Source organism: Anabas testudineus, chromosome 10, assembly GCF_900324465.2.
Source record: "Anabas testudineus chromosome 10, fAnaTes1.2, whole genome shotgun sequence".
Lineage (NCBI taxonomy): Eukaryota > Metazoa > Chordata > Actinopteri > Anabantiformes > Anabantidae > Anabas > Anabas testudineus.
In genome coordinates this window covers 21,270,367-21,331,314 of record NC_046619.1, presented here as the reverse complement: position 1 = coordinate 21,331,314, position 60,948 = coordinate 21,270,367, and the positions used below count along the sequence as shown (strand labels likewise).

General features: G+C 40.0%; 1 protein-coding gene across 3 annotated transcripts; it reads left to right on the top strand.

The window, feature by feature from the left end:
- The first annotated feature begins 8,499 nt into the window (after positions 1 to 8,499).
- On the top strand, positions 8,500 to 51,525 carry LOC113161000 (complexin-2). Of its 3 annotated transcripts, none has more exons than XM_026358473.1 (4): positions 8,500 to 8,830; positions 9,811 to 9,929; positions 44,451 to 44,626; positions 47,778 to 51,525. In XM_026358473.1, the coding sequence occupies exons 2-4, from the start codon at positions 9,899 to 9,901 to the stop codon at positions 47,970 to 47,972; spliced, it is 402 nt and encodes a 133-aa protein (XP_026214258.1). In that variant the 5' UTR covers positions 8,500 to 8,830; positions 9,811 to 9,898; the 3' UTR covers positions 47,973 to 51,525. The 3 variants fall into 3 exon arrangements, with proteins under 3 accessions (XP_026214258.1, XP_026214257.1, XP_026214259.1); XM_026358472.1 differs by having other exon boundaries at positions 8,501 to 8,871; XM_026358474.1 differs by lacking the exon at positions 8,500 to 8,830 and adding an exon at positions 9,312 to 9,415.
- The last annotated feature ends 9,423 nt before the right edge of the window (positions 51,526 to 60,948 follow it).

Genomic DNA, 60,948 nt, shown 5'->3' with positions numbered 1-60,948 from the left:
TCGAAAATGTCAGCCTTGCAGGTGTTGATGTTTTCACCCCCTTTGAAACATGCTGTACTGTCCGCTTGTATTATGTTTTCACAACCTAACTAGGGACTCATGTGGATTTGGTCTTGGAGACATTAACGTCGACTTTAAAAGTTCAGACCTTAAGAACTCTTTTCTGCACTTTGATGTAGTAAGTTCAGTTTTATTTTGAATTAATTACAGTGCAGAATTCAACTCTTTGCCGCGTGCACCTGTGGCCCACACAAGCTCCTTCAGACGTCCCACATGCCGTCCTTAAATATTAATCATTTCCATTAAAGCTATATGAGGTTGTACCACACAAACAAACCTCTGCTGTGTTCCAGATTGATCATTTTAATTAAACTAACTTGGGGGACGAAGGCTCCTCAGTGAATCACATGGAAACTGTTCTTTTAAGGCCGGTGGTGAGTGCTGAGGGGCTTTTTTTTAATGCCTGCTGCAGCAGTCAGGAAAGGCTCCACACTGTGCTGGTAACAAGCCTTCATTTTTCCACCTTGTGCCACATGAAATCTGGAAAATTGTGAATGTTTTCGTTGATGTTTTGTATTTGTTTATATTTGTGTTTTTATTTATTTGTATTTTTGAATGTTTCGAAATATGTTTTGAAGTCTTAAAAAATCCACCAGTTCTCCAGGTCTTTCTCTGTATGTGCCAGGACTGTTCTTGTCTACTTCTTGGAATCAGCCGGGATCAAACATTTTATTTTTACCATCAGTGGCCCCACATCCCACTGAGATTGACTGCAGTGCAGTGACAGCCTCTTTGGTTTCACACTGGCATACCCGATGAGTGGAGGAAGGTTTTCTACAATCAAGGAGTATAAAAAAAGCTGGAGAAAGAAACAACTCGAAACCTCAGAGCTCTGTTTCCTTGTCTGATTGCCTTTCATCACTTAGATTCAGCTGAAAAGTTTGCGGTCTGCTTTTGGAAGAATCACTAGGTGAGAACCTGTTCCCTTCTGCTTCTCAGACATGTACAGGCTGGAGATGCAAAACAAATAGCACACACACGTTTGGGAATGGAATAATAATAATGGAAAACAGCAACACGTGACTTTTTACTATCTAACCTGTACTGTAGGAAGATTTTAGTAGTTTTTAATTCTTCTGGATAGTGATACCAAATAATGACGTGCTGTACCCACAGGACAGTAAACACCAGTGCACAATGATAATGAAAACAAAGCTTTGTTCAAAAGAAACACAAAAACCATTTGATAGGGCTCCTTCAGGTGCGCTTAACCTCACTAGGTACTAGTTTGGCACCAGAAGATCCAGAATATCCTGGATGAATGTAATATACGTCTGGATTCCAGCAGTCATCATTCTGACACAGGGACCTGGTCAGAGACGCCCACAAGACCATTGGATTTTATCAAACCCTCTCTTTCACTTCAAGACAAGGAGCCAATTACACACCTGTCACACACTTCTAACAAACGCACCCCCGCGCCACACCCCACTCTTAACACTGGAGGAATTTATTTGTATATTAAAGGCCTCTCAAATTTATTGATGTTTAAGGGTAGAATGGAGTAAAAGAGGACAGGACTGAGCTGGTTTCTCCCAGTGGCCCATAGAGATATATCAATATAATCGTGTGCTTGTTCTGTTGCTGCATGCAAACAGAAAGACTTCAAATAAGGTGATGTCAGAGAAATACCACTAATAAAGAAGGTGAAGAATGAGAATTAGGAAGGGGTTTAAAAAACCATTAACAGCTCAGTGGAGAGCGTATTACTTATTAATGAAAGAGAGAATGTGTGATAACACAGAGGTTGGGTGGAGATTGACTAGCAATGCTTTTTTCCATTAGTGTCCAACTACCCACATTTAACTGTGGAACTCTGCAAGCTGATAAACTGGTGAGCGTTTTCCAACCTTAAAGAAAGCTAAAGATAGAAAACCAACCAACACATGCTGAGTTTTTACTTCATGTCTTCACCTAAACCTTCAGTCCTTACTCCTCTTGTCCATCATATAATTTAGTTAGAAGCTCAAAAATAAAATTGTAAGTGCACTTTGGGTCAATATTATTCAAAGTCTTATTTCCAAGGTCAATAATAAGCTGATTTTGTCTCCATCCCTTCTCACTTAAGACTGTTTCTTATTACAAGCTTCATTGGACCAGTGATCACCAAGTGCTGCTGCAGTTGGGGGATTTCATTTCTTCATTCCCACTTTGAAAATTGCAACACAACAAAAATCAAACTAAACTGTGTATGCATTCACAAAATACATTTAGGTATTTAACATACTGCACATAAGCCAAAGGTTGTTCTTTAAAAAAAACAACACCAGGAAAGAACCAAGTAAAGGACAGAATCACAGGTGACAGAGGAACAAAACATGTAGGTGTCATGAAGTCCTGTAAGAAGTATATCTGACAAAGAGTGTGTTGGCTAGCATGTTAAACACTGGCTGGCTGATTGCTGATTCAGTGCAGGTGAGCAAAGAGGTGGGGGCCAGGTAGAAAAGGAAGGAAACTAGGAAGGAAGGAATTGGAAAAGGCTGAGAGTGACCAGATACAGTACAGTATGTCAAGATGAGACTGAGGGTGAACGTGAGCAGGTGGGAGAACAAGTAAAAAAGTCATCACATCAAATATATGTTCTAAACATGATGTTTAACTGGAGTTTAATCTCTACAACCATCAATTTTCAGTGAAATTGTGACAGTTTCCAAACGCTGTGCATGTCAGCCATGAGAAGTAAATGCATCCTGATCACACTCTGTCTTTGTCATGATGCATCACTGTTGCCGTTTGCTGTGAATTAAACAAGCTTCCCTCCCAACACTGAAGCCATTCAGCATCACATCCACAGTTAATTTCATCATCGCAGTTCCTTCTGCAGAACATTATTACCCGCCATCCGTTTCCTCGTCAATAAGAGTTCTGTTGTGTGGCTGAAGATTGAGCAAACACAAATGAATCTGATCATCCTCTACATATCTGTCTATACACCCTGTACAAGATGAACGATGATATGAGTGTAAAGAGTTTGATTGTAAAACTGATGATGATTTACTCAATGTGCAACACTCTGCTCCCATGTTTGACCCAGAAATAATAAAGGCAGCATCATGGGAAGAAAAATAGATTTGTGATAGATGCAATGCAGCTAATGGAAAAAGGGTTGTTTCTGTGTCACTGGGCTTCTTAGCACAAGATGATCTACAGGATCAGAGGGGGTTCAGGTCAAAATAAATGTGTTTAGAAAGGATACTACGCTGATGTTTTTTATATTCTGTGGCAAGAAAAAGTATGTGAGCCTTCTGGAACATAATGCTTCTCTACAATAATAATAATTAAAAATAGACGCCAACAAAACTAAACTCAGGCAAAGTGAACTAAGCAATATTATCTTCAAGTGAATCGACAAACTAGCAAGACCAACTGATGAAATGAACACAGAGGGATAACTTGAGTAACAAAAAGCTTTTATTTACGAGGCTTCAAACGTTGTCAACTTCATCTGTCACAGTAAATGTAAAAGTTCAGAGAGACTTTGTTTCTGCTGAGGTCCAGAGCTACAGATACTGACGTCCTCAGCCTGGATTATTCCACGATGGATTAGGTTGTTTATTACCGTCACAATTAAAACGGTGATGTATGTAAGTCTATGAGGCCTCTGGGTGACCAAGCTCAGCTGTTTTGGTTTTGTTATGGAAAAAAGGTTCAAAACCCCATGGTAGCAATTCAAGGTGAGCAATTTAATAATGTAGACTCAGTCATTGTGAATATGTATTAATAAAGCTTCAGTTTCCCCAGGTCCACGGACAATAAAAAGCAACAACACCAAAGGGACCGAGACAGAAGCTATTGTTTGTCAGTAATTATTTTTGGTGAAGTGTCTGCGTTGAATATTGGCTTGTTCAGTATTTGTCATATTCCACATCATATTCCCCAAATGGTAACATGTTATTGTAGTGTTGTGTTAAAGGTTAGAGGTAAAGAAATACAGTAATTACTTCTGTGTTTCCTTGTTATCACACGTTTGCGTATATGCATCATATTAGATTGTTCCACTATTTGATGCTTCTGGATGAAAACATTAAGGTTTGATCGACTGGGTTCGGCACAAAAACGTCACGGTTGCATGTTCCTCATCCTCCGTTCAGACTTTCAGCGTTTTTCCAGGGAAATATTTTTAATTTTTGCTTTAGCTAATCTTAAAATTGTGGTTTCAATACCACTGGTTTAGTTGTTATTTACATTTAATGTTCTTAAAACAAATCATTTTAAACTTAACCCTCATATTGATGAACACTTGCTGTCATCACATGCAACTACTCTAAAAATACTTCTCTGACAATTTGCTTATGAGGAAAGGCAATAAATCAGTGGTGTCAAAGGTGCTTTGTTAAGGTTGTTTGTACCTAAACCAAGCGTGTATCCTTACTTTTACACCTCTCTGAATTTAGGACAGTTTAGACAGGAGAAATTGTAACCAAACAATAACCAGCATTTACCCTCATCCTTCAACCTTCATGTCCCACAACTCCCACTGGGGAAATTTAAGGGCTGAGCATGGATCAGCAGCCGCACTAGAGAATAAATGCAACGTGTCAGTGGCATCTTCCTGGAATCCCATGTTGATTTACAGGGTAGCTCACAACTTAAATGCACAGATCAGCTTTGGCAAGTCAGTGGGGATCCTCCTCTAATGTGTGTGAACCAGAGCGAGTATTACAGTTGTGCCTGCACTGAAAACCGAAAATGCAGCAGTACACTTTGTGTGTTTGTGTCATAAGGGAAGATACACCACGATAGGAGAAATCAGAATGTTATATTAGATTAGAGAAGGTCTGAGCTGCATTAATGTTAATGTGCCGGCAGAGTGAGTCTGAAAAAAATCAGATTCCCACGTGTTCCCTTGATTTGTAGTAACATTCTTAATAAAATGTTCTTAGTATCAAACACTAGGTTTGAATGCTGCCTGTAAAATGTTTGTAGTTTCATTCCTTCAAGGACATGGAGATCATTTCAGATGTTTAATTTATTTCTAAAGGAACGACTGTGAAGCTTAAAATCTTAAAGCCTCACACGACTGCATCAGTTGAAAAAACACTTTTCAAACTTTAAAAAGCTCTTTTTTCATGCAAATTATTTTAATTATACTGCCAGTGGGAACTGTTCAATCCAGTAGTTCTGCTCTCTTCTTGAGATGCCATGCACATGTGATTCATTCACAACATATGCAGTGACCCTTTATGCCAGATGCAATCCTGTGTGTTCTTTCCAAATAGTTCAATATAGTTTCATCAGTCCACAAAACATTTTGCCAATACTGCTGCTGTGCAGTGTCAGCGTGCTCTTTGGCAAACTTCAGGCTGCAGCAATGTTCTTCTTAGTGAGGAGAACATTGCTTCCTTCGTGGTGTCCTGAATAGACACCCTGTTTCACCAAGGTTCACATACTTTTTCTTGCCACTGTATATAAGTGATTAATTATATTGATCATGTGACATTCACGCAATACAATTACTGCATGATTTCACACTGGGGGTGCAGAAGTACCACCAGAGGAGCTGCTTTAAAAAAATCACTTAATGTGAGTTTCTATTGACTTTCATCCCTGATCAATCGTCATTTCAGTGGTTGATGGAGGGCAAATATGGACGTTTACAACACTGTAGTTTGAAGTTGAAGGAATTAAGTATTAATGGAGAACAGCTACAAAATCATGAATACAATAAATTATACACAAAACAAAGACAAACCGGACAAAAGGCACAACCTCTGTATGAAAGAGCTGCTCAGCAAGTTGAGGTCACTTTAAAACCGAAGGACTTCCACAAATCCTGACATCAGCAAGAAATACAGAAAGGGCTCAGCTAGTCTGTCACACTGCTCTTTAATGCTTCATGTCAAATGAAGCTGAAAGGGTTAGAGGGAAAAATAGTGCTGGTGAATCAACCTCATTTCTGGACCTGGCAAATATTTATATATTTCAAGTGGAGAATCGAATCAACATCAATTTAAATGTATTTCCTCTGCAGCTGTAACACACCTGCTTTTCAGTTGTACTCATACTTTTTAAAGCTTTTTACTGCTTTAGATCAGCTGCTCAAAGTCAAACTTTATGCACATATATGTGCAGTTACACACACACAGTGAACAAAAATAGCTTGAACTTCATGACTTTATCTCCATCTGAGCCACAGTACTTGGGGAAATGGAAGCAGCCTAATTACCTGAGTTTGGCAGTGTGTCCAACCTCTTGTTATCGAGATCCCTCAAATGAAGTGAGCGGATAAGATAAAGGGATTAAAAATTGTCTACATGTTGATTAATTCCAGGAAAAAAAAGTCCCTTCTATACAACAGAACAGCTAAGAGCCTCAAGTTGACACGACTGAACATACAAATCATGCAAATCAAAGAACATTTGTGAATGCTGAGTGGGATGCTAAATGAGGTGCAGCTCAAAGGATGTAAGATGGGAAATTTTAGTGTCTCAGCTTTGCATAAATTTGCAGAACACATCATCTATCAGGGTAAAGTTTAATACTGTATTATGTCTGGTGTGACTGAAGAGATCAGTCTAGTAGGTTAAACCTCCCTGCAAGCCAGATCCAGATAGCGAAATGTTATGAACTGGGAACAAAAAGGGCTCAAGTGGCATTATGGACTGAAACAAGCTCAATAAAACTCATATTACAGTATGTCTACCCTCGCTTTGTAGGAGACACTAACACTATTCCTTGTGCCATGTTCCCATTTTGTTTGGCCTAGAGCAACTCCAGTTCAGAAAAACAAGTGATTTTTAGTTTAATACAAACTCTGCCAAACACGGGATGCACACGATCATTATTTCTATCTGCTGCACTGCACTGATAAAAACAATGGGCTGGTTTTGAAATGTGATATAACTTCTTTGTGCAAGTGGTGAAACCAGTAGATACAGAGCATGGCCTGTATGTAGGACATCTGACAGTGTCATGTAGTATGTATGAATCTGTCTCTGCAAACTTCTAAATCCGGAATTGAGTTTGACTGAAGACTTGAGAAGACGCTGTGGCCCATTTCCATATTAAACCAGTGGAGGGCAAGTAAACCATTTCAAATCTTTTACATGTCAGTATTAGAGAAAGCCAATTTTTCTGACTTATATTAGAGCTTAGACCAGTTTCATAAACACCATCCAGTATTTAAACTCACCTTCAAACTGCACTGACACAAACTAGTTTCATTTTAAATGCACTTAGGAGAGATTCAAACAAACATGACCTTGGTGTTGACAGTGACTCAGACAGTCAGAGGAGGCTCATTATTTTCCTACTAAATTGGTTCATTAGAAAAACTGAATATTTTTCAAACTGTGCACAGATTCAGTGAAAGATTTCCAACTCCTGCTCGATCAGAGGTCAACTTGGAGGCTTCACCTTGTTATTGTGTTACCACCGTGTTATTGCATGAATTCAAGGTTATCTGGACATATTGAATGTAAGGTTACATACACAGCAGTCACGTGACTGCACTGTTCAGTCTGCTCATCTCTACGGGATCCATATCTGTCAAAATGTGACCTCAAGAAGAATTTGCAAATAAAATAACTGTGAAATATTCTGAGTGTTATTCACGATCAATTTAATCTTTGAATCACTGAGCTTCATTTCCTCACAGTGTCACTCACATAACTCATGATGAGACCCGTGAAGACCTGGTAGCACATGAGTTGGTGTATTAAGACACACTAGTAGTCGACCTTTAACCCGTTGGTTGGGTACTGTACTGAAGGCGCGGTGTTGAGTCACTGGTGTTTCTGGTGGAGAAACAGCAGCGACTGAAAAGCAGCTGATTCAGTTCTTCAGTCAGGAAGTTGTGGCCTCGAGCAGCAAAATAAAAAAAATTTGAACTTTTCGTCTCGTGCATTAAAATATAATAAATAAATAAAATGTCTTATGTTTCTCCAAACCACACTGATTAAGATGATCATTAGTGACAACATTACAGCATCTTTCATGTCAAATGACTCTTAATCAGATTTTTTATTGATCTGTAAGAGACTCTTCCACGTTTGGTTTTTTTATGAACATTAACCGTGTCAGGGGCCTGTTTCACGTTTCGCCCCTGTCCTTTGCAGAGTCTGTGCACACCACTGGGATGTCTGTGAGAATAATGTCTTTAACAATAAGATAGAGATATTTTGATCCCCACACACCACAAACACATTATTTCCTATAGCAACACAAAAAGCAGCCCCCACTGGAGCATATGTGATTTTTATTTTCCACACAACACCTGGATACAGAACGAATGTCAAGTGAAGACAAACCGACAGATTCTCCCCCCCAGTAACGATTAATAAAAACACCCGGCATGTTCTGCGTGTTCTACCGTTTTAAGTGCAGAGTAGCTTTACCCACTGCCTAGATGGGGGGCGGGCTGTAGGACGGAGCAGCCATCCAGCGTCAGGGCTGAATAATTGATCTCTCTCTGATCGGTCAGGGGGACGTTGGTGGGACGCTTCTCTCTCCACCCCCCATGTGATCCAGTCGCTCCTTCCCATCACTGTTTGAACAGCAGCTGCTTCACCCTCCACAAACCACCACAACCACCCCCTCTCTACTCCTCCTCTTTCTTTCTACGTGTGTGTTTGTGTGTGTGAGTGAGTGAGTGAGCGTGCAGGAAGACGAAGAGGCAGGAAGCACCAAGGACGTCCTTTTTCCAGCCCCGGGAACCGGAGATGCAAGGGACGAGCAGTTAGATTAGCCTGTGCTGCTGTTGCCTGCTGCAGGATAACTTCGGTCCGGAGGGTGCTACAGCTGAAGCTCTGCCCTCTGATTCCCGCTTGCTGTGAGTGTCTGAGCAGGATTTCATCCGGTCACCGGACGGAGGTAAATCGACGCTCGATGCGGCGGCGGCTCCGCATCCATCGGCTCGGGGAGCTGTCCGCCCGCGGTGGTGCTGAAACGAGGAAGTGCATGTGTATCTCTGCTTCCACAGCGCGTCTCTCTCTCTGTGCACGCTCATGCACGATCAGATCGATTTTAAACCTATGTGCTGCACGTTCACTACACATGCAGCTGTAAACCTTTACGCATCAGTCTGCACTGCTGCTCAGTTAACGCGGTGTAGGGACAGCGTGGGATGGCTGATGTCTAATGTCCCTCCAATGGAGAACGGAAAGTTTTACCACATGATCAGGAAAACGACACAGCAGCGATTCAGTCCGGGGTACACATGCATGACAACAGAGTGTCCTGCCGAGCAACACACACTTTTTCCAAAGTCGCTTTGCTGCGGGCGAAGCTCGGCCACGTCGAGGCTGTCGCTGGTGGTCGTGACACGTCCTCCCGTCACTGCTTGACACTAAACACCACGGGTTCTTGAAAAAGCGCCAAATTCGCAGGGAAATACTGAACCACAGCCGATGATTTGGTGTGTTCATTTCCGATGATCAGGCGTTTTCCGCTGCGTTTGAACCATTGACCTCAGTGTCCTTCATTTGGCGCATTGAAGAAACGTGCCTGACACACAAGTCCACATCCCACAACCTCATACGTGACATCAATGTGGAGTAATGTCAGAACTCACCGTTTAAAAATTGAAGAATTTATTTTAAAATATTTAGCAGTAGTAGTTCATGGTGTGAGGGAGTTTACAGTGACCTCCTTCTCCCACCTCCTCACAGTTTAAGTAACGGGGAGTATTTGCACCGGGGTCGTTGCCTTTGCTGTGTCACTGACACATTGTGGGATTATTATTAATTACTATTATTAGTGATTATTGATTTTCTAAAAGCATCCTACTGTTTTTTGTCTTGTCACCTTCAGATCTGGCAACACAGAACTTCTACTTACCCGCAATTATTGAATGTAACATCGCTTCGTTAAGGAAGGAAGGGAATTAAAAGCCATCATCATGAATTTCGTTATGAAACAAGCGTTGGGAGGTAAGTCCGACCTCTTCACGGAGTGTGAATGGAGATGTTTGTGTGTGAGATTGATGTGTTTCCAGTTTTTGTGGAGGTTTTTCTTGCTCCAAACTTCTGTCTGGTATTTTGAATTTAAAATTCACAGACCATCATCACAAGAGGAAATCAGTTGTTCCATTTCTTTCTCCTCCTTCCTTTTTGTTTTCTTGACGTTTTTCCTTCACATCAGCTGCACTCGTGGCCCCTGGGGCACACTGAGTACAGCTTATTGTAACAGGCTGGGGATTTCTAACATGTATTGAACCTTTGTGACCAAAAGGTCATTTTCTGTTCCAGTGAGTGCATCCTGCTTTCATAGATCTATTAAAACAGGTCTCTGCTGCAGCTCAGTCAAACTATTAATCAGACTGTGGCCGTGCCTTTTGACTGGACACTGCAGTGACTCTTGAAATGCTGAGTGCACATTTTCCACCTGACCGGGGAAAAGGATAATCAAGGCAAATCAAATCTTCAGTGATTTCATTCCAGCTCGTGGCAGGTGAATGATTTTCTAATTGCTTATGCTGCAATGACTCCCTGGACATGAGGAGATCATAACAGAGTAATGAGTTTTGAAAGAATATGAACATGTATGAGCAGTGAAAGGTGAAAAGACCGAAACGGTTTTCACCCTGCAGCAAAAGGTTTATATAGAGCAGAGTGGAAATCCAAGCGGTGACTTTGTCCGCAACCATCTAGAGCATGTGCAGATATTACAGCCCCTGAAAGCCTGATTTTATTTTAAGCATTTCTGCATAACATTAAATATTCATGGGACATTAAGCAGCAATAAAGGTTAAAGTTAAGATATTACAGTCATTTATTATTAATACGAGTTTGCAAATCACGTTCAAAATGACTGTATGGGTGTGGCTGATCAGACTTGGCAACAACTTTCATCACATTTGAAATGTGACTAAATCCTTATTGGTGCATAGAAGCATGTGACAAACACCATTTTTCAACTGAGCCTTCAAACCCGTGCAAAGAGCACCGATGTGTTCTGCAGGATCTCAAATGGAAATATTCTGTAGCATGAAGCAACTGTTGTATTATTGAAGGCAACTGGGATGGTGCCGCTTTGATTCTGAAGCCAGTTCATATTTCCAGTGCTTGTCCATAGTGTAACATCAAAAAAATGTTAGTAAGGGACATTTGATCATTTTATGATGAGCTTGTCATGGATGTGATGATGGTGGTGAAGGTTCTGATTTCACCACGTGACTGTTGGCTACACACACTCTTTGCTTCGCTGCCTGTTTCTCATTACATGACTTAATGTAGCATCACTGTTTCCTCTGGCTCGTCAGTGTCTAGAGGTGATGGTGCATCTAAAGCCATGTCACCCTGAATCAGCACAATGCAGCACATACTGATTAAGGGGGACATTAAGGAGATAATGAACATGTAGTTCCAGCTCCGTGTGCTTTTCTTGTAGTCGAACACAGATACAAAACCACTTGACCCTCATTCATTTACATTCTCACGTAACGACTCTCTTCCTGAGTTGAGATGCTTGACGTAAAATATTGCTGACAAGTGGCGTCCAATGTGAGTTCTGGTTCAAATCACAATGTGACAACAGATAATATGGTAATATTTTTAGATGAGGCTGACTGAGCTTGTCATGTTTTCAGCTGGGCAGGTGTTTCTCATTGTCTGAGTGATAGCACAACACTGCAGTGTGTCGCCCACAGTACTTCCTTTTTCCACTGTTTATCTTTACACAGGACACGATAAGGCTGCCCACTGCCCTTCTGTTTGTTCAGCTAGAGCTTCCTGAATGAGCATCAATGTAAAAACATTCAAAATGTATTTGGATTATTTTACAAAAACACACATCTGCAGAACAGATTTTGATTCATAGCTTTATTTTAGTACATTAATTATGTCCACACATTACACTCATTAATAAAATTGAGGTTTTAATTTAAAGACAAATACTAAAGACCCCTAGAAGCAGAGGAATAATTTATTGCTGTAGCAGTTTGACTAGAACCGAGCAGCAGTAATGTATTCATAAAGATTGGAAACACGTTTGTACTGTTTGTTGCTTTAAGGCTGCTGGACTCTGTGGCTGTGTTGTGTTTTATTGGTGTCAGGTACAGTAGTTGTGTGTGTGTGTGTGTGTGTTGCCGGGACTCCTGACTCCTGGGGAGCTGCAGGTGCCCACTGTAATGCTCACACATATAGATCCACATCAATAAAGACAACAAGTCAAATTCGCTGAACTGTGCATAAAAGAAATGTCACACTTGAGGAAAACCGGGACGTTTGTTCACCTGAAGCTGAGTATTTCTTACCATCTTGGGAAGCACGTTTTTTTCTGTTTCCGTCCTGAGGAGTAATGAGTTTTCAGTGTGCAGTGGATTAGCTGTGGGCTATTATCTCACTTCTCTCTCTGAACACTCTACTGAGAAACTTACACTCCATCTGCTCCCATCTACGCTCTGTTTTGTATTCTGACTGTTTTATACAGTGAAGTGCAAAGTTGACTCGCTTGGCACAGAGAAAGCACTCATCGCTGTCACCTATAACCCTTTCAGTCTTTGAAATGCAAGTCATACTGCAGATCCTCTGTAGAGGTTCCCAGACATTTTCATGTCATGGACTCACAGAAGACAAACTTTAGAGCTGATGTGCAGGAAGTCTCATCTGAAAACCATATTACTGCTACTTCATTGATCTATGACGGATGAGTTTGGGCCATTAACCATCAGTAAATCATCTTTACATCATCTATTTATGCCAGGAAACAGTAGTCAGTGTAAATATGTGTGTGAGCTAGCATCAGTAAGTCTGTCACGTGACAGTTAGCAAGCAAGCTGGCTTAGAAAACTACAACTACTGTTAGTGACTAATGCAAACATGATCCTGGTTATTGACGTGTTCGAGGCAACCTCATCAAATAAAAATACTGTTCCTATGCAACTAAACTGTAAACACAATTACATAATCAGTGGGTAATTATGTTCCAATGCAGCACATTTATTAAACGGGGAAAAAAAACAACATTGTCTGGGAACAGTTTATCGATATTTTTAGTTTCTGCAACTTGCCATTTATGCTAATTGTCAAACTACCCTCATTATGTTCATAGAAAACATAATCAGGTCGCAGCTACGTTTCTGACAACATGTAGTTGTGTCTGGTTGCACAGAAACATAATTTTTAGGAGGTTGGTTGGTTTTGGGATGAAAACAGAATCACGTGTTCATTTGAACCATTGATGGTTGATTTACATAATAGTGATCAAATGTTTTCAATAAACTGAGTTTTACTACTCAAATGTGGTGAACACAACCTTCAGTGAGTTCAATCTCCAACTAATTAATGTACTACAGTTATATTATCACTATACAAAGTCTGTCACCTAGTGTAGAATTCCCCCCTCAGTGAATCAGTGACTGTGGGAAACTATTTTATAAGTTTATCACATGGAAATGATCAAAAGCAAAACACATACAGCATGTTCAGAACTGTAGAGAGTCATAACGTATCAGTGACATGGAGGAAAGTCAGGACGACTCAGGAATTTATTCAATCCACACACACACACACACACACACACACACACACACACACACACACACACACACACACACACACACACACACACACACACACACACAGGAAGCCATGCAGAGAAAGAGGGAAGGATTTATTGCAGATGACGCCATCTAAAGTGCTCGTAAATAGCTTTCTCACTTCTTCTCTTCAAGAGGCTGCATCTCAAACTCCTCCCTCCTGTTTCCTCCCCCTCCTCCTTTTGTGCTGGCTTCTCTGCCTTGTGCCTCGGAGGAAGAGGAGGAGAGGAATGAGGTGTAGGAGGAGATGAAAAGTGACAAATTGATCTTTAAAACTGGGTGTTATATTATCAGTGGCTGACAGCAGAGGTTGTAAAGTGGCGCTGCACTCTGGACCAGTTGAAGCTGTAATCTCCATTTAATGGGAGATGTTTTCTGTCCTCAGCAGCCTCCGAGTTTCTCCTATTTCCCTACTTCCATTCACTTCTTCATTCATTATTCTTTTCACAACTCCAAGTCTCCGTCCAACACTTCCTTCCTCCTCCTTCAAACCTTCCTCACTCACTCATCTTCTCAGTCACGATTCTTCCTACCTATAATCCACCCTCCTCTGCCACCGCGCTCACATCCCCACCCCTCCACAGCTCCCTAACCCTCTCTCCTTTTACTCCATCACTCTCTCTAGCCACTGTTTGCTCTTCCATCCTTCAATTTTATTTTCCTTCCCTTTCTTTCCTCCCTCCCTCCTTCGACGATTACAGTAAATCTAAAGGGCGAGGCAAGGAAACATCAATCAGGCAGCCACAGGGGAAACTGGGACGTGCGTGTGTGTGTCTGTGTGTTTTACTGCGTGATTCTGTGTTTGCTTGTGTGTGGCGAGAGAGAGAGAGAGAGAGAGGGAGAGGAGAGGGAAAGAGAAGCAGCAAAGTGTGTGACAAACAGACAAGGGAGAGCGGGGTGGACCTGAGTAGTCAGCTTTAGCTGGCATTAGGTGATAAAGTGTAAGTGCGTGTCAGTTAGTGTGTTTTTGTGGGTTCCTGTGTGAGACGGAAAGAGAAATGATGCTGACACAAACACACAAAAATACACAGGAAACCGGCAAACAGCACACAAACACAACCAGAGGATAAAAAAATCTAATTCAAACCTACCGGCACACTAATAAACAAAAGGATGCACACACACAGACACAGGGAGTCGTAATCAGGGGCTGCGGCAGACCTCCCACCCTGTGGAAGCAGCAGCGGGAACCAGCTCACGCACAGCAGTTTGCTGTCTTTTACACATATCGTCTGGACAAACAAGTGAACAAACACCAGCAAACAATAACTTCACTGTGGACACGCTGCATTTAGGCAGGATGCATACAAACAAGTTGAATCAGGCCTGAAAGTTCCTTTTCAGCTATGAGCTCCATTACGTGTTTGTCTATTTGTAGGTGCCACAGTTTAAGCAGAACCGGTGTGAAACGCAGCTGTTACCTCCAACAACGATGTGGTTTTAACCTTTATTTATTGAGGGGAGGTTTACTGAGCAGAAAAGCCTCGCTCAGCCTGACGCGTCGGCCACTGAGCAGATGGAGGTTGAGTGTTTAGCTCAAGCTGTGTTAATGAAGGTCAGAGAACTGAGGCAGGGACATACAGTATCAGTCACAAACTGTTTCTCTAACCTTCAGGCCACTGCTGCCTGTTGAAAAGATTTACAGAAACATTTAGAGGACAAATCTTTAGGGTGCAAAGCTTCCTCGAGTTCCTGCGCACAGGAAACGTGTATTAATTGTCAGATACCAGATAATGTGACTGTGGAAATGTGACGTGCTTTATAGTGGACGAGGCAGATATATAGGAGATAAAACCTAATTATCCTAAAGGATTAATTAGGATTAAGAGAAGAACCCTTGAGGATTTATATGAAGATCTATGACTCCTGTGTCACCTTAGAAACCAAAGAGGGAAGAAACACAGTTTGTACTATTCGTGTAGTGGAATGTTTTTATTTGTTTAACTCAGACGTCTCCTCATCGGGATGTGGATTTGTTTTTACATGATGGAAATCCCTTCCCTCTAAATGTGTCCTTAAATAAAGCAGCATCTTTAAATCTCAGCCCCCCTTCAGCACTTCCTTTTCATCTTTCCTTTGGTCCGTCCACTCTCTGCTAATGAGGCGGACACGGGCTGCGTCTTCATCTGTCCTTTAAAGAGCTGCAGGACAGATTCAATCACACAGCCTTTGTGCAGTTGATGGTAAAAGTAAAATTCTTATCTTTTTATATTAAGCTTTGATTTAAACAATGCAAACTTGGTCACGTGAAGCTGAAATTGGGTTTTTATGCTGCAGCGGCTCCATCAGCATAACTGTTATATTGCATGTTATTAATGCCCTTCAGCCAAAAACCAAACAGCTTTTTATTTTACAAAGTGCTAATTATGTCTACTGGAATGTGATATACTTTAAAAGAGCCGACCATTTAACCTCCATCTACAGTAACATCACATGTTTCCTGCTGAGTTTCATAGAAAACCTTTCTTCACAGTAAAGTTTTCAGCTGACTTGGTAAATAAGAATAATGTTTTTATGATTTCTGCTTTTTATAGACGCACCCACTGCACGACTCTGTGACTTTATACATTTATGGTGCACAAATATATGGATTAAAATATTGACTGTGTGAGAAGGACTTTTAGTTTTCATCATTTAAACACTTCAACATAATTTTAATATAAAATCTTTCTTGATGGGGAATTTTATTGTGGCTGAAAATATTTCAACCTGAGTAATTCCTCCACTTTTTCAGTCAAATGCCTTAAAGTTCACGTGTCACTCAATGATAAACGCCTCAATGGAACTTTTTTTATAATGTTTTAACAAGATTTAGGTGGAAATCTGTTAAGAGAAAACATGGTTCACCTTCATTTTCAGGTACCTGTCGAGTTTGGTAAAACATTAAATATTCAGCTAAAGAGTCTTTTCATGCTTTGCCAAGCGTTACTTTAATTTGTAATTAAACCTTGAGTTTACTGATGTATGTAATTAAAGTTAAAAACAACTCTGTGTGGTAGTAAATATTTCAATCATTAGAAAATGTGTATTCTTCCAATTTGTCTTTCTCTTGGAGGACACTGTTCGAGGATAGTGTTCTGATTATTTTAAGAGGGAGACAATAGAACTAGTGGTGGATCTTCTTATTTACCTGAATGTTGGATTGAACCAAGGACAAATTAGCATGTGTGTAAGCTACTGAGGCGACAGACCGGACCCAGCTGAGCTGACACCTTTAGCTCTGGAACTGATTTAACATGTTGCTCATGATCCGTTCTCCCCAGTGGAAGGCAGCAGATTTGGGTCACCATTTTGGATGTCCTTTAACTGCTGGTGCACGACTTAACATGAATTAATGTATGAGGAGAGATGAACAGAAGATTAGAAACCACTGCAAACACGAATCTCCTGCACTGATTATTAATTAATTAATTAATTACCAGTTATCAAAGTCAGTTTATCACAAATAATTGTATGAATTCACTTTTTGCTTTAACCACAACAATCGACAGCTGTGATAAACCAGTAATACTCACCTGCCTACATCCAGTTTGCTTCTGTCTTTTGAACATGGCTTGTGGTGATGTCATTTGCAGCCTATAGCTGGCAGCACTTCTCCTCGTACTTCTTCAGTTTGGTGGAAGGAACTCCGTCTTTTCTTTCCATCTTCACCTTCTAGCCTTCATCACTTTCCACACTGAAAATAAATAGATTTATACCAGATGCTTATTTTGCCTGTTCAGTCACCCCAACCCTGCTTTTGTAACAAGGGAAAAAAAAAGTCCACACTTCAGACTTTGCTTCACAAACATGTCCTTCACCTGTCTGGACCGAAGAACACAATTTAAAAATGTGTCTCTCTGAAAATGATTGATCTATTGATATGTTACTCCAGCTACAAACCCTGAAGCCCCTGGTGTCACTCTGTGTGTCATCTGTGTTATCATCATGGTGAAGCCACAATGTCCAACCTCAGGACACTTTCTGAAAGTCAAGTGACAGATCATTGTCTACAGAAGCACCCAGAGGCTTCAATAGAGGGACTGTTGTCATGTTATAACCTTAACCCTGGTTGGTTCTGGGATTGTTTGGGGCAAACAGCACATGCTCTTTTGTGGCAGCTGAATGTTTTAGCCTCACAGTTACAGATAGTCCAACAAATCAACCACTGAGGAAAGGGTGAAGCTTTAAGGATCATTTTAATCTAGTCCAAGTCAGGGTGAAAATAAGATCCATTAAAAGTTCAGAACGAGTCTTCCAACCTGAAGAGCGTGTTTATTTTGCTGTAGTGTGATGAAGCAAGACAAGAACAGGATTATCTGTATGCAATGAATCACACAACATCCTGTAAATTCAATATTTCATAAATAAATCTGAGCCTCGCTCAGACGTTTTGGCTTCAGACATCTTACAACCACCCAGAATTTTTCCTCTTTTCTTTTTTTTTGTGCAGTGCTGAACTAAATTTCTGTCTTATGTAATAATGACAATAGATTGACATTCTCCATTCTGTGGGGGTTTTCTGCCCTGCAACAGCCTGCTGGGGGTGGGCAGTCCTACAGCTGCAGAGGGAATCCCCATGTGGCAGACGTGGCTGTCAATCACAGATTTTCATTTTCAACATGAAAAGTCCCTGTGGCATTTTTTGTGCAGAAACATTTGCAAGGACATTAGAGGATTTCGCAGAAATGCCACCTAAAATAGCAGAATGCACCAAATGTGGAACAAACAAAAAGGTGCAATCTGTTCCTGAGTGCTGAACCCAATGCTGGGACCAAAGACGACAACGTTCATAACCTCAGTGTCGCTATATTGAACTGTGTAATTACTGAGACATACACTTTAATAAGACTTTGAAAGCTGACCAATAATAGCCTGCAGTCAGCTCATTGATTTGCATCACATGGTGAGCCAAACTGATTGGACAGGAGAAAACAGTGACTGCAAGGATCCAAGCTGCTCGTGGTGCATGTGTTTGTAAAGTGCTTCAGATAAATCTAATTGACTAAAACAGTGTAAACATCCTATAGGCTCATCTCAACATTGAGTTATTAGCACCCTAATGATTCAAACTCTCAGTTTCATATACACACGGAGTCATGTTTCCTGCACTAGTGATCTGCAGTGACCATGCAGTTTTGGCTACCAGTCCGAGCAGATGTTACCACATGATAAATCTCCTGCCCAGTCTTCCCTGGTGCCTCTTTTCTGTCAGCTCAGGCCAGAAGTGAAAACCTCGCTGCTGCTCACATCTCTCAAACATTTTGGTCTAAATTTCACTTCTCTTCATATTCATCATGTTTTGTTTTTTATCATTCTCCATTACTGCAGAGCTTTTCCATCATTTCCTTTTTACCTGGGCTTCAAGGATAACACCCTTCACCTACTGTGAGAACAGTGAATCACATCCCACTGAAGGAATGAGCAAACCTACAAACTGCTTTACTAGTCTGTCACTAGTGGGACAAATAAACACACACATGAACAGTTACAGACACACAAAAACCACATGACAATCCCCCGCAGTCATCCAAGAAGACAAATGAGCCTCTCCGAATGAAAACAAACATCTCTTCTTTAGCTTCTCTGCTAATTATATTTTCAAATAGACTTTTTTCTGAGTCAAAACACTCTACCTGCAGCGGCGGGGAGCTGAGAGACACTGCTGCATGAGAGCTGCTGATGCTTGTTGCTGATTCACGCTATGACCTAGAAAGTGGTTAATAGCATACGTTGAAGCTGCATGACACTTAACTACACACTAGAGGCACGACTGGATAACACACATTAGCATTGTGGAGCACCCTCTCCATTGTGTGTATATGTGTGTTTGGTATATAATCATTAAGGAGAAATGTTTCTGCTCTGATTTAAACATTTTCACTGAAAATAATCAATCACGTTATACGATCAAGATTTAAGATTTAAGTTTTAGTTGTTTCCATTGTTAATGTGAGACAGTGGAGTTTTCTAGTTGAAATACGTTGGACATTAAAAGTTGCTGTGCAGAAGACCAACAGCTTGTACATGTATGTCATCAAGCCTGTTGAGTAGGATTAAATAGAGGAATAGAGTTGAGTTGAAAATATATTTAATTCTTAATTAGAGCTCTTTTAATGACATGGGACATTTTAGAATCTGGTTTTCCTCTCATCCCTAAAGTATTGTTAGTAGAATATTTTCATCTGTGGATTATAATCAACACAAAAAAGGCTGTAAAGAAACCAACTGTATCCTTATTATTGTCTCAGACTTAAAAATAGCAATTAGCAGAGCTACAACGAGGACAATTGACTGTAAAATCTAATTTTGCATTTCTTTTAAATAAGTTTGTTAAAACTGGAGAAATAAAGAAAAAATCTGAGCAAATAGGACAAAAGTCTCAAAAAGAGGAAACTCAATTCCCTTTAATGTTCCTCACTAGAATTAAATATTCAAACATGGATCCTTTATAGAGGAATTCTAGAAATATGCCCAAATCTGCACAAACTAATAAAAGTTTAATTTAAAAACTTTGTTATTCAATAAGAAGAAAAAAAAAAAAGCATGACTAGTCTTCCATAAGGAGCGAGAATGGTCAAGCATCTACAATATTAATCGAGTACTGTACAGGACAAGCTGGTGGACCTCCAGGTTTCGACCATGCATCTACGATATGAGTCACCGTTTCAGACTTAATGAGTGAGGTCCTATTTAATGCTGCATGCTGTTACTGTAGGTCACTGACACACAGCGGACCAGCATCACTCACTTCTACTGTGAGGGACATGACTGAGTGTGTGCATCACAAGCTGCCTGGTACATATATTTCACATTGGTCAAATTTCATATTATACAATAGCAAGTGTAAAACATATACTAATAGTAACTACTGTGGTAATTTACTGTCCGTTACCAAGCAGAACTCTGCACTGATTGTAGCTTTGGAACGCTGCCATCGATTTTCTCATTTGAAAGTTTCCAACTGTAAATAGCAAGAAAATATGTTTCTCTAATATATATTTATTTTGTGAGCTCTCGTTGCTCAATTTTGAACCACAGCTGTCAAATGTTCTTGTATTTTCAGCATCTAAACACTGCAGGCAAAAGTCTAAACATCTCTTTCCTGTGCAATTTTACTATGAATGCTGGCAATTTGTAGGAATATTTAATTTGTCATTTTGTTGTATTAATATGTAGTTTTCCATAGACAAAGAGAAGAATTTCTCAGTGCACCAGATTAGTGAAGCTAGCTGCATCGAGAACTTTCTGCAGGGGTCAGCAGCTGTACAGTACAGACACACACACACACAAACAGGCAGTAGTAGGGCTGTCTGGGCTGAACACAGAAGGAATCAGTTTGGTGCTACAGGCTGCTGAGCCGCTCAGAGGATCCTGATGCAGAGAGACACTGGCTGCTGCTGTGACACACACAAAGGAGCGTAACGTTATCAATGACCACTGCAGGAGCAGTAGAAACTCCAGTTTATTTTCTCTAATACGAGTTGGATCTGGAGTTTGCAAACACATCACCAAGAAATTGGCAACTCCTGCAGCTGTACTGGGGGCAGTTTGTGCAATCAGGCCACAAAACTCAAGTAATTGCTGTCTTCATGATGATGAAACATGCACTCATAAACATATGTTTGTCCACCGACTATGACATACAAACAAAAACAAAGACGTGCAAGTAGAAAACGCACCAGACGTACGTATATACAGGCAAATATGGCAGCACACACATAAACATCATTAAAACTGATGAGCATGTGACTTAGATATCGATAAAACACCATAAACACGGCATCATTCAAATATACACCTGTATACAGAGACACACAGAGCAACACATTAGTTGCACACATGCACACCACAGATGGGCTCCCTCTCTACCTCTGCAGTGGCTGCGCTGTGAGGAAATGAGTCATCTGTTTGGCCTGAATATTTGCACCTATATTATGCAACATCAGTGTGTCGACCTCCACTGTCCATTTATGGCGATTTAACATCAAACAACACTGTTTAGTTAGGGTCAGGGGAGCTGAGCTGATAAAATGGAGATGCACTTTCATCAGAACTCCAAGGGGAAATGAAAACATAAAAATAAAAAATTATATCCAGTGTAGTTAATCAACTCAAGCAGTGAAGTGTGAAAGTTACTAAAAGTCTCCTATTCTCAGTGGGTCTCTGCATGGAGCTGCAGGGAATTAACCAGATGGATTATTTTGGTTACATAAACTTTTTTTTCCTTCAAGGCAAAGCTGCTGTGAAGATGTTTTTTAACATTCCTCAAAATAGAAACAATCAAGTGTCTTTTATTATAGTATGATAATATATGCATGTGTCTAAAATTGGCAAATAACATCTGATCCAGTGGCTGGTCTGGTATAGAACGGCCTTCTCTTTATTTCTTGAACAGGTTTAATTCACTGTTTGTTAGTCCATATATTTTGCTCTACAAATTTGATTTTTATTTTTTTTAAACTTTAACAGTAATTTTAAGTTCATGTAATTAGCGTCTTTCTTTCCTATTTAATATAAAAGCAGTAGAGCAAAGGAACCACATTTGCCTAAAATAACCGATGTGACGTCACCCCCTTTTAGATAACAACTAATTTTCCACTTGGCTCTCTGATGCACCATGCTGAGTTATTCTGCCCAGTGAGAACAATGTGCGATTTTCTGGCAAGGGAAAAATGCAACAGCTGACCTTAACTGCATCTTTTTGACTGGTATCCAAAATGGCCGCCCTCTTCAATATGTCACATTGGCATGAAAAGACTGTCCATTCCTTGGCTTGAATTATGATATCAACAACAAAAATTTGGAGGATTAGCAGCGATTTGCTAAAAAAAAAAAAACATGAAAAACAACAGGCTCAGGTCCATTGAACTGTGTTGCTGAATTTTGTCGGCTGAATCGATGAGAACACCTCTACTGACTGTTGCAAAGTCAGTCTGTATTGTTTGTTTCTTAACCCTGAATGCACGTATTCATCCACAGATATGTTTGCTGCTTTTGTGAGGTAGAAATGTCGGGAGGCTCTGGAGGCATCAGAGTGGTAACTTTGTTTGAAAAACAGCTCAAGGTCGAGCTGAAAGGCTTCTAGATTAAACATGTAGCAGCAGACGGTCCACGGAGGTTTCACTCAAGGTTACACCGAGGCTGTTGCTTTTATCTTCCCTGTCACTAAAAGCTGTGGTGGATTGTTTTTTACCTGAAACTGGAGAATGTATGATGTTGTTTATCTCAGTATTATCAGTGCTATGTGGAAGAAACGGTCATGGTAGATAAACAGCAATTAGAGCCTCATTAGCTTCTATAATTTGATATATCTTTAGGTGGAAGGCCAAGGTGTACTACCAGAGGGAATCATTTAACTGCAGTGGGTATGATTTAACAACACATGCTCATCAATTACAAAGAAACCAGTGTTTTTATTATCTGAATATGTCAAATCAGCTTAAAATAGTAGAACAGGACATACATCAGTCATGAAAGCACTGATTAAAGTGAATGAGTGACTAATGTTTGTGGATCGCTGCTAGTGTGACTGCAACATTAGAGCTCAGAAACTTCAGTTTAGAGTTCAGTACTGGTTCAACCTCTCTCAAAATGTACATTTGGACATAAAAGGAGTTTTCTCCCTGGAGACTAAATACAACAACACTTAGCTCAGTGCTTCTTTGACTCATTCACCTCTTGCTTGTCGTAAAGGCTACTGCTGCTTCCCCAACTCACTACTTAATTGGTGCTAACAGCATTCACCTGGATCCACAGGTGTACATCAGTCCCTGATTAGTTGGCAAGAATAAAAGTCAGCAGGAGCTGCTGCAGTTTTTTTTTTTTTTTTTTTTACATAAAAAAAAAAAAATACAAACAAACTTTATTACATGGAAAAGAAACAAGATTTGAAATAATGTTATATTAGAGCTAGTTAAAGCTGAGTCTGTCCATGCTAAGCTTCATGTCCTGCTGGTTGTCATATGCCCAGTGTTCTGAACAGTCCTCAGTCCAAAATCCTGCCAAGGTTTCTGTGGTTTGGTTCCTACTGGGTCAAGCCATGCTGAAAATGTGTGCACTCCCAATACTGCATGATTCTGGGGATTAATAGCTTGTGGTATTTGGCTTCATAGCGTTGAGGTGTTACGGTAGAAGAGAGGGACATGTGGACAAGGGTTGGGTCAATGCAGGTGAGGGGTAGAAAGTACACAACGCTGCCCTGGCTGTACTGATAAGGTTGAAGCTACGTCATCCACCATCTGTCTCAGGGAAATTCCTCCCTCTCTTTTGGACAGAGCAGCAACATGAGGCTATACGATAATCACAGAGCTGAAAATAGGGTTGTGAAATGTATTGAAAAATGCACCAGTGGGAATAAAGTCAGGTAAATGAATACTGCATCTAAAAGTATCACACTTTGACAGTTTTTGATCAGATTAAAGTTCAAAGTGAATCATCCTACAATGTGCATCTTGACCACAAAATGTGCAGTCAAGCACTTGGGATGGGGGCTAAAACAATTTAAGAAGGCACATGGCTGTTTGCCCTTTCTCTGTAGGTCTTTGAAACTGCTTTTCTTCCCCTATCAAACATGAATAGAGGAGCTGGAGGTCTCTAAGCTGCTTCGGTTATGCTGCTCACTGTGAACCTTTGTGAAGGTACACAGGCTCAGGAGACGTGGGTGTAGAGAAAATGCTGCTGGGTTGCTGTGAGTAGGAGTGTGAACTTCTGCTGACTGCTAAAAAGCTTTGTGGAGCTTCCTGGAGTGTTCCACCTAAAGAGCAACAGCAGGCATCCAAGAAACCAGGTCAAACCATTATTTCTGACATGGGGGTTAACAGGTTAGATGCTTTCTTTAACAGACTCTGACTTCATATCCCTTCGCAGTGCTTCAAGGGGCCCTTTCTCCTGTGCTGTTCTTATCCACTAGTCAGAATATTTTTTGAAATGTGAGCTAGATGCATGCTCTCACAGTCTGAGGAATTAGGATTTAGCTATTAGCGTTTTCTCAGTCAAACACTGTTCCCAAGCTGAGTGAACAGCTATAAACAAAATGGGAAGCTCAATCATTGAAGGCCAGTTAACGGAACTGAGCAAACATCTCGTCTGTAAGATGCCAAGTCACTGAAAAGAGAGAAACTGAGTATGAAACTGAAGCCAGCTGACACAATGATGCTCTAATTGGTTTGCAGATGTGAACTGGATGGCAAGCTCCTCCATTTTTGAGGGACAGTTAAATGTGTCACTGGCATCGAACGAGAGGCAGAAAATGAGTCTGCTTAACTCATCTGACATTCCTGCCTTAATGAAACACTGAGAGGCGTCTGAAATAACACGGAGGTGCATATTTAACATAACCCACACATTTTCAGGCACCTCAGCAAGACTAGAAACTGTTACATCAAACAGAATTAGGAATTAGGAATCATGTTGATTAGCAGAGAGTGTCCTGTTTCTTAGGTGAAAGGAGCCTTTTGAGCAAAAATAAGTACAAACAGTATTTTTGACAACTATAATTTAATGTTGAGTTAGACCAAACATGTCTACTGACGTTTAGGGAACACTTTGTTCGAGTTTGCAGTTTGTGTTCAGTAAAAATAGACAATGATTCAGGGAGGCTCTGGTCTATTTGGCAGCGCGGTCATTCATGAACCACAGAGTCAAAACAAGTGGTGGCAGATGTTGCAACAGCTCAGTCAACGTCACTCCAAACTTTGATTTTTGACATTACACTGATTGTCAGGTAAGACGGGATAGTACATTGATTGATGAGCATGTTATCTGCGCTACATGTTTTTGGCAGCAGCTTCTCATGCTGAAAAGTAGGACATTTATTTATTAATTGATTGATTCAAGGGGCAGGTTTAGTAATTTATTCATCCAAGTCAAGAGAGTCAGGATTGAGGACAAGGAAGATGTCAGACCTTTAATGCAGCCTCTGTGACCTGAGGTTTTCCACAGTGTGTGGGAACATATAGCAGCGGGAATAGATTTTGTGTGGTTGTAAAAGAGGTGCAGAGAAACCTTTTGCTGTAAAGGTCAGTCCTTCCATAGGCATTCACACTGACTCAGTGCTAACACCCCACATACAATAACACTTACTGTTATTTTGACATTGCTGAAGTCGTGTCACCTCGCTGACTCCCCTGAGGTAAAAATTGATAGAATCAATAACTGCCTGAGAGGTCATGAAGAAGGGAATTGCTCTACTGCCAGAGTGATTATGAGAGCGAATTGGCAGCTTTGTTATCAGGGTGGTGCACAGTCCAGACATCAATGCAAGTTTTTGTCTTACAAGACAATAGCGAAGCGATATCTTCCCAATCCATAACCTCAGTGCTACTCCCACAGGCAAAGAAGAGGCACTCGAAGCCCATGAAAAGTATTAATGGAGACGACGGCAGCAGTGAAAGAACAGCTGCCTCTCACTGGATAGTTTCTACGTCTGTACACTAACAAAAACATGTCTTTTACAAATGTATTTAAATCTCAGATCTTTGGTTTAGCCTCCAGTTTTCTTGGATAAGTCTACAATCTTTGTGCCCCCTTATCCACTTCTTCTGGACTATCCTCTCAAGTGCCATCAGGTTGGATAGAAAACCTGTGCTATCTTAAAGCGGTTCATATCCTCCATTTGTCCATTTTTGAGGTCACTGTTGGAGCTCATGAGAAAAATCAAAGCTGTGAAATCACCTGAACATGATTTGTGTCAATCATTGTGCATCACTGGGTAACATTCACAATTTTATGAAGTTAAAATACTTTTTCTAAATAAGTAAATCTACACAGTCCAATATATCTGGAGGTTGAGGCCAGTGTAAATAAAGAGTTTTAGCAGAAATGTGACTGAAAGCTACTGCACATGTTGTCTTGGCTCTTGTGCTGCTCTAGCTGAGCCCATAATTATGTGTTAGTATGAAGACGACATGATGAGGAGACTGCAATGAGAGGCAAATTTAAAATGCAGCAGTGATGATATGCTAATGGTAAAGCTGCTAATTACTAATGATTCTAGCTGGGGTGAAAAAAGAGATCATATAGTTATGTGACATGAAATGTGATGATTCATTAGCTTCTTCTCCTCCTTTCTTCAATGTCAAGAAGAAACAGTTGAGTAGCAGCAGCTGCCACAGCGTGGCATCACATTAAAGACTCTTTAAGTCACCAGTGTCACCATTCTGAGTACTTGACATGCGATGGGGATGATACTAAATGGACATGTTAATATAACTGTGGGTGTAATATGAACTAATAAAGACCATTGAATGGTCCAATAACATTTGAATCACCAGGTTAAAACACAAAGATGCTGAAGTGCACTCCCTGAGAATGGGACAGTGACATTAACTATTGAGCCCATAATTAAGAGATCATCATGAGGATTTCAGCTTTAACTTGTGAACTAAACTGCAGAAACTAGTGGATATAAATAGGGACCTTTGTAATATTTGTTACAACTCTGGTGGCCAGGCTAGAGTTCCTTGCCAGGCTTTTATCATCGGCCAGCTCAGCAATCTAAGCTTCTCTGACATCAGTTAACTCTCCATCTGACACCTTCTACTCCTAAAATCTGGCACAAACGAACGTTTCCTCCCTGGGAGAATTTAGTCTCCTACCACTCAACATTCCCCTTCAACCTCAAAGGAAAAAGGTAAATTTTCCAAGTGAGGTGCTCCTGTCACGTGTAAATGCACTGATTCATATGCAGGTCAAACCATTATTTCTGACATGGGGGTTAACAGGTTAGATGCTTTCTTTAACAGACTCTGACTTCATATCCCTTCGCAGTGCTTCAAGGGGCCCTTTCTCCTGTGCTGTTCTTATCCACTAGTCAGAATATTTTTTGAAATGTGAGCTAGATGCATGCTCTCACAGTCTGAGGAATTAGGATTTAGCTATTAGCGTTTTCTCAGTCAAACACTGTTCCCAAGCTGAGTGAACAGCTATAAACAAAATGGGAAGCTCAATCATTGAAGGCCAGTTAACGGAACTGAGCAAACATCTCGTCTGTAAGATGCCAAGTCACTGAAAAGAGAGAAACTGAGTATGAAACTGAAGCCAGCTGACACAATGATGCTCTAATTGGTTTGCAGATGTGAACTGGATGGCAAGCTCCTCCATTTTTGAGGGACAGTTAAATGTGTCACTGGCATCGAACGAGAGGCAGAAAATGAGTCTGCTTAACTCATCTGACATTCCTGCCTTAATGAAACACTGAGAGGCGTCTGAAATAACACGGAGGTGCATATTTAACATAACCCACACATTTTCAGGCACCTCAGCAAGACTAGAAACTGTTACATCAAACAGAATTAGGAATTAGGAATCATGTTGATTAGCAGAGAGTGTCCTGTTTCTTAGGTGAAAGGAGCCTTTTGAGCAAAAATAAGTACAAACAGTATTTTTGACAACTATAATTTAATGTTGAGTTAGACCAAACATGTCTACTGACGTTTAGGGAACACTTTGTTCGAGTTTGCAGTTTGTGTTCAGTAAAAATAGACAATGATTCAGGGAGGCTCTGGTCTATTTGGCAGCGCGGTCATTCATGAACCACAGAGTCAAAACAAGTGGTGGCAGATGTTGCAACAGCTCAGTCAACGTCACTCCACACTTTGATTTTTGACATTACACTGATTGTCAGGTAAGACGGGATAGTACATTGATTGATGAGCATGTTATCTGCGCTACATGTTTTTGGCAGCAGCTTCTCATGCTGAAAAGTAGGACATTTATTTATTAATTGATTGATTCAAGGGGCAGGTTTAGTAATTTATTCATCCAAGTCAAGAGAGTCAGGATTGAGGACAAGGAAGATGTCAGACCTTTAATGCAGCCTCTGTGACCTGAGGTTTTCCACAGTGTGTGGGAACATATAGCAGCGGGAATAGATTTTGTGTGGTTGTAAAAGAGGTGCAGAGAAACCTTTTGCTGTAAAGGTCAGTCCTTCCATAGGCATTCACACTGACTCAGTGCTAACACCCCACATACAATAACACTTACTGTTATTTTGACATTGCTGAAGTCGTGTCACCTCGCTGACTCCCCTGAGGTAAAAATTGATAGAATCAATAACTGCCTGAGAGGTCATGAAGAAGGGAATTGCTCTACTGCCAGAGTGATTATGAGAGCGAATTGGCAGCTTTGTTATCAGGGTGGTGCACAGTCCAGACATCAATGCAAGTTTTTGTCTTACAAGACAATAGCGAAGCGATATCTTCCCAATCCATAACCTCAGTGCTACTCCCACAGGCAAAGAAGAGGCACTCGAAGCCCATGAAAAGTATTAATGGAGACGACGGCAGCAGTGAAAGAACAGCTGCCTCTCACTGGATAGTTTCTACGTCTGTACACCAACAAAAACATGTCTTTTACAAATGTATTTAAATCTCAGATCTTTGGTATCGCCTCCAGTTTTCTTGGATAAGTCTGCAATCTTTGTGCCCCCTTATCCACTTCTTCTGGACTATCCTCTCAAGTGCCATCAGGTTGGATAGAAAACCTGTGCTATCTTAAAGCGGTTCATATCCTCCATTTGTCCATTTTTGAGGTCACTGTTGGAGCTCATGAGAAAAATCAAAGCTGTGAAATCACCTGAACATGATTTGTGTCAATCATTGTGCATCACTGGGTAACATTCACAATTTTATGAAGTTAAAATACTTTTTCTAAATAAGTAAATCTACACAGTCCAATATATCTGGAGGTTGAGGCCAGTGTAAATAAAGAGTTTTAGCAGAAATGTGACTGAAAGCTACTCCACATGTTGTCTTGGCTCTTGTGCTGCTCTAGCTGAGCCCATAATTATGTGTTAGTATGAAGACGACATGATGAGGAGACTGCAATGAGAGGCAAATTTAAAATGCAGCAGTGATGATATGCTAATGGTAAAGCTGCTAATTACTAATGATTCTAGCTGGGGTGAAAAAAGAGATCATATAGTTATGTGACATGAAATGTGATGATTCATTAGCTTCTTCTCCTCCTTTCTTCAATGTCAAGAAGAAACAGTTGAGTAGCAGCAGCTGCCACAGCGTGGCATCACATTAAAGACTCTTTAAGTCACCAGTGTCACCATTCTGAGTACTTGACATGCGATGGGGATGATACTAAATGGACATGTTAATATAACTGTGGGTGTAATATGAACTAATAAAGACCATTGAATGGTCCGATAACATTTGAATCACCAGGTTAAAACACAAAGATGCTGAAGTGCACTCCCTGAGAATGGGACAGTGACATTAACTATTGAGCCCATAATTAAGAGATCATCATGAGGATTTCAGCTTTAACTTGTGAACTAAACTGCAGAAACTAGTGGATATAAATAGGGACCTTTGTAATGTTTGTTACAACTCTGGTGGCCAGGCTAGAGTTCCTTGCCAGGCTTTTATCATCGGCCAGCTCAGCAATCTAAGCTTCTCTGACATCAGTTAACTCTCCATCTGACACCTTCTACTCCTAAAATCTGGCACAAACGAACGTTTCCTCCCTGGGAGAATTTAGTCTCCTACCACTCAACATTCCCCTTCAACCTCAAAGGAAAAAGGTAAATTTTTCCAAGTGAGGTGCTCCTGTCACGTGTAAATGCACTGATTCATATGCAGTTCAGTAAGCTGTGTGTTGTTATGTACTCATCACTGGGTGGTGAAAGCTCCTTGTTCACCACACGTCACGCACGGCTGCTGACTCTCAGACATTGAGCCTGTCAGGAGGTCTGAGCAAGTGTTGGCTTGACTGGTGCCAACAATCATCTCCGACTCAGGGCAGAGAGAAATCGACCAGAGCTAACAGGGCAGCGAAAAGTGTGATTATGATTCGACGCTTTCTGTGTGACTGTGTGCATGTTTGTGCCTGTGAGATCAGTGCTGTTTGCCAAGTTTGTTTATCTGGATAACGTCAGTTCCAGTTGAACCAGGAATTCATCGAGGCTCAAACACAGACTTATGTAAAGATCTATTTTAACCACTGGATCTACTTTTTGGATAACACACCACTTCTGACTTTTACATTTCTAATTGTGGCCAGAAGTAATTTTCATTTCTTTTTTTCACGGCTGTCATTGGATTTACAGACATATAATTAACACATTCTTTCGACTTCGTGCTATAGCTTAAAAATCTGAGAGTTGCCGTGCTCATAGTGTCTGAAAGCACCAATCATTCCTCTTTGGTTTAAAAACTTTGAGGTCATTCAGCCAAAGTGCCAAAGACAAAGAATTTGAAATATTTCCTTTGTCTTCCTGTTTGTTTGTTTGTTTGTTTCTGCCAAATAATTTGGCCCTGCATGCAGAATTTAATGACCCGTACACATGGGCTTCTTCAGCTTTCTGTTGAGCCTTTAGCAAGACAAACATGGATAAAAGAGATAAAACGCACTGATTCAGATCAGGTCATATCCATTGTTCTCGACACAAACAAATCCTTAAGTAGCATTCTGCTTCAGTGGTAATCCTCTGTGCTAGTTAAAGGATCAAGTGTCAGTACAAAATGAAAACACATTGTACTAAAGAGCGTTATTCTGCTTTCTCAATGAGTTGTCTCTTGTGTTTCTACTTTAGATTTTCAGCTGAAGCAAAAACTAAACTCTAAAATACTGATAGAAAATTCGTAGACCTGCACATCTACATATGTATACTACTGTAATCTATTGCTTTATGTGATAAGTTTCATAGCGAAGATATAATAAACCAGCATTAATGATCCCTTTGAGGGATCGAGTTCCACAGTAGAGCATCCATCTTTGTTCTGTCTAATAATACATCACTGTGTCCCCAGTGACCTTACCTTGACAGCCTCCCATGATACACCAGCTATCCATTTCTAATGGGGGAGCTTTGAAATGTGTTTTGATACAGTTGTTTTCCAGGATCAGAATTGGGAATAGACTGAGTGACTAACATCACATTTGACTGAAATAATGAATCCAAGACAATAGAAGCGCTGATAAAAGTAAAACATTTCTTTCTAAATATTGTTTTTCTGCCCTTCATCCATTTTAAAGTCAGACACCAGACAGCAGATTTGATGTTACTCTTGTGATGGGCGCTTTTAGCAGGACGGCCACTCACCGACACAACTGCCTTCACACATATAATGCACCTGAAGTGTGGTCTCTTTTATAACTACATCCACCCACTGCCCAAAGAGCTCAACCAAATACATTTGTCCGACCAAATAATAACTAGGCTGGATAGACACGAATGTTATTGTAGCACCATCAGCCTGTTTTCCACCAAACATAGCTTATGAATTGAAGTTCCCTAAATAGAGGCCATACCCGAGGTACTTAGCTCCTGACAACAGCTGTGAACGGGTGATTGTGTTTCTGATACTGACAAACTACAGTTCAATGTTCAAAACCAAAGTTCCACCTGAAGTTGGGTTTGGGCAAGAAATGTACTTGGGTTGAGGTTAGAGAAAAATCATGTTTGGTTTAATTTTTAATGTAGATGCACATTTCATTGATATGTGATTGTAGTTTAGTTGTATAGAAACACAATTTGTGTTGCATAAGACAACGTTATCAAGTAGTTTGCCTAAGCATGAGTGACTTAACAATAAAATCTGCAGGTTTATTAACTTGTTGTTCATTGTAAAGGTAGCTAATAGCTTGGGCTAACTAAATAATGTAATTAGCACTTCTGTTTTGTCAGAAATAATGTGAATTAAACAATTTTTCATAAAGTAGCTTTATCTAGATGGCAGCATACTTCTTAGTCGGTGTATAACATTCAAATTGGTGTTTTTTTCCATCAACTTGCTGGCCTTATCCACTGATCAACCTAGTTGTGGTTGTGTAACAATAAAGCTTTGTTAGAAAAACCCCTTGGACTCTTTTATAAAGTTAAAAGAGGAACATGTAAAGTGCGGTCCATCTCTTTGAGCTCCACTGGAGAGAAGAAGAAAACATTGATATTCTACACCGCTCCCCTTCCTCCGCCAGCCAAGGTCACTGCATGGATGAATCAGCATCACAAACCCCACCGTCACACTCTACTTCCTTTTTCTCCTCGGCGACAATAAACTCTCAGCCTCTGTCCCTGTCTACAATTTTCCAATTTCATGTGCTCCTCTTTCCTTCATTCTCCCTGCTTCAGTCCCTTCTTTTCTGTCTGATTCTCACCTTCTTTCTTTCACTCTTGCTTCCATCACTGGGGGATTATATTTCTTGAAAGAAAAGATGGCAGGAGCAGATCAGTGCCTCACCGCCACAGAAATCTCAGAGAATCCAATGCTGACCTCAATTCTCAGCTTGCTTCTTACACTTTCTTTCGCTCTAGCATAAGAAGAACTTCAAAGAGCTGTGGGAGAGGCAGGGCTCTGGTTGCCTGGTGAACATCAGACGACATCTAGAAATACTTGAACATCCACTGAGCCTGTGCGAGAGCATGTTCTATGACTGAAAATCAGTCAGGGGAAAAGCATGATGGGATTTTTCTGCTGCAGCCAGTCACACTTTTTACACTTTTTGGCTGTTTTAATGTGGCACAGCACTGATTCTCACACTGGAGGTCAAGAGGGGAAATCAAGGACGTTTTTACCTTCAACTTATGAAATCACATTTACTGCTTCCAGCCGTCTTGGAAGGTGAAATCAAAAAGTCTCTAGTGTGGGAAGTTCATCTTTCTGCTTGTTTGCAGTTGGATTCCTCTAAACTACTCCTACTTGGCACAAACAGGGTGACAAGTAGGAGTTCTTTCTGGATGTAGGTGTGAGCCAAAAAAAAGGTTGTGCGTGTGTTTTGGTCTGAAATTTAAAAATGTGCAATCATGCAAAAATCATGACATAAGTAAAAATCTGTTTGCATAATACCCACCTTCATATTACTGTGAGGTTAATTCAATTTCATTGTATACATGATGTACAATGACAATAAAGGCTATTCTATTCTATTCTATTCTATTCTATTCTATTCTACGATGTTAGCACAGTGATATCTTGTCTCCATCCAAAGGTAACACAGTCTGCCTGCTAGCCCCTTTAACACGTGGTAACTTCATCTGTAGTGTACAGATACAAGATCAGTATTATGTGATAAAATATTATTGAATTGTTTTGCAGATGTAAGGACTGAGTGTTGCACTTTTTGCACTTTGTGCAGTGCATCATTAAATTACTCAACAGGAGTCTTACAGCTCGCGTATATTTGCATTTTGGATAGCAGTCACACTAAACCATGCATGCTGACCACACATGTAAATTCCTTATGTTGTGTTCTGCAGGTAACAGACCATGCTGAGAGCTGAGCTTCATAAAATACTGTAATAACCTCAAGCAAAAAAATCATGAGATTTAGAAGGAATGTGGTCAGCTCTTATGAAAGAACAGGAAATGTTTTATTACATAGTGTCACAGAATTTAAATGGAGGGTTTGATTAGGCTGAAGAAAGAAACAGAGACACTGCAATTATTCAACAGGCTCTGATTCACAGTATGAATCAACTAGATGCTGTATTTCATTACTAACTGCCATTGTACTTCCAGATGGGATGATGGTGAAAGAGTCAGCAGTGACACCTCATTGGCAACACCTAAAAATATGTAGATGCTGAGACAGTTGGTGCATCTTTATTCATCTCCTCTGCCAGGAAGAATTGTGTGTTGAGCCTGGTTTGGCAATGAAGTGGAGCGTTGGTAACTTTCCTTTGTGTTTAAGTCTCATTGAATGTAAAAATAAAATATGAGGAACTTGGCCTCTTAATGATATTTGGGAGATTTAACAAGTTATTTAAAGGGAAGAAAAGATTGTTTTGATTTGCACATCAGACATTTTTCTGATGACTTCTGCTAATGAGATATGATCTTAAAGTAGAAAGTGATAACTGTAGTTGATGGTTGGATTAGACTCTAACTCCCATGTTTATACTGTAGCAGGTATATGTAGATTTAAAATTGCAACCTAATCTGAGCCCTGCAGAGCTCCTCTGTATGTTTGCACTCTTAGCTTCTGCAGGACCACTCATGCTGTGAGAGGGATTGGCATGAATTACATTTTCATATTTTACATGCTCATAAAACTCAAAAGCCTCACAAATTCAAGCCACGGGTGACAGCATGGAGGTTGGTTGAGTAATGGTGTTAGCTATGATTGAAATCAGATTTTTCCTCCACGTGATCAATGAGTATACTCAGAGTGGCAGGGGAGGATGATGCCATGGTGATTATGCATAGAGGGAAGCCATGGATTCGTTGAGCTAATTCGCAGACTTGAAGCCCTCCAAAGCCATCGGGAGGATTGAATTGTGGTTCCCAATATTAGCATAGAGGCTGGAGGTGAAATTGGAGCTAAAGGCATCACTTGGGGGTGCGAGGGAGGCAAAGCTGAGGGTCTTAGGGATCAATGTGCATGCATAATGCTGAGAGGACATACCCGAAGAGGATCTCAGTCGGATTAGCTCCATGGAGTTTTCATGGTAATTCCTATTTCGGAAAATGACAGGAATGTCACAATGCTGTCAAAGGAGCTTGAGGCTTTGGAAAGACCACAAAGGTTGTACTACAATTTAGAATTTAATTTAGATTTTGTTTACCTTGGCTAATGTATTTCAGATTGAATAATAAATTGGTTTGCTTGATGTTTTTCTTTAATCTCAGCCACAGAGACTTAATTTTTTTTATGGTGTCCTGATTCCTTGTTAATAAAGAAAACAACTTGGCTAATAACAAAACTTGTTGACCCACTTAAAGAACTTCAAGTGAGAAATACTAGATAATTTTATCCTGTAAAACTGCAGTGGTTGTGAATTTAAAACGTAGTACATGCTAGAAAATAAAGATGACAGAGATTGGATCATTGATTTTCTTTAGATGATAGATCCAGAAATTATGTATAATGAAAGGAACTTCAGAAGCTGCCATTGTCCTTAATGTGGATTCTCCTAGTGCAGAATTTTATTGCAGAGCTGAAAAGAGAACCCCATTAGCATCTGTACTCATATAGAAAACACAGTTTCTGAAAATGCAAATGTAGGATTGATGGAGTCTCCTAAACATAGCTCCCGGTACCAGATAAGACAAAAGCATTTTCACTCATGCAAGCTGAGGAGCTGAGGGCTCTTGTCTTTTGAACTTTAAACAGCTATTGTTCAATTCCTGGTTCCTCCTGGTTACTTGTCGAGGTGTCCTTGGACAAAACACCGAAACCTAATAGTAGCTCCAATATGTACTCTGGAAGCTGTCCAACCACAATCCCCTAAGGGGATCAATAAAATATACGTAGAAAATATAAATTTTCTACATTCATGGAGAAAGTAGTTTTTACTGCTTTGGTCGTTTTTCTACAAAAGCTTTGCATTGAAATAAAGTACATGAGGAAAAGTTTCAGACAAGACAAGTTAAGATAAGTTGTACCTATTTAAATCTTCATTTACATTCAGAATGATAACTGGGAGATGACGGGATCTGCTAATTGGTTAACTTGTTAATTGGCTCTGATATGTCAGCCTTCAGAGGTGTTAAGACATCTCCTAGGTATGTAGGAAGTGTATAAATGGCACATGAGAATAACATCGAGATTTTCAGGTAAATGTGTGATAGAATAAATCAGTAAACACAGAAACTGACTGTTAAGGAGCATTTTTGAGAGGCATTCAATGGCTTTATGGATTCCTGTGAAAAGACACATTTAAAATGTGACATGTAGCAAAATTCTAATTGTTAAATTTATTCCTATAAAATATATCAATTTGTTTTCTTTCTAGTCCCAGTATTTATTTTTCATTTCTGATTTGATTGATTATGATTTCAGTTTTTAACCTCAGTTATCTGAAGCAATTATGCGGCTCCGCAGAGAGTTTAATGAGTCTTCGTTGACAGGTTTCCAATGTTGCAGAAAACGGCAGCATCACACAACAAGACTGTTATAATTACAGTAATTATTGATTAATTTGTGTGAAAAACGAACTAACATGACCATAATGATTTTTTTTATTCTTCTACCAATAAAAAAACATATGTCTGATATCTTGGAACTATTCAATGTTGACTTGACTGTAGAGTTTGTTACTGTACCTGGTTGTTGTTGTTGTTGTTGTTTTTTTCCTTTATCACACAACATCATGTCCATAAAACTTGGTTTGCTAGTTTAGCATGCAGTAGACAACTTAAAAGGACATTATACGGTAAGTGAAATTTTAGTTTCAGTGATGAGGGAAATACCAGCAGTTACAATGATGTATTAAACATGCTGCAGCAGTAGAGAAAATTTATGGGAGGTGCAGTGTTTTGTATGCTAATTCTAATAGGAACGCTGTAATAGATGCTCATTTATCTTAATACATGAAGAAAAAATCACTTCTGCAGAGAGAGCAGTGAAGAAGCTCCTGAGCAGTGTGTCTTCTGACGTGGTTAAGAGTATAAAGACTGTGTTGAGGTATATTATGCTAATACAAGGGGAAATTGATAAGACCCAGACTGAATAGGTTGTAGCAGACCAAGAATGACACCTACACTGTACAGCAGGTTACCATTGATGCTGTTTCCTCAGGCTGTAGTTAGACCAATTACTTCCAAGGTTATTCACCATTAGAAATGCCAGGCCTGACACAGCCCATTGAACTGTCTAGACATGTACAAATGGTGTGAGCTTAAGAGAAGATGACAGGAGAAAGGAAAACGGATTCCACCACGTCGTAGGTGTTTGTTTGGTTTTTGTAATATTTTACCTCCTGTGTGCAGTGGGTCGAGTCATTGGTGTCGCCGGTGGAGAGTTACCCTGCTGCGGCGTCACCTCCATGACTCATTACTGCAGTGCCTCCAGAGTAATTGCTTAGGAAGTTCTGCGATTGCTCTTCATGCCACCTTGAGCTATTGTGGGTTTTTAGAGCAAACGTCAGCTCAAACAGAGCTTTTCTGAAAAAGCTATCAGACCTAGATTCCATCTAAAGCTACCTGTCATTACATGAGCTAATGAACATCGTGATGAATACGTCTAGGTGAGATTTCCTTTTACTAGGAATAAATTTTTTTAACATAGGTTAGATTTATTGATTTGTTAGCTCATAATCATGATTGATGGTGTTATTTATTCAGCTGAAGGTTGTTTGTCAGCACATTTTACCAAGCTAAACTAAATCCTCCAGTAAATGCGTGTTTTGGTGACCTGCATTTAGTGTGTGTGTGTGTGTGTGTGTGTGTGTGTGTGTGTGTGTGTGTGTGTGTGTGTGTGTGGAATGGATGGTTTGCCTCGTCCTTGGTGCCAACCTCAGAGGTGATAAATGTGGCCTGTCCCTGCTCGCTCATCACCAAGGCCGGGCTGTGTGAGGCTGTCTACCACTGATAATGGTTGCGAATGGGTGATAAAGCACAGTAATGATGTATCTCAAGCCCCTGTTTCCCCATGTTCCCTGGAGATTTAGTGAGGTATGGCGGGGCGGGGGGGGGGCACACCTCACATCTTCTACGTTTCTTCCCTCCATTTCAGCTACATCAACTGAAAAAGGTGTTTTTTTTTTTTTGCAATTTTGTCCAGTTTTCTTTTAAACTGGTTTCTTCACTTCAGTGCAGTTTCATTTCATATATTCCAGTTTATTTCTTCTAATTCATTTTAATTGGCTTGTTTCTACAATAAATTGAATAATTGTACAAAAGCTATTGATCTAATTTCCTTAAACTGAGACTTAATGGGACGGTGAAACATAATTACCACAAACAAGGAAATCATTAAATTATATTTTTATACCTCCATAGTCGGATAAAATGTCCCTTCATCACGATGTTGCACACTTTGAGTTTGAATTTACTCGGTTCAGTTATGGAATAATGGTTCAACCCAGCCTTGTTCTGCTTTTCAAGCTTCTGCACTGAGAAGAGCTTTCGTCTTTTCTCCTCCAAAGTGTTGTCAGAGCTCTCCAAGGACAGCTGTGTTTCAGAAGCCAGACCAGGCTCCCTGATAAAGTCAATAGTTGTCAGGGAGCAGCACAGACAGCTCGGTGTGAAAGTGATTCAGTGCTATTTTAACAAAAGCCTTTTTTTCATTTTTTCAGGTCTGACACTGATAAAACTTTCTGTAGGAGCTGAAACACAACCACACACTTTTAAAGCATCACAATGCAATCACGGCTTCTACGTGACCTTTGAGAAGTTGGCCACGAACAATGAACACAGCGTTTTGTCACTTTATCAACACCCACATTACAACCTGATTGTTTTCTTCTACTCCAGCGACACTGTTTTCACCCAGTCAAAAGCAAATTCAGAAGCCAACTGCACATGAGGTGATTATCCAACAACACCATGTGCTGTTGGATTGGAGATCATTTCTTTCCTGGACAAATTACATGACTAATAATGTTGTGTTTAAGTGAAGTTATTTAAGTCACACACAGATGATTATTCTTTAAATGACTGTGTGTAAAATGTACTCTCCCAAGAACAAGGACCATGACTAGAAAAATCATTCAGTTCTTTGATGGGTTAACACAGATGCACACTGATCCAAAACTATTTCTTCTTATAATAGCTTGATTTTTAAAGAATGAATAAATGCCTTTTTATTGTCACTGTGCAGAAATACAATATGCATTATATACATGTATACATACAATGAGATTAAAAGCATCTCACTGTTGGTGCAGCATGCTTAAATATAACATTAATAACAATAGCAGCATGGGGTGCAGGTCAAATGAGGTAGGGTACACAAAAAAAAAGGTAACAGTCATATATACATATGCAGGTGGAAATTTGCACAGCAATTATAAGTATTGCACATTCAGTAGTATATACAAGGTGGATTTTTATTTTTTTAACATTCAGTAGTTACGATGATTCAGTAGGTAGTCAGTGCATATGTGAATTTATGGCGGTGATGGCTTTTGGGGAAAAAGCTGTTCTTGAGTCTATTTGTCCTCGTTCTGTAGCGCCTTCCTGAGGGTAACAGGTTGAACACAGGTTGAACAAGTGTCAACAAGAAGGATCTATAACATCTGGTAAAACTCTAGAAATGTAGATTGAGCTCTATTTTAATGCTATTCATGTGTGTCAAAGGAAAACTCTCAAACACATGCTTCCAGCTGGCCTGGGTGGAGAAAGATGGAGTGTTTCTGTGAGCCGCAGCTTAATCCAACAATAATCCAACATTCACTCTCCATTTAGCTCTGTTTTGGTCCTCACTTTTCAGCCATGCTTTCATTTTCTGATTTTTGGTAAGACCCCCTTGGTGGTCTGCACACTGGGTTTTGGGACCATCTTCGTGCCCAGCCCGGGGCAGAAGGCTAATGATGCTCTGCTCGACTGGTGTGGGCCATGGGGGTTGACGCAGGGACCTGCTGGTGAGCAGCAGTGGGACTGCTAAAGATGGGTAACAGATGGGAAAGCAGGAACACGGAGTCCTCGAGCTCGTCCGGCTGTTTCCTCTCTGTTGGTCTTTCACCTTGTTTTTTAGTTTTTTGTTTTTGCAGCATCTCCCGAACACGTTCCTTTTTATTTAATCATTGATCCTCTCTGTAAATCTATATTTTTCTCCACTCCCTGTCTCATCTCTCTTCATTTCTCAGTTTCATTGTAAATTATCATTCCTACAATCTGTTCCCCTTCACCGTCCTTTCTTTCTAACCATTATTCCTCTTGTCTCTTTTCCCAAATACCCTGTGCTCTTTTCTTCTATAATGTTCACTTTCATGTGTCCTTGTCACAGATTTTTCACTTTTATCATGTCATTTTCTTTTTCTCTTACTTAAGCACTCCCATTTTCTCAATCAATTTTTCTCATTTTCTGGGCTGTATTGGAACTAATCTTACTCACACACGCTGTTGTTAATCTATTGTCCTTGCTTTTGTTTCTGTCCTAATTTTCAGCCCTATCTCTGCCTCTTTCTTTCTCTCTACATCCTTCTTCCTGTGCCTTTGGGTTCTACTCATCCATCCATCAGCATAAAACAATCAAACCATAACTTGTGCACACACAAGCAGAAATGCTCTTGGAGCACAAATGCACCTGGAGGACACACACTTGATCTTTCTCAGACAGCAACCAAAACACGTGCCTCTGCGCACACGCACACACCGTACATGCAAAGACACACAGTGAGAATTAAGAGCAGTGCATTTTGTTTTCACCCATCTCCACACCAACACAGAAAGCACTGCAAATAACACCACACGCTCTCTCATGTTTTCACATGCTCTTCAAATCTAATGCCATCATTTATGTAACTGTGCACAGTCTAATCCAGCATGTAACCCAACCATCCATAACTTCCAAACTTCCTCCTGATCCCTTTTCAATTTCTGCTCCTTTACTCACTAAGCAGAGGAAGTCTTCTCCTACTTTAAAATTAGCCCTCAGGCCTCAGATGGCCTAAAAAGCCCTGTTAAAGCTGTAATGAGTTGGCAGGAATAACCAAGTCTCCGTGCTCATATCGGTAATGTCACTGTACGGGTTAGCTCTGCAGTACTGTGTAGTATGGTGTAATGGAGTATTTTCCAAATGGTTTAGTCACCCTGGGGGCATACAGTAGCTCACGACTACTTTTTTTTAATAAAGTCTGGATTAAACAGTAAACCCAAGGTTTCTATATACTATCTGAGCTCAAAGGGCCACATACCAGCCTCAGGGGATTTCTGGAAACTTTTTTGAAACTTTTTTTTTTTTTTTACTGAAAATGTGTAGATGGACGAGTTATTCGTTGTTCTTTCTGATTCAGTCCCGTGAAACAGATTTCACTGTTTTGGGAACCTTAGCTGAGACTCTCGGCTCTTCCTCTGGAGCTTTCTCGTTTTGCTTTCTTCTCCCAGACTTCACAGCTGGCAGCATTTGACGACAACAAGGCTTTTGGGAACAACGAATGTCTCACATTACTACACAGCAACTTTGTCACAATCAGATGAGCTAATTAGCCTTGAGCATCAAGATATGTTCTGTGGAGGTTTGGAGTACACTCTGTAACGTGCAATGTCGAGATAAAAAACATCAATGATCACAGTTGGGAAGGGTGTCTCTCTAATATTAAACATGATGTGTACTGGACAACATAAAAAAATAAATATACCTACAGATTGTAGACTTGATAGGGTCTGAATACTGGACCACTGTGAACCAGGACTTGGAGGGGTGAAGGTTTGATCCTGTCATTCTCCTAAAACACAGAATTACTTAATGTAGAACTAAAAGTTCAGAAGTAAAACTTCTGATCGGTGCATCTTTTTTAATTTTATTAGCAGTATAATTTGACAAATCTAGATGAATTTAAAAGAATTCAACAAATCATTCATCTCCTTCAGACTAGGTAGAAAGGTCAAGTGAAATAAATACATTACATCCATATTTGAATCCCAACTTCAGACTTTGCAAGCACAAATTAAGCAGCACTAATGAGAAGGTGAGAATAGGTCACAGCTGCAGGAATGTAGGAAGAAATATGTAATGAAATCTGAGCTCAAACTAGATGTCAAGTGTGTCATGCTATATTTAGTTTAATGGCAGATTCTAAAGTTTAATCTAACTTTAAGTTTCTACATTCAGCTTGGCCAAAGGAAAATGTATTATCCCTGAAGTGATAGTCAAAGGGATAGTCCCCATCAGTTTGCAGCTTTCTGTGAAGATCCATATTCATACTAGATTTGCAAAATCTCCTCAAGCTACCCAAAACAAAATCTGAGAAAATATCCCAATCAGCAGTTCCTTTAGCCTGCAGCAAAGTACAAAGAGACGGCAACAATCTTTGAGGCACATCCTCATGAGTTTTACTGCAAGAAGTTTTTCCTTTATGTAGAAATACAGACATGTTAAGAAATTAAAGCTAAATGTTGTTTGGTGCTTGCAAAGAAACTCTTTGGATGCAGAGGTCGAGGTTTCAGAATAACAAACAGCCATGTAGGAGAGCCGTCTCAAATTTATATTTGTGCACTTAAGGTGCGTGGAAATGAGAATGGTCAAGGGCAGGTGATTTGACCAGCTGTAACTTAAGACAGCATGAACATATTCTACACCTAAAGGTCAAAACATGGTTTATAGTTAGACTCTTTTCATCGCTTATACACAAAGTGTGACTTGTTTCCATTGAGCACAAAGGCTGGAGTAGGTATAGTGGAGGTAATGGATTGTTCATGAGCAACAGAAATATACTGCAGCATTTAAAGCAGCTGCCAAAGATGGACAGGCGACATTTTGGAGAAAGAAATCTTATCCTAAGAGTGATAATAGAATCGTTGTTACATATGCAGGGCACATGTCATCATGTGTTGGACACACTAGAGAATAAATGGAAAAAAAAAACACAGCACATGAACATGTGTGTTTATCAATTAGCAGTCACCCTGCTCTATGTGACTAAGGACTGGGGCTTGTCTTGGTCCATCAACATGGCGAGTTCGGACTGCAGCCAACAACCTCAAGGTCAACACTGTCTCATCAATTTCACCACTGAAGCAGATGGCTGTGGCTTTAAGTTTTCCCTCCAGAGAGTCAGTGAGGCTCTGTGCACCAGCCAAGCACAGACTGCAGGGCGCAGACAGAGGCGCTAACGGGGAAAAGAAATGTGTCGGACTCAGGGCAGGAGGAGAGCTAGGTGTATTTCAATTTTACCCAGTGTGGTCCAGGAGGTCTAGTTCTCATTAAAATCTTTTTTTTTTTCAGCGCGTTGGAAGCAAACAGAGTCGTGGGTTCAGGGTTCATCAGGCCACTGTTAGAGCACTGGCTTGTTTCCAGTCATTGAGCTGGAAAGATGAACTAATGCCTCTGGAGTGAGAACACACAGCAAGTGTGTGGAGGCAATGTGCAAAAACACTGCAGGAGCAGCTCGACACACAGATGGACGAACACACTCAAGATTAGTCGGCACAACTTCAAGTTGTTGTGGTTTACAGTTTTACACCAGCATTTGTTTTTTAGGGGTTTTACATAACCAGCAAAACTTGCTGCTGAGAATGTAACGAGATCTTCTTATTTGTTTTGTAATTTCATGTAGCTCGCTTTATTGACAAGAATCCCTTTCTGATCCAAAGAGTGCAAACATTTAAAATAAAGCTCCAGTTTTATGATAAATGGAAAAAGAGACAGTATTAAGCATTGCACTTTGAGAAGACACTTCATTCTTCATTCAATCAACTGGCAGAAGAAACAGGAGCTGACAAAATGTTTACCATGAAGGACTATACAGTAGATCAGCCTCTGTTGAAGCTGTTTTCATGTTGTGAAACAGTGAATCCCAGCAGCTTTAACAATGTTGACAGTGTGCAGAGAGTGAGAGGAGAGTGGTGACCAAAAGTGCTGGGACGAGCTCAAGTGTCTTGACAAACTGTAATCCTAACATTTATAGGTGAAGCAGCTGGACTGGAGAGCAAAAATACCCTTATAATAAACCAACTCTTATACTTTTATCAAGGCTCTTGTCTCAATAATGACTGGAAACTGTAAAATGATGGGGGGGGGGGGGGGTTTAATGTTGCCAACATAAGCTGTAACATCTAAAGCTGTAGTTTGTGGTTTTTATTCATTCATTTGCGTGATGTCTTGTTTAACATACAGTACCTTACCAGTGCAGACAGGAGGTGTGTTCAGGAGCAGAAAGAGCCTCAGTGTGTATTTACTATGCTCCTTTCAACAGCACTCCAAGCTTTTTGTTCTCAGGGCTTGACCCATGGTCCAAGTAGATGCTTTACACGAGGATGTAAATTCCTGCTGGAGATAGCAAAGGTCGAGCTGCACAAAGGCAATCAAGAGAATTGCTAATAATTAATTGCAGTGTCTTTTATCTCAGGCTCTTGCTCATGGCACTCACCTCTTGTTCTCCCTATTGTCGGATCCTTTTGTCTTTGGTTCATTCGTTCACTGGCCTGAAAAAGGACTGAAATACAAAGCAATGTGTGCTGAATTATCCAAATTTGTGATGTACCACTGTGCACTTGAAATGCTTAGCAACAGCCCAAATAGCTACAATCCATTATGTGCAATTACTGTGAATAGCTTGTTTCATTTATCAGTTTCTCTCTCTCTTCACCAACAACAGGGGCCACCAAAGACATGGGCAAGATGCTTGGTGGGGAGGAGGAGAAAGATCCTGATGCTCAGAAAAAAGAGGAAGAAAGGCAAGAGGCACTGAGGCAACAGGAGGAGGAGAGGAAGGCTAAATATGCAAGAATGGAGGCAGAGAGAGAAAACATCCGACAGGGCATCAGGGATAAGGTAAAACCACTTCAGCACAGCAGCTTGAAACAAAAACAAAGAACACATCCTTGTTTGCAAAAATACTCCCCATATTTATTCCTTTGGCCTGTAGGATACAGGCAGTTTTGCACAATTTCACTGGGGCAACACAAGCACTTACTGTGAGACATGTTCCTCAACAATCTCATATGCATCTAATATGAATAGTGGAGTCAACTGAGCATCCAGTTCTTCCCCCGAGTGTTGGATTCATGTTCAGTTACATACACGCACATTCAGAAACAGTAGAATAATGCAGTAAACTGAACCGAGTCTGTTTTCATATGTGATCACATGATAAGGAAGTGATACGTGGTTTAGTTTAAACTTTAATAAACGTTGTATGAAGTGATTCTTAAATTTTAGACACTTGCAGCATTAGAACATTTCATTGATACACTGATCAATGTTTTCACAACTTGTCATTTGTTAATTGTCTACGTGTCCTCACTGTGTCATGATAGATGATGTCAACTGCTGTTTCTGGACCAAAGGCACAAGCTCATCACACTTAATTGGAACCAGGTTTCAGAAAAAGTTGGACTTTTATCCTGGATTCTCCGTTTAGCAGCTAGTTTGCTTTGAACCACTGCAGATCACGTCTCCTGCAGTAAATACAGTTCAGTTAACTTGTACAGAGCTCCTGAGCTTCAAAGAGATTTCTTCTGTCTTGTCCAGACTATCTTGTCTTTGATAAATCCGCACTTAATATTTAATTTGTCTGTAATAAAATGTTAAGTGATCATATCAAAGTGTCTGAAGCTTTTAGTGAAATATTCTGTTTGACTTTGCTAATATTTGATTGAATATTTGACCTGAACTCTTTGAGGGATTTGAGTTTAAAACTTTTCCATGTGTAGCACTAGTAAAACTATCTTTGGAGTTTGGGGATCGGCTCTGCACTCCGCTGAGTCCCACTTATACTTTAGTTTAGGAACAGTTCTACAAAGAATAAAGAGGAGGGAGAGAGACTGATATGACAGCATATCTTTGGAAAGTGTTTGATTATAGAGAGTGGAGAGCGGCTGACTAAGCGTGACTGTCTTCACTTCAACTGATGCAAGCCTTTGTTACAGAGTCTGAGAGCAGCAGAGAGAGCGAGGAAGACAGATTGCAGGAAAACAGAGCAGTATGGAGGGAAATCAGAAACAAACAAGGGAGCAGAAGGAGATACAGAGGAGATATCCATCAACCGATCATGGCAATGTTTCTTTTTTCTTTTGTAAAGTCAAGAAGAAGCATTTAGGTGTTGACTGAACTAAGACGATCTATACCCAGTTTTATAGGAGTGTATGTTTGACTCAAACAATGAATAATTGCAACGATGAACAGTCGATGAAAAGCAGCCTGGGAATTGGCTGTCAACCAGCCCCAGTTTGACAAGTCAAACTGAAACTGACAAGACATGTTTTTCAATTAACTAATCATTAACAAAACACAGTCCAACTCGTGTACAGTTTCTATTAGGACAATGGACCGCTCTATAGCTGTGGGTACAGGAAGTCAAAGTGAAAGGTTGGATACAGCTGTTCGGTGGATTTCAGGGTGGGGAACCTGTCTACCTGTCTCCAGGTGGAAAAAGGCTTTCTTATCATTTGATATTCCAAATCGACTGCTTGAGCCTGGTTAACATACATTTAGTAATGATTAGTTACAAATCAAGATGCACATCTAAAATGATTATTGTGGCAGAACACAAGTTGAGGGAGTTTGTATGTCCCTGTGGGAATTGAGAATCATCAATGCTGTGGGAATTGGATTAACTGGTTTGCAGTTATTGTAGCCATAAACATCCTGAGGACGAGGATCCGTTTTTTATTGTGCATTCATTTTCAAGAAACTCTTCAGGCTGACACTCACACCTCAAAGCTACCTTTCTACCCTGGGAGGCATTAAGTGTCTGTGTTTGAGAAAACACTGGTTTAGTCATGACAGCAAAGACTTATGAGCCAGGTGCAGGGTTTAATGAATGACAATCAAAATTAGCACTGAGGGAAAAAGAGGTTAGGTTTGCGTTTGCTGTTCGACAGCACTGTTGTTCCATTCTGCAAACACACAGATGCTCACACCTCCCTCATGCACATCTTCGCAGAGGAAATGGATACTAGTAGTACTCCTTTAAGATATTTATTGCTCCAGAATCACATTAATGTCTGCCTGGGAGAGCAGCAAAGAGGTCACAGAGGAGTTCAGCTCATTTTCTGCATCCGTGCTTCAAGATCAACCATCATTCAGCCTGTTGACCTTCCTGTGCTCTGCAGCTTTTTCCTTGCAGTCCAACTGTATTGATTTTGCTCAAACTAGAACCTGCATACAGTTTGCTAGTTTGTGGTGTTACTCAATATTCTGTGGGTAACACTGAACACAGATCCTCCAGGCAGAATGGCAAAACAAAGGCTGCAAGATCCTGGTTTCAAATTAAGTTACAACTAATATCCACTCTGTGATTAGATTCATTAAAGCTTCAAGTTAAATTAAGGATGCAATGTTCAAACAGATATGCAGCATCAGTGGTCGATTGATTCAGCGTGTCCAGACTTGTTTGTTGCAAGTTGTCATTGTGCAAAAACCTTGTATCTCCAAAATATGAGCTTTTCATTAAATATAGTTGGACCTTCACATTGTTGAGGATCGTTTTTTGTTTTTTTTCTTCATTATTGCTACGACTCTGTTGAGGTTCTGGTTTTCGCTAATTGTTACCATTGTGCTGCATACCTGCTGGGCACCTGCGCCTTTAATTGGTACCTAAAATTAGAACCAGCAGAAGTTAAAGCTCTCATGTAACACTTAAATTTCTGTTCAGTTCAATCAAAAAATAAATTGCATGATAGTGTGTACCTATAGCATATTCTGGTTAAATAAATATATCAACAATCATCTCGAAGGCAGTTTAAAGTTATAATAAAAATGCATGATTCAGGATATAATTTAATTTTCCAGAGTGGTCTCAATCTTCTCATTCACATTTGTTCTACATTACTGTAGATAAGCGTCAAACAGACACCAGAAAATAAAAAAAGAAAATGTGATGAATGATGTTCTAGAGGCTGTCAAAAGCCAGATGTTTAGCCAAACACTTCCTGTAGCAGCTTAATAATGAGGTTCTGTTTTTCATGTCTTTCCTCTGTAGTATGGCATCAAGAAGAAGGAGGAGAAAGAAGCTGAGGCAGCAGCTGCTATGGAGCAGGCCTCCGAGGGCAGCCTCACCCGTCCGAAGAAGGCTGTTCCCACCGGCTGTGGTGACGAGGAGGAAGAGGAGAGCATCGTGGATACGGTCATGAAATTCATCCCGGCCCCGCTCATGGATATGTTTAATAAAAAGTAACAGTGTTTTGAGTGAAACATGATTCTTACAACCTTCATCTAATCAATGCTGTACCACCCCGGCCCACCCAAACCTGCAGTCACACCTTTCTTCACCTCCCTCCCACCCCTTCAAGCCAACTTCTAACTTCCTGGAAATGAGCAACATGCCATGATTTCGCCTTTGAGTTAAACTATCTGATCTCTGATGGTGATTCATACTTTTTAATACTGTGTACAGATCATCCTTCTTGATAACCTGTGATTATAACCCAAGTTTAAAAAGTATGGAACACCTGCACAGAGATTCAGAGCTTTTATTTCGAGGCAAACTGATGCCATGTTTTCAAAATGTCCAGAACTTAGAAAAGACCAGATCTCACCCATCAGCCACCTGTTTTGTTTGTAAATAGCCTGGTGTTATAAAAAAAGAGAATTATATATGAGTGAAATATGACATATAACATGATGACTAAGAGTATAAGCCATATTTTTAACTTTTAAGAAATTATCCAAATCATATCAAAATTTGATTGAATTTTGCTGTTATGTTCTTGCAAAGATTTGATACATATAGTGTATATAAATACTCGCATCTTTCTTTTGGTTCTCCGCTGTCCCTCATATCTCATCGGTTTACTGTGAATGTGTTTTATGAGCTGTAAAAACGAGAAAGAGAAGGAATCGATCATCTGAAATATGTTTGCTTTTGTTTTTTTATTTCAAAGCATGCAGTAAACTTGTGTGAAGTGAAGTACACATATGGACACCATTCGTTTGTTAAGATGATGTGAAACACATTGATATTTGAGGCAATAACTGGTTTTCCATTCTGTCATTTAACTTTAAGACATCTCGCCCACAGTGTACAGTAGGCGATAATGGACTTTGTGTCTGAAATGTTCTTCCATGGAGAAGGCTATCAATTCTCTCCATACATAAAGTTTGAAAGCAGTTGGATGATATTCTTTCTCCAAATTCATTTGCTCTACATGTTTTGTTCCCTGTGGCCGGTGGCGCTCGCTCTGCTTTTGTAAGACGACATGTAAAATTTCATCTGGCTAGTAACTTTGGACTTAAGTTAACATTTCCAGCATTTATTTTATAAAGAAATTTCACAGACACAAATATGTTGTGAACAGACGGTGACAATAGTGCAATATATTGTTTAAAATGACGCTGTCCTCTGTCCATTGGTTCGACTGATCCCAAATCAGCAATAACAGGCGATCTTCGTTATTGTGTGTTTAAATTAGCTCCCTAATGTGTTAGTCGATGTGTTGAAGACACACGTGTCTCCATAGCAACAGTAAAGCATCTGTGGGTCATGTTTGATTAAAAGAGAGAAAAGATGGAGATTAATCATAAAAGATTTATTTAAAATCACAAATGGAAGGCTTCACTTATGAACAGTTGTCATTCCACCCTCCTTGACCTGCACCTTGTTTGGACTTTTTAATCACCAGTGTCGTCAGATTTTTTTTTTATTCCTGCTGCTAAACATCACCTGTGTTTTTTAAGGCAGGACAATATCACTGCCACACACCCTCTGACCAGCTAATTTCAGTTTGTTGTATTAAATGTATAATTGTTGGAGTGATGATAACTGATAATTCCCATTCAATGACATGAACAGAACATGTTTACCACTTCTGGAGAGTTCAGTCTGTTCTTTAGGTAAATGTAAAGCCACTTACTTAAACGGAGGTCATGAGAGGCTACAATCAAAACGTTCTCCATATGCCTTTTGTTTCTCCCTCATCCCACAGTGTCTTGTTCAAACATTCCAGATATTTCTTACATTCCACCAGACCTGTGCTGGAAACTCGCACTTGGATATTTACAGTAGGCCTTAGTCAATGCCTTGTTAGCCTACGTCTACAGTACAACTTAACTTAACTTAAATTTGATGTTGTTATTACCTGAAAATAGTTGTTAGAGTGACTCGAATATATAAAAAGATTCATGGCATGTTGTTTTCACAGATTTGCTTTTAGTTGCCATGTACAGAAAAAAAAATCCCACGTTAAGTCTAAGGGGAAGCATAAATGTGCTATTAGCAGTTAAATCCTGTGACCGAGTTTGTTAGAAAATCTTTTTGTGATCCACGTGCACAGTAGCTGTAGGCGTAATTAAGGTTTTCTAAACTAGCTTTTTTGCCACATTGACACTGTTTTTTATCGAGATAGCTACACATAAACTGAACTAGTTCATTCCTGTGGCGTAGATGAAGGAAACGTAGCTTTGTAAGCACTTTGTGAGCTCTGTAGTCGCGCTGAATATATACAGAAAAAAACCGTGTAAGGACACAGTGTGGTCAAATCATCTGTAGAGCACATTTTGGAACTTCCTGTGGTTTTAATGTACCTGTAAACTGCCATCGCAAGCCTCTTTTCAAACGGTGTGTTAGCAGATAGTGAGCAAACGAGTAACGTAACCGAGCATCGAGCAAACTCCGAACCATCATCAGAGCAGTTATTCAACCAAACCAAAGACTAGTGCCGTTAGTAGTAGACGTAGACAAGAGGTTTCATTCTTATTCAGTTACTGCATATCAATTATTTTGAAATTCTCAGGTATTCTAGCTTTACGTTGTATTAGAAGTTTAAACCATGACTAGCCTTCTCTTAGCATGTCATTCCTTCTCTGCTAAAGCAAATGAAGCATTTTATTGTAAGGGGCCTACCCTGCCTTCTCCAACATTTCTTTATGAATGACATAGCTCTTGTTTGGCCCACGGATATTCTAGAAAGCTACAATTACTGCCCTTGTATAGGACTTTTCCAGCAACAGATCCTTAGTGAACGCACCAACAGTTTGTCAGCGTGGCCAAGTCCTTTAGTCTTTTCCAAACTGGTGTGCTCTGAAATCAGGTCGCCCTTCGTCTCATCCACTGTCATAAACCCATGAATCATCATCATCATCTTGTAAATGCCAATTGATTGCGCTCCAAATGGCTTATAGACCACTGCCCAAACGAACTGCCCAAGTCATGCGTAATCAATATCTAACCATCCAGTAGACGCTGCGTCAGAACCCACTTCGGTTTGAAGTCGCTCATTTGTGCCGCTCATACAGCCATTAATGATAAAAACTGCCTGAAAAATATGCCACTTTAAAAAACTACTCCTTTGATGTGACTTGAATGTAACTGTCTGATGTTTCTCTCTTCTTGCATCTGTCTCTCTGTTCTGTACGTGTTGAGAAGATGCTTACTCTGGTGCCGTGTTTGTTTCTTTCGTTTTCTTTCTTGTCTGTAACTGGTCCTGTTTCTGTCCTCTGGTGGTTGGTATTTGAGAAAAAAAACATGTTGATTTGGTGCATTCTTTTGTACTGCGATATCTTCTCACCCTCCTCCCTCCTCTCTATCTCCCTATTTGTTGACAACATTTATGCATGCTTATGGTGTGCGATGTAGGCAAGGTTGTTGATATAATCGTTTCGTGTCCTCTCTGTGTTTCAAAGCTCCACCTGTTAACTTCACTGCATGCCATTTTAGACAGATATTTCAGTCTGTAACTTTCCTGCAAAAATGGAATCACCGCACACTCTGAGAATAAAGTGATTTCATAGAATTTTTCATCGTCTTGTGTTTCTGCGTTCCAACAGGTCTGCAGCAGGCAGACTGCTCCTTGGCAACTGCTCCTTCTGTGTGTAAAACATAAAATAAATAAAAATATATAGAACTAGACTTGCTTTTACATATATTTCTGGTTTGGGAGGCAAGCTCACGTAAGACTGAGACATGACCTGCAGTCATATCCCATTGCATGGCATTCGTTAAGGAAGTGTGTGCAAAAGACCTTCAATGTATATCACATGTTACTGTTTCTGTCTTTCATCTCAACATGGCTGTTATGCATTTTTTACATTTTTTTTTTCTTCAGAAGGAATTTCAAGATCTATTCAATAAAAGCGAAAAGGGCTGTAAACAGAATGCACTGTGTCGTTCAAATCGTGATGAGAGTTCAGATCGTGATTCAGGAACAGATTCCTGACTTGTGATGGTGTCACAGCGAGTGCTGAGCAGGGATATCAAAGCGCAAACAGCAACGATCTGTCTGTCAAAAGTGTGTCTGTGATATGGGCATCTGCAGCAAAACCACCATGGAGACGAGAGGACACTAAGTAAGAGTTAGGAATGGCACAGAGCTCTGAGTTGGGTTTGATTCCAGCAAAAAAAGAACAAAAATGAAACATTAAAACTGAGTTAGTTGAATGTGATGCTTTGACATTTTGGCACTGCTTGTCAGAGTTTCAAATTAAAAACATCTGTCATTCGCCGTATTTACCTTCCACTCTTAAAAGTAAATTGCATTTTTAAGGTTGGCTGCTATGTCAGTCTTTTCTACTGTGCAGCTGACTTTTATTTATTGTCTAACAAAAACCCACAAATGGTTTTAAAGAAGAATGAATAATTGAACACATCCATTTATTTAAACCTTCAGCTGGTGCATAAATAAATATGTTCATTTTCCTGATACATCACACATCCTGGTTGTATCCTGTCATGCTTCATAAAGAAGAAGTGATTTGCACAGCGCAGGAGTAAACTAAATCTTTCTCATTGTCTGTACAACAGATGTTGAGTGATTTATGTTCTTCCAGTATACCCCCACATTAGAGACTGGGTCTGTGTGTAACATTATTATTAGCATGGTACCTGCTGCAGCAGTAATAGTCTGGAGTTTAACTCTTGTGGAATTTTCCGACCTTAGTCAAATGAAAAGTCATAAATCTCTCCAATAATAACCTCACTTTACTTCTTGGCTACTTAGTATTACCTTATTTAACACACTCTAGTTTCACAAAGATTATTTGTTAAGCATAAGAAATAAAAAAAAAAAAACCGGGTTAGGTTTAGGATGGAGCTTTGGATCAAATCTGCCTCTTATAGCATGTTCACCTTCACTATACCTTCTAACTTGAGAGATGCCATCAGGTATCTCTCCTTCCAGTTTGATTCTGTGTCATTATGTCCACGCACCAATTTCTCCAGTGGATTTCCATAATGGCTCCAAGCTGCTCGGTTTGACAGAACTGTACAATCTCCACCACTTTGGGGTATAGAGCACACACAAGCACCTAGATGCTATCTTTGAAATAATGGTCTACATGTGTCCCTGCAGAAAATGGAGGTATAAATCAATTCCATTAGCATTCATGCTCTGAGGTAACCTTTCCAGACTAAGCTGCCTTTTGCTCTTTGAGCAGAGCTCTGGTTGCACAGGAGCCGCCGCGCTGTAGGTGTCCTGCAGACGTGCTGCAGTCAATGTCAATTAACTGTTCTCCACTGGGCATCAGTCAGTGCCCACAGAGGAACTGGAATCTGCAAAATGATTTAGATTTTTCTTATATTTTGAGTTATTGTTAGTGTGGATGGAGATGATTCCCTTCATGACAACATGGACAGAACCACTTGTTTCATTTCTGTTCACAGCAAACTCTGATAATCTGCTCTTTAACTTTGGTAAAGGTGTTTGTGACTGTTTTGTTTTGAACTTGTACATATCTGGTTTAAACGTATGTGTTTTAAATAGTTCTTAACTTCAACTCTGAAAGCTGCTCAGTGAAGAAGCTGCTAAGAAGGATAAATATCAAACATAATTTTGCTTTTAGTATCTAGACCACAAATGGTGCTCAATAACAATAAAAACAGCGTCCCACATGCAGCAGACTGAGATGTCTTCGCTGTGTATTTGAGCAATGTTAAACACAGGAGGTTCTCAGCTGTAGATGGAAATGTACAGTGTGACCAACAGTGCATGACCAGCAGTGCTGAATTTCCATTTTGCAAGACTAATGTAGAGAGAGACAGACAACTAGCCTGAAAAAGCTTTGTTTATTTGCTCATCACACCACCAACACATATCCAGTGGACACCATTTGTTCCAAAAAGATATACAGAGAAATCTTCTATTCTGCATACTTTGACTATATGTTAATGAATGCATGACAGGTAAACATCACTCTCCTTACATTTATCAGATGCCTATATGACTGGCATTACAGTGGGGAAAGTCTCAACCTCCAAATCCAGAGCACCAGAGGTACCACATCCTGGGGAGAGTTTGATTGACATGTCCATTGACATGAGATCGTAGCCGCCATGGAAGCTCCGATGAAGCTGTAATCGGTCCATTTAATGAATAAAGTAGCGCTGAGACCTTTCCCGCTCGTATCAGCGACAGACGTGGGAGCTGCTTTTCCATCCACCTGGTGACAAGAGGTCTGACAGATTGTAAGGCTTTTAATTTCAGCACAGGACTCCAAGGGGGCATTCCTCAATTTCACCGTGTTAAAGGGGAAGAACAAATGGGCTGAGAAGGATTTTTGAAAGTTTGGGTAAAGATCGCTCCTGACCTCAATTAGTGAACACGTCCCCCGAGTCTGAAGTACTAGCTGGCATATGATGATATTAAGTCTTTGCCACACAACCTCTAAACTGTCTAATCCTGTGCAGAAGCCTGAATTATATATAAAACTGGCTCCCTTCATAAATACAAAATGTAGACTCGGAGTATGAATACTGCATGTTCCTCCATAAGGATTTAAGGGGAGTAAACAGGATGTTTTGCTGTGTCTATAAACACTGCTGTGCTTCAGTAACATTTCTTTCCGAGAGGCTGGCACTGTTCTGATGTGCTGCATCTCCTGTCTGCAAAAGAAACATCATCTTCCATTTTATCAATCAGTGTTCTCATTGTGAAAACAGCTGCACTGCAGATTCAGCTAATGGGACTCAGACTTTTAGTTGTTTGTTTGAAGTGATTTAGTTCAGAGCATCTGGCAAATGTAATATTGTTGGAATTGTATCATCCTAATTGCATCATCGTGTTTAGATTGGATTCTGTCGTTGTGGCTTCAGGTAAGATTGAAAAGAAGAATGGGCAGTGGAAGCTTTTTTACTTTAGCTACTTAGTGTTTCCAATGGAACAGCTGGAGGTGCCGTTCTCGTATTAAGGGAATTTCAGCAACAGAAACCTAAAATGCCAATGAATCCAGAATTAGAGACCTTGTCAAAATGAATTTAAAGATTTTAAAGAAGAAAACACTTTAACCCAGTGAAAGAAATGTGAACCCCTGTATTTAAGAGAAAATTGACCTGTGGTTGTCACATGTTTAGGAGGAGGCTGCCTGGCTAAAAGCAATAAACCTGGAATTAGTTTCAAGTAAAACCTAAAATATACTGGATTGTTTCCTTCTTTGAACAATAACATTTACATAAAAATGCATATTTTACAAGTTCTTCTTATGTTGTGCAAGAACAGGCAGTGCTGAGAAATGAAGAAGAAACAATTGTCATTATTTCACACTGATACTTATGCAGCACTTTGTCACATAGGTGTGATGACATGCGATCATGTTTCCCTGGAGCTTTGAGTGAGAGGAAATGTAGTTTGGTCTCAATGTTAGAGAGATAAAAAGAAATGGATAGAAAGATCATTTAGAAGTTGTGTAATACTGTGTTATTACAAAATGATTGCAGTGTGCAACAGAAGGGAGTAATGATGACAGTAGTACTACTACACGAGGGACAAACAGTATTATACATATACATGGACTAGCAATTGTGGTTTCTGCAGCATTTCTGTATGTATTTCTGTCTTTCTGCTGGTGATGACATAAGACACCAATGTAACAGGCAACAAATACACAGAACACCTGCACCTACTGACCCTGGGTAAACTGGTCACACCTCAAATCGGGTGGTGAAAGAGTGACAGTAACTGTAGTGTGAGAATGAAACACATTCTGTGACGTTTTAATCATGAATTTCATTTTAAACATGTCCAGAAAATGGTTGATTGGACCTGCCGAGTGCAGATGACAGTATTTGTTCAGGTGTTTGATATGTAATTAAAGGAAATTCCTTCATATGATGTTCAAGAAGACAAAATCAGTCAGTGTCTTTCCCAGTTTGTACTCATCTCTCTCTCACCCTCAGGTTTGTGCTCCTATTCTACCAGATATGTTCATAAATAGTCCTATTTGCAGCTTGGCATCACAGGTTTGGTTTGTGTCTTTTCATCTTTTGCTCTTATTACTTTCAAGCACAATGCACTAAATATTACAGCACATTTCGCCGGGCTAAACCTGCAGCCTCACTTCCCAGACAGTGCTCCTTTGGATTAAGCTCTGCTGAGCTGCAAAATTGAACTGCCAGTCATCTACAGAAATTTGATAACAGAGGGTAATGCTCTGAGCCTGACATCTGAATTTTGACTCTGAAGCAGCTAAAAGAGAGTGTGTTGTAAAGTAATTCACACTGTCTCTGACTATCAACGTTTGGGAGAAAATGTGGAACGGAGAAAATGGAAATAAAGAAATGCAAAAACTGTGCTCGTTCCCATTGGAAACACTGCAACACCTTATTATCAAACTGTTTGATGAAACATCTGGGGCTCCTCAGTCCAAGTTCCCTTGTTGCATCTCTTAATCCGCCCACATTTCCTTTAGTCCAGGCCTGAGATGCCACCGTTTGATCCATCCAGAAAAGCAATTACATATAGCAGGCAGCCTAATTGTCTCAAATTTAATTTAAGACACTCATTTGTTCCACAGTCAAGAGGTGGCGTGCAGAGGGGCCCTGCTGCTTCAAGCAAATGGGCAGCTTTGAAATTGAAATGTTGGCTTTTATATAAGAAGAAGCACGGGGCAATTCATGATATTCAATCTGAAGAGGTTTAAGGAGAAGGTCATCTAATTTGAGATCCATGTGAACGCATCATTCTTTAAAACATCCATTAGCCACAAATGAAGATTCCCACTTTAAGCAGTGTAACATACCATACCCTGCCTTAGATAGTTACCCCCAATGAATTCGTTTATTCAAAAACAATATTTCATTTGAATCTTCTGGGGCAGCTCAGTCTTAATAATCAGTCCACAGAAAGGAGGACAAAAAGCACATCTCTAGGAAGCTCGACATCCAATAAAAAAATCATTACCTGAACATTTTTCATAACCTAAATTTAAAATTACCTGATTTCTCTGCTATTCTACTTTTCAAAGTATGAACAGACCTCTCATTATAAACTAGGACATCCTTCATTTAATTAGTGAACACTAACTTTTCCAGTTGGGACAGCACTTCTCTGTGACGCCATATGGATGTTTAGCACTAGCAAGAACTAATTGACAAAGGTGAAAAAACATGGCTGTGCTGATGATTCATGAGGATTCTCTGGATACAGAGGTGGATTTTCTGACCTAGAAATGATAGAGAGATGAATGAATAAGGATAATGAAAGTGCTCATATAACAGTTACTGTTCAGAGCTACAAGATGCAGCACTGAACCTTACATCACCCCTGGTTTGTGCATCATTATGACTCAGTAAAGCCAATAAAAGCTGTGAAATTTCAATTATTAAAAGCAAACTTAGACATAGCAGCAAAACCTCTTTTCATTAAGCATGTGTTATTATAAACATAAGGTATACATTATATTAAACCTAACCTTTCAGGTGCTAAAATGCTCCTGAAACAAATACAATTTTCTCCACAGACACTGTAACAATTGAGGTTTTCACAGTTCAAATTGGACCTAAAAATAGAAACTGAGAGGTTGAGGTAGCATTTATTAAATGAACTGCCATGCAGCATGTGAGCTGAGCATGCGTGGGATAGGAGAAGAAAAGCTATGCTCCATTTGCTAAAGTGTCAGCGTGGTGAAAAAGAACGGTACAGTATGTAATTGGGATGTGGTAAAAGGAAGACATGGATGACACGTCAGTGCTCACAGTCCCAGTAAGATCATCGTATCAGAGACGTAGAATCACGCTTACAGATTCCAGAAATTACAGATCATGCAATTGAAGAGGCGACATTCAACCAATTCTGCCTTTGCCTAAATGTCATTTACAAAAATTACAAACACTCTTGTTAAATGTTTTTTCTAAAAAATACTTGTAATCAACAGGAACTAACCCACCTTGTTAAAGATTTACCTGTGTGATGGTATTCTCATGCCACGCCTGATGCTAATGTTTGTTCTTTTGTTAAACAGCAACAAACATGTGATTTAATGTCTAAATGTCCGACGTCACACTAAAACACTAATACAGAGGCTGCATTGTAAATAGGATATAGGAGGCTGGTTAGTTGTTTTATCATCAAAGGGTTAGCGTTCACTAACACAGTTGTTATTACTTATTATCCTGACTGTGTGGGCGTGTTCACTTTGTGACTGACAGCTCTCTTGTCTTGTTCCAACATTATCATTTCATGTTGAGGTGTTTTGCATTTTAAACTGGAAAATTACATGTTTCTCCAGTGTCAGGCTCATTAGAGCAAGTGGATGGAACTGACCCCTCATTACAAAAATGATGAATCACCAGAGAAGTAGGAATCCTGTGTGACAGCAGAGAGTCCAAGGATGATCATAATGTCAGTAGGAAGCTGTTGTCTTCCTCCTGACCACACCATTACATCTTCATCACTCCAACAGTTTCATTAAATTTGACCATTCACACACCTTAGGAGCACATGTCAGCAGATTTTGGTGAAAACATGAACATCTAGTTTAGGAACAAAGCACTACATACTGTACATGCAGTTAAATAAACACAAGACATCTGCACGAAGGTATCTGGGGTCATAAAAGGAAATATTTTGAAGGTTTACAGTTTCCTCTTTTCACAGTAAGAGGCAGCACAACTGTTTGGTCTCAGTAGAAGACAGTCTGCAGTTTAATTGTAGATGCTCCTGTGGTCTTATCTTTCCCCTTCCTGCTGCCTCAAGAGAAGAATGGCAAAATGACCCCAGGAAAACAAGCTGAGCTAATAAACAGTGAGTCTTTGTTTCAGCGCAGGCTGCACGTTTCCACTGACTTTATACCAGCTACGGCAGCACGGCCCCATTTCCCTCAGCGTCGTGGTGAGAAAATCCCTTCTTTTTTCCTAGAAGCAGTGTTACACAGTCGATGCCCTGCAAGTGTTTGTCTCCTTAGTGCCTGCATTTTAATTGGATTTCTTTGAAAGTTCAGATTAACCTCAAGGGGGCCCCTGTCTCTGTTTGTGGCCTGACACCCAGTTTCAACCTGCCTCCCTGTGAAGCTGATTAAAATCACTTGGTATTTCTGGGGGTTGCTGTTGATCGCGTCTAGACTTGCTTTTGATTGATTCTTGGTTGAAGAGAAGGTGTTGCTGGGTCACAGGGGGACTTTCCCATGTACATGCACAGTACCTTTGTATGCACTAGAAATATTAATGATCCAACCAATGGGTTAAAACATTGTGAACAGCGGCAACATGTTTTCTCAGCTGGACTAGCTTCGCTTCAAAATCTTATTTCTATTATATTATTATAACAATCTAAAGTCATTGTGTTTTGCTGTTTCACATCAGTGGAACCCACAGTACAAAGTCTATACATACACTTCAATGGGAAATAAAAGAAGTGTGGGAAGAAACTTTTAGATATTTAATTAGCAACTCATTTAAATCCCATTTATCACATCCAAACACCAACATCTTTTTCACACTGACCTATTCTTGGTCCTAATACATATTCAGTTCATACATAATTATCTTGATTATAATCAAGTGTTTAACAATCATGTGTAATTAAATGCTGCAGGGATCAGGAGATCCATCCTTCTTGAGAATGCTCTGTACTCACAGTATCTAACCAGACTTTCAGAATAGTTTGTTTTAACTGATCCACCCACATCCTTTAAGCCAGAATTGAACCAGCAACCCAAGGATAACTTCAGCAATGGTGCACTGTGTGTCTCTCTAGCATTGCATATTGCAGGTGTCAGTCTGTGCCCTCTTTGAGTAGATTTCTACAATGTTTAATGGATGTTTTTGCAAAGAGGAAAACAAATATAATGTCCTCTATAAATTAATGTTGTAGTGATCTCGGCGTGGTGCCGCTGTATAGGATTCATTCGTCTCTCTCATTCCTTCGTCAACTGAGGTGCACACTCTGTAGGAGGCTTATAAGCTAAAGAAAATGTCAGGCAGTTCATATTTGATCTTGGGAACTGTTTTTGTTAAAGCTATATTACCACAAGGTACTTTTAGTAACTGCTGTAGTGCAGATTATTATTATTATTATTACTCACACTGTAAATGGATAAAATGAAATATGCAGGTTGACTTATTCACTTACCATTAAATTAAAATCATTCCACTCCAGTTCCACCAGTTCATGGTTTAAATGAAGATTTGTTGTATGCGTTTGTCTTTTCAAATTCGAATTCAACAACTAGCTGAAAACTAAGAACCAGTTTATTACCATGCAAATTCTTGTTGATCTCTTCTTGATATATCATTACAGAAGTGACTGTTTGCATTTTTCTGTGCAGAAACAGCAGAGAACAGAGTGTTTGCTTCACACCAGCTTTGGATTTAAATACAGTGAGTCTGCTGATGGCCTAAAGCAAAAAGGCAGCAGAGAGCAGCGCCCTGGCCTCTGTGGGGACCAGTGGAGGGAACAGATCCTGAACCATTGATGTGGAAGGCACACATGTACTTGTCCCCTGGTACTGCATCGTTTCTCACTCCATCATGCATTAGTATACTAGAATCTGTCAGAATGAGATGGTTAGCTGAAGAGATCATATTATTCACTTTAAATCCTGCTTTAATAAGAACGATGTTCTAGACTGAATAAAAGTAGCTGAAGACGGTTTCAGCTCATTTTGCTTTAACTTCCTTCAGTTAACCAAAGCATATGGCTAGCTGTAGTCCTGTGTTGTGCCAAGCGTAGTTAGCCATGAATGTGCAAATAACAAAACTCAGACTGAGAGATCCCCAGTGAAGACACTGAACCACTCAGAGTCCAGCTGTGACACAACTGTGACGGCGTACAGAGAGGATCTCATTAATTTTCTATCATGGACCCTTAAGATGTCTGATTCTTTCTCCCTGGTGACGTGTGACAGCTGCCATGTATTTTTTTTTTTTTCATTTTGTCATCTTGACTGAAGAATTATTTCCCATCAAGTGAAGGGGGAAACTGACATATTGGTCTAAGTGGGAGAGTGAC

Excerpts from the sequence above, each read along its gene's own strand:
- LOC113161000 (XM_026358473.1), top strand. The coding sequence starts at position 9,899 with ATGAATTTCGTTATGAAACAAGCGTTGGGAG. Across the intron at positions 9,930-44,450 it reads TATGAAACAAGCGTTGGGAG|GGGCCACCAAAGACATGGGC; the intron begins GTAAGTCCGACC and ends CACCAACAACAG. Across the intron at positions 44,627-47,777 it reads GACAGGGCATCAGGGATAAG|TATGGCATCAAGAAGAAGGA; the intron begins GTAAAACCACTT and ends TTTCCTCTGTAG.